The 68,468-nt window shown below is 41.0% G+C and overlaps 4 protein-coding genes across 10 annotated transcripts in view; 1 reads left to right on the forward strand and 3 right to left on the reverse strand.

Annotated features, from left to right (window-relative positions):
- Positions 1–4,421, reverse strand: part of slc8a2a (solute carrier family 8 member 2a) — a 137,935-nt gene extending 133,514 nt beyond the window's left edge. The window contains exon 1 of one of the 2 annotated variants that reach the window (XM_046039722.1): positions 4,270–4,421. The gene's annotated coding sequence lies outside the window, so the exon portion shown is untranslated. The remainder of the gene's footprint in view (positions 1–4,269) is intronic. The other variant, XM_046039721.1, reaches the window with a different exon arrangement.
- Positions 4,422–5,292: 871 nt separating this feature from the next.
- Positions 5,293–7,851, reverse strand: nccrp1 (P1, F-box associated domain containing). The gene is made up of 6 exons (XM_046039772.1): positions 7,621–7,851; positions 6,592–6,672; positions 6,395–6,491; positions 6,197–6,292; positions 5,801–5,939; positions 5,293–5,716 (listed from the first exon to the last, which is right to left on the reverse strand). Exons 1-6 carry the CDS (start codon positions 7,760–7,762, stop codon positions 5,570–5,572), a joined length of 702 nt encoding a protein of 233 aa, XP_045895728.1. The 5' UTR covers positions 7,763–7,851; the 3' UTR covers positions 5,293–5,569.
- Positions 7,852–13,793: 5,942 nt separating this feature from the next.
- Positions 13,794–22,763, forward strand: ckma (creatine kinase, muscle a). Of its 2 annotated transcripts, none has more exons than XM_046039760.1 (8): positions 13,794–13,861; positions 20,234–20,441; positions 20,648–20,802; positions 21,040–21,172; positions 21,437–21,608; positions 21,733–21,856; positions 21,948–22,137; positions 22,275–22,763. In XM_046039760.1, exons 2-8 carry the CDS (start codon positions 20,249–20,251, stop codon positions 22,451–22,453), a joined length of 1,146 nt encoding a protein of 381 aa, XP_045895716.1. In that variant the 5' UTR covers positions 13,794–13,861; positions 20,234–20,248; the 3' UTR covers positions 22,454–22,763. The 2 variants fall into 2 exon arrangements, with proteins under 2 accessions (XP_045895716.1, XP_045895715.1); XM_046039759.1 differs by lacking the exon at positions 13,794–13,861 and adding an exon at positions 18,845–18,900.
- A 3,864-nt stretch (positions 22,764–26,627) lies between these two features.
- On the reverse strand, positions 26,628–56,734 carry mark4a (MAP/microtubule affinity-regulating kinase 4a). Of its 5 annotated transcripts, none has more exons than XM_046039734.1 (18): positions 56,087–56,734; positions 53,403–53,600; positions 53,042–53,095; positions 42,393–42,441; positions 41,927–41,992; positions 37,562–37,632; positions 37,411–37,467; positions 36,588–36,824; positions 34,004–34,123; positions 32,919–33,018; positions 32,640–32,749; positions 31,111–31,297; positions 30,512–30,723; positions 30,231–30,334; positions 29,335–29,619; positions 27,991–28,073; positions 27,268–27,312; positions 26,628–27,199 (listed from the first exon to the last, which is right to left on the reverse strand). In XM_046039734.1, the coding sequence occupies exons 1-18, from the start codon at positions 56,138–56,140 to the stop codon at positions 26,799–26,801; spliced, it is 2,433 nt and encodes an 810-aa protein (XP_045895690.1). In that variant the 5' UTR covers positions 56,141–56,734; the 3' UTR covers positions 26,628–26,798. The 5 variants fall into 5 exon arrangements, with proteins under 5 accessions (XP_045895690.1, XP_045895688.1, XP_045895687.1 ...); XM_046039735.1 differs by having other exon boundaries at positions 27,071–27,135; XM_046039732.1 differs by lacking the exon at positions 27,991–28,073 and having other exon boundaries at positions 26,628–27,135.
- Positions 56,735–68,468: the final 11,734 nt, after the last annotated feature.

The raw sequence follows: 68,468 nt of genomic DNA on the forward strand, positions 1-68,468 counted from the left end.
TGGCTGGAGTGTGTCAGCAGTTCCTGCAAGAGGAAGGCATTGATGCTATGGACCGGCCCGCCCGTTCCCCAGACCTGAATCCAATTGAGCACATCTGGGACATCATGTCTCGCTCCATCCACCAACGCCACGTTGCACCACAGACTGTCCAGGAGTTGGCGGATGCTTTAGTCCAGGTCTGGGAGGAGATCCCTCAGGAGACCATCCGCCACCTCATCAGGAGCATGGCCAGGCGTTGTAGGGAGGTCATACAGGCACGTGGAGGCCACACACACTACTGAGCCTCATTTTGACTTGTTTTAAGGACATTACATCAAAGTTGCATCGGCCTGTAGTGTGGTTTTCCACTTTGATTTTGAGCGTGACTCCAAATCCAGACCTCCATGGGTTGATAAATTTGATTTCCATTGATAACTTTTGTGTGATTTTGTTGTCAGCACATTCAACTAGCAGTGTATATTATGTTATTAACATGTAGCATTTCACTAAACATTGTACTTGTATAATGGTTCATGAGACAAACAAACAAATTTAATTTGACTATCATAGTATAAACAACATGGAATAATCCTAAATCTTCTCATGGTATATATTTTCACCAAATGCTACTACACCCAAGGGTGAATTCAGGTTAAGCGTTAGTTACGTACTGTGAGATTTCAGAAGCCCCTTAACCCCCGGGGTAGTTAGGGAGTTCAACTTCTCACTTCTTTTCTAATCAGTTTGATTCTGAGGTAAACAATCCATTTGACATCTCTAAGCTGTTCTTGTCTCTTGTTTCTCCCCCTGGAGTCATTCTGCCTCCGCTAACAATATGACACACTTCCTTTTCCTAAGATGTCTCCATGTGTTCCCTCAGGCAGGCTCACTGTAAAGGAAGAGGCAGGTGGACAGAGAGAGGCTGCATGGGGCCGGAGGTGAGGTGGACAGAAAGGGGTTAGTAGACAATTGACAGACAGCAGCTCCTGAGGTTTCCATTACCTGAGATACCCTGCCCAGCCACTGTCACCTTAGAAGATACAGCATTCTCAACTTCAGTATGAACCCAAACAAGGACACCAATTATGCAATAGTAAGGATACTGTAGGAAACATCAATAACAGACCGATACGGATGGCTTTGAGGAGGGGTGGTATAAAGTGATGGTGTCAATTGTACAAACATTGCTGTTTGCACTTTGCAGCAACTGCACTATTGCCAAACTGTCACTACCTGAGCAATCACTAATCTTCGAAACGGAGGCTTTTTTTCCGATGTGACTCATTAAGAAGAAAATCTCTACTTATTACCCAGTCTGAGTTAACATATAGCTTATAATGTCCATTAACTAGATGTCCTCACATGGTGGAGCAACCTCAAGAATAAAGTAAAAGTAAAAGCCAACAAACCACTCACCAATATTTCCGTGTGAAACATTTTTGTGGTGCCTTTTATTCTTCACTGTGAGCGCTTGAATTCAGGGCAACAATCTAGTTCAGACCAACAAAATGTTAACAAAATGTGCAGAGGCAGCCAGCAGGCCTGAACACACAATAGACTGGGGAGTCAATGAAAACAAAACAGACCCCCACAGCCACTAACTCTCCTCTCCTAATCGCTCATATGCACACACACACTACACATACACTAACAGAGAAGCTGGTAAATACTACCCATTATATACACTGTCGAGCTACAGTTTAAATAATGATTGTCAAACAAGATCACCAGAAATTAAACAAACCTGACTGACAGCTGTGACATAGAGCTTCATTATTTCTCGGATTCAAACAGTGCTGCACAATTAATTGAAAAATTATCAAAAATCACAATTTGGCCATGTGCAATATCCAAATCACAGAAGCTGCAATCTTCTAATGTAAAGTGTGTGACAAAACAGCATTATAATAAGTACTGTGGAGCTGCAGAGATGCCCGGACTGCAAATCGTGTTCTGCAGATGTAAGAAAACATGTTTGGTACAGACTACAGTAAATATCACATCATCATGATTTTGATATTTTTGTCAGTGAAAATGAAAAGATAATCATTCCCAGTAATCGTGAATCATATCGCAAATCTGTCACAATATTTTTAACCATAACGTGCAGCCGTAGATTCTAACATATTTAGTTTTGGCCTTCATAAGTCTTTTAGAAACATTATAAATCAATAACAAAATGAGATACTGTAATCTAATTCACTCAGGGTAAAAGAGACGCATCCTTAGGTCTTAACTTCCCTAAATCTAGTGGCGGCTAATGACGGATCAGCTATACAGTTTTACTGACTGATCATAGGGGAAACGTGAGAGAAATGTGAGGTGTAGTATAGCCCTTTGTCCCGTGGCACTTGCGATGGTGCACTTATCGGTGCCTGCATACAATGCTGCAGCATTGGTTTACCTGAGACGTCACCTATGGGGGGTGAGGGGTTGCATTTCAGGATAAGTGTCAGTAAGCTTTAGTGGTGGACTGCTTGAATTTACCTTCTAAACCCCAACACATTGTCCTTCCTTGTGCTTAGATGCCGCCAAAGACAAGATGGGGCTGCAACTAACAATAATTTTTATTATGGGTGAATCTGCCAATTATTTTCTTGATTAACCATTTTGTCTATGTCAGTGAAGCGCTTCCAACACAATTTCCCAAAGCCCAAGGACACACACACACACACAGCAATGTCAACAGAGAAAGAGAAATACTCACGTTTAAGAAGCTGCTACCAGCAAATGTTCTGGCAGTTTTGATTGAAAAGTGACTCAAAATTAATTATCAAAATAGTTGCCGATTGACTGCCGGCTAACAAATCAATCCACTAATGATTTCAGCTCAACGTGTAAATCTAAGTTCTGTATTAGTATAACAAAACTTCCTTAATTTGTTGTAATATCCTCATTCTATTGCTTCTGCCATTATCGTGTTTAATTATCTCAGATACAGTGTGTAAGTGTTCTGTGATGAAATGACCCAAAGTACATCGTTATTCATTCTTATACACTACAAATATTATGAATAAATATAAGTAACATGTCCATAACATATGAGAAACATCAAAGAACAGTGTGTGCATGAGTAAAGAAATGCAAATACCAAAAGAGTCATTATTCTGCTTTTTTGGATGCTTATCTGAAAAGAGATATAAGCGATATCATGTGTGTAATCAAATATAATGGACTGGCACTGGGGGTGGACCCGCAGTCAACGCCTCCTGTCTCACACATCACCAACTCTCAACATGCCTGTGGGCAGCCGGTCCTGTCGTGGACACAAGAGATGGGCGGGTGAGACACTGCATGTGGCGCAGCCAATCTGCTAAATGAATGATGCTTTTATATCAGTTAAATGTCAGCTCTGAAGTTCAACCCTTATCAGAAAATGTCACAGTAAAAGCAGAGGGATCTTTCAGAATAAAATCAATATGACCTTCTAAGTGTCCAGCAAGAACTCCCAGACATGAATACACACTTGGTAAGACATAGCCTACTTTAAATTTCTTCCTTCAGCCAGAAGAAACTGCTACTGGCAAATAAAACAACCAAGCAGGGTATTGTCATTAAGCTGAGCCATGAAATGTCATATTGCAGCTGCAGCAGGATAGATGTGTTTTTCTAGCATCAACCAAACGTTACATGATGTGCCTACAGCTTCCAGCGGTGATACACATTCAAGTTGTGAACGTATGTTGAAACACACACTATACCGTCATGGTTTTGGCCAAAATCTGTTTAACCATGTTGGATTTCAGCCAGCTGTGCCAGTGAGCTGAGAATGGCTACTATTTACATTTACCTTTATTTTGATTCTTGCTTTTGAGTTTACTGTATTTAAAGTACTTTGTAATCACTGTTTTTAGAAAAGTGCAATACAAATAAAGCTAGTTATTAATACTTTTGTGTAGAGTACTTTTACTTCTTAGAGATCAGACGCTTTTATTTTCTATTTTGTTACTTACTTTACAATATGTATTTAATATATTTCCTTGCTGAATCATAACTAGGCTATACAATTCATCATTGACAGAATAACTTTTTTAATTTTAGAGTCCTAGCTAAACTTTTTATAACCCCCAGCTTTGAGTAATAGTGTGTTTAAATCAGAGATTATATTAATACATTAGTTAATAGAAATCAAAGGAGTGGTGACCCTGTACATATTCAAAATCAGTGACATTAATGTTATCAAGAAGAAACTACAGATGGGTCACGAGGGCGTAGCCTTTAGCAGTCTCCCAAAATACAGTTTATCCTCCGCACCTGACCTGGTATCCTTCTCTTCTCTTCGTCTCTTACCTTCTCGTTTATGGCACAGCTCCACCGAAGGCTGGCATTGCGTCTGAAAGTCTGGAAACACACGCCTGGTAAAACTATCCCCGTCTCGACACACAGCTGAACTCACTCAGTGAACTTTCCCGTTAACTCACATTGCCGTTAACTAACTGGGGGGATGCTGCGAGCCCACGCGGCGGATGACGTGCGGCGTTCACGGTCTCCTCCCAAATTCTCGCTTCGGACATTGTCAAGTTGTAAAAGCGACTTGTTGACGCTAATTTAAGTGTGTGAAAATAATTAAAATGTTTCAGATGTTTTCCGCGGCCATTGAGTATCCTGTGAAAAGAGGAGAGAAACAGCTAGTTTTTGTTCCAGCAGCAATATGTATTAAAGGCTTATTTTGTATTTTAGGCAGGCCTGTGATTATTTCGTCCGAGTTGTTTTTGAGAGCATTTTAAGGCAGCACACGCAGGGGAAAGTGCGCAACTGCAAAGCTGCTAAATTTCTGTGATATAGACAGCTTCACCTTGTCACTACAAATTTGCATATATAGTATGATAATATCCTGTTCATCCACCGGGGCTTATAACAACTAAGTTCAGAGTTAGTTTAAGTTGAAAACACAATATTAATAGCAACGTCCATGTCTCCAAACACTTGCAAATGTATCTTTCTAATAGCTATAACTAGCCTAATGGCTGTATCGATGGTTAATGAATAATTTAGTATTGCTGTGTAGGGTAGTTGCCATTAGTAAGAACATTTTAAGGGTTGGTTGTGAAAAATCACATTGGTTTCTATTGATCCTTTCTATTTGGTAATAATGTAGGTAAGCCCATCATGCTAAAAAAATAATGCTCATGGATATCTCACTTTCCAGTAAGAATTCAAGCCCGCAGTTTATAAATGTTAACAAGTCATTAGTGTTTAAATCATGCAAATGGCATGTATACAGGAAAACTGTATGTCTATTTCATGCTGATTTGTTTTTTCAGACACAGGTTTCACTACTTGAAAGAAGAAATTAACTATGAAATAAGAACATTTTTGTTACAACAGTGATTTTATTAAAGCACAAAGTGTAGGTATTTTCCATATCCAAAAGCTAATGCAAAATTTAAACCAAATTTAAAACCAACCCCAAAAATCAGCATACAAAAGTAAATAAAAAGACTGAATACTTTATAATGCTCCTTTTTTTAAAGTCCATTCAAATCAAACCTATAATTACTGGTCTAAAAGCAAAAATGTGTTAATCGGGTTATTTAGAATTAGTAGGTCAGCAACTATGTCTGCATTGCAGTTTTCAGTAGGTTTCAGCCTAGTAGCTGGTTTTGGTTGGTTTGACAATCACTGAGCTGCCGGTGAACAGGGTGGGGAAGAACCCATTCAGGAATTTGTTCTTCAGTCGGTGCAGAAAGCTGACATATCTCACCCCAGGTCCATAGCCAGAGAACACATGTGACACCTGCAGGCCAACAGAGAGACATAGAATGAAAACTTGGAATCCTGGCCCTTCTGTAAAGGGGCCTGTTACCTGTCAGTAACTCACCTCCTTCCATGTGTGTGAGTAAGTGCTGAGGTCCTCGGTGGGATTGACAGTGTGCTCTGAGATCACAGTGCTTTTATCCGCAGCCAGTAACTTAACATGCAGCTGGTAGATGGACTTATGCAGCTGACTCTCCTCATACCTGACAAAATGGCGGATAATCAAATGTTTATGGTGTAGCAAGAAATCGTAATACAATGCAGTTTAGCAGTTAAATACTAGTGTAGCCTGGAGATTCAGACAGGCAAACCTGCATCACATGTACAGACAGTGAAATGTGCTTTACATGGTGTCGTCTACATGTGTACCAACTAAGCTGATAAGACCACAGTGATAAGTAATCACGCATGGTCTGTTACAAGGGCTGGAGGTGGGTGTTGACCGTGCTCATTAACCCACCAGTCTTGGATGACTATTTCAGGCTGAAAATCATCCAGCAACTCTTCCCACAGTCCCTCTGCCTTCAGGTCCACAACCTGCTCCATGGAGAACCAGCTGAGGGCAGGAGAGCAGACATGAGTCAAATTTGCCACAAGCTCATTATTTGGGATAAACCTTTTTGTAGGTACCATGACCCTGATCCCCAGTAACACCCACCTGTATTGAGGCAAAGCACAGATCATAGCACCTGGCGGGATACCACTGGTATCATAGGGGAGGACTTCCGTGCTCGTGGTCCAGCCACTGAAGTCGCCTATGAATTAAGAGAAATGTTTATCTGATCCAAGAGTTTACAAAACTGCATTCATTTCCTTTATCTTGACTTGCTACCAGGCATGCTCACAGTCCCTCACCATCAGGTTGAAAACGTGGAGGTCCATCTGATGGCATTTCAGGCAGCTCAGGTTCGGGTGGAGGGGCGTCCTTACTCAATCCTGTGTGGGAAATAAGACAAAGGGACAACTGTAAACGGAACCACACCTACTGATGCAATCCCACTGTAAATATCATTAAGCAACAGAATAGATCTTTCTGACAGGGTCACTGGGTGTGCCTCTGTGTGAAAAACAGACACTTAAGTATTAGTCACTAGCTCATGATGCTCACGTCTACATTTTGGGACACACAGAAACTTCCAGTGTAGTTGTGTTTGGCGTCATCGTAGAATCTGACTAGAATCAGCTTGCATTCTGCAGTGATGAGTGATGAGTTTACAAAAAATGACAGCATGGCGGTTTCACTATTTTCCTCTACTTTATCCGTTGTTTAATGCTTAATGTAAATGGAGGAAGAAGTGCAGCTAAAAAAATATATTAAATGCTTCCAAGAAATAATCAGCAACCCTCTTAAAAATTATTTTGCTGCTTTCCATCATTATTTGATTAGACTGATTTCTTCTATAAGAATAAAACATTGCAAATTATAGGTTTAGTAAGAGATTTAACTAAATAAAGCTTAAAGTACACAAAGCTCTTAAAGTCATCACATCCTGAGTCACAATTTCTTCCCATTTCACTTCTCATGTAGACATTTTGATATCTTAAAAGAGCTTTAAAAACACGTTGCTGTTGAGCATTTCAGATTTAGATGCCTGCTCAATAGAGTTTATAAACTAACATGAGGAAGTCTGCGCCTTATTGGCTCAATTCTTCCATGTTTTACTGAAGATGAAAACTACTTCTGATTATGAACTGTATACAGCTGCTATCTAACAAGTAAACACCCAAAACAAGTTATTGTAGGCTGGTAGGCTGAAATGTACAGCAACATCTGTATCAGCACTGAACTCCAGGCCCACTGTAGATCAGGATCACTGAACTCTGACCTGTCCTCTGGATCAGTACTGAAAAGGAAAACAATATGTGTCAACTTTGTTGTGGTACCGTGAGGCGCAGGGTTCCGCAGTAAGTTTCTCCCGAGTGGCTTGGCTTCACACACGAACTTCCAGTCCACGCTGTCGGGCATCAGCGAGCCCCGCATACCCCACTCAGCCTCACATCGCTTCTTCCATTCAGCGGCAGACATACTGTGGCCAATAGTGTGTAATCTTACACTGATTCCACCCGGGAGTACTTCTGTTATTTAGCCTACTGTACACCACACCCAGGTGTTGCAAGCAGGGCGATGCGCGCTACTTCCTGGTCTCTTAAAGTGACAGTAGTTTAATAGTGTTTCCAAAAATCGAGGCTATAAAATTTGGAAGACCATAAAAGAAAAAGAAATATAATAAATAAAATACAAAAAAACAAGTGGCCTATCTGTGGACAGCAGTTTGTGGTCTGGTTTGTGTTTCTAGTAGCTACGTCAAAAAGTTTGTTTAGGATTTGCAAAAATGTATTCTGTTTGTACAGCAGGTCAATCATAAGCAAATGTCCCTTCAATAGTATTTTCACTATATTATTAATAGTACAATTGTTCATTGCATACATTAAAACATTATTTCACTATTCTTGATATCTTCATTTTGTTTTATCTAAAGAAAAAAAAAAACGTTGACTGGAGGTGTGTTGGTTTGGGGGCTCCAGAGACTGTAGTACAGCAAGAGACAGATGATCTGTGAGATGAAATGTGATGGGACAACAAACTGGTAATGAAATTTAAAAAAACGTTTATGTCCTAACTATTTATTGCATCAAATGTGAATGTTCCACTCAGGAAAAAAACACATTTTACATCTGAATAAATTTATCACAGTATAAATTATAATTAACCCCTGTCCCTTGTAAGTATTCCAATTGCAGACCCCAAACTACACAGAACACACATGAGCAATAAATCACTTAAATTCTACAGTTTTATCAGTCAGCAGTGAGTTATTGTTTCTTTCCCAAGCACTTTGCCCCTATATGATCACTCCATGGTGGCAGGACTATATTGTAGAGACACTGCCCTGACCTTTGCACTGCTTATCTGGATGCACTGATATAGATTTTTTTTTCTCCAAGCGGAACATTTGACATTTACTCAACCTGCTTTACCATATATGTTTAGTATTGTATTGTTTTTTCGTCAGCAGGTTACCAGTGGACAATATACAGGACTTAAGAAGGTGTGGCTCAGTGTATGCTGCAGAGTATTAATCATGAAATGAGTTCAGCAGGGTATTTCCAGCTTCGCCTGTTGAAATGAATAATAATATTAATGCAAGATTATTCTGATCCCTGGCAGGCAAGACTCTTTAAACTCTTCTTCTTTCCTTTCCTTTAAAAAGTTCAAAAGTCACAGTTTTTACTAAACTTAAATGGACATGTAATGAGTTTTGTTAGAAGGAGACATAATGCAATCAAAATGTATTCATTATAAAAATCCTGTTTGTAATTGAAACTAATACAACCAGGTTTGAGCAATGCTCTGGGTATAGTTAAACACAGAATGGATTCATGTCAAATGCTTTTATTTCTTTTTACATTTTACTATTTCTTACAACATATATCTGTGTATATATTATATAGTGTGGCTGGGGAAAATCCTACCCTATATTCAGTGGATCATCAGCTGCCTGCTGATGCCTCAACTGGTATGACTGATTAGCCCTTGTCTTATTGATCCAGTCTTGTTACCAAAAACGTTTCCAGTATACTCATACTACACATACTGCATCTTGTCAGTAAGTTACACATTTGATTTGATTGTTGCGTTGGAAATGGAATGTCTTATGGATGACCTCATTTAAAGCAACTTTTTAGTGATGACAGTGCGGGCAGGGTCAACACACAGCAAATAATCTACAAATGTCTCCACCTTGTGGATTCTGGCATTGTTTTCACAGTGCTGCCAACAGGATACTCAACTTCAAATTTCATCCTTAAAATAGGCGGATGTATTGCATTTTTTAGAAGTAGCACTACAGTAGTAGCACACAGTTTTTGCATTTTCAGCATAAGAGCTTCTGTTACGTCTTCTAGGAAAATGTAAGAATACTGTACCCTTGCACACTAAAGACTATCCAACTATATATATATATATATATATATATATATACACACATCATAGTGTTTACCTTTCATTTAATATATCTATCTCAAATGAAAGGTAAACACTATGACTAATGATTCTTTAAAGGTACAATACAGTACACCAGAACTGTTACTTCTCCACATTCTGTTGATAATGTTAGTTCATTTTTTAAAATGAACTAAAGTTCTGGTCATCTTACAGGTGAACTATGTTTTATAAAAACAACCAATAATAATAAATTGTGTTTTCAATGAACCTTATTGTCAAGAAAGAAATGCATTAGTGTATGTTTTGTATTGCAGTGTACTGTATATGTATGGCTTTCCCTGTGTGTATACCTGCACCAAAAGAGAGGGGGGAAACAACACTCAGGAATAATGAAAACGATAATACAATCTTTTTATGTAGCAAATTCAGCTGAGTTGCTAAGCTAACACTAAAGCACATTTTAGTGTTCTAAATATATATGGCAGACATATGTTGTAGGCCTACATTAGTTGAAAACAGCAGACAAAACTTGTGTTTTCTCATGTCATGGAGGTTAATTTATAGTTCAGCTGCCAATGACAAAAGAATGACCTAGAGCCAATAGGGTGTATGGTTGGTAGAGAGCCAGAGAAGCAACAGGGGGCAGCAGACGCTGTGTCTGAAGAGTGGACTGCTGCAGGGCAATACACTGTACTGTAGTAATATATTCCAAAATCAATACTCATAGAATACAACACAGTACGGGTGTTTTACACTTTATTGCAATGCCAAAGCTTTGTAGTTAAAGTGTTTGTTCTTTGACTGAGGACGTAGGCTGTACTGGAAAGGTAGGACAGCATACTAGATTCTGTGACAGACATTCAGTAATATGATCTCAGCTGCCGATGGTTAGACATGTGTTACTGTATGGACAGGTGTTTGAAAAAAACATAATATGTGTTGGCTTCTTAAACCCTCCACTGTATGACTCATGCTCAGTGATAGTAGTAGAGTCAGTTTAATTGTCTCTGATATTTCTCAAAGTCTCAAAGTTTCTCAAAGCTCAAAGTCATTACAATACAGTTCAAAGGTGTCATATCATAAGCATGCATGGATACTGATCATAATTTGTATTTGAAAAAATATAGTTACTATGAAGAAAGTGATAGAGCTCTTCAGAGCAGACAGAGACATGTAGGCTGTGACACCTTCCCCACCTGGTTTTGTCTAAATGCAACCAACACCAACACCCCCCCACCCCCTTTGCCCCTGTGCATTGTGGGTAATAGTGTTGTAGTCAAGACCGCCCAAACCGAGACCAAGTCAAGACCAAGACCAGAGTTTATCGAGACCGAGACAAGACCAAGACTTTTAGGGGCTGAGAGCAGTCGAGACCAAGACTGAGGGAGGGCGAGACAGAGTCAAGACCAAGACCAGTTCCCTGCATTGCATGGCCCGCAATAAAATGTGGAACGAGATCATAGGTACTTCTCAAAGTGATCTGAAAGATCCACATTCCCACTAAAACACCCACGTACAAACACTAAGAGCTGAAATCAACTTAAGCATCGCAGGGAGGGGTGACAATCGTTAACGGGAACAACACGTTTAATTAGGGTTATGGTTAAAAAGGCAAGCCACCGATTTTACACAAAAAGATCAGTTTACATGTCATATAGAGTATTAAACAGCCTGTGAAAACAGAAGTAACTTATCTTCGTTGCCTATGAAGGAGCTTTGTTTCGTCTGCAAAAATAACCATGATGAGGTCATTAGGGTTTTTTAGTTGGACTTTAGGGCCTGGTCATACCAGAAAGCGGTACAGCAAATTTAAACCTGCGTCTTTGGGAAACATTTTGTTGAAGCCTGGTGAAGTAGTGACTATACTCACAGGGATAGTGAATTAATGTAGCTGGCAAGATAACCACTTAATTGCTAGCTGTCGTGGAAATTATATTCCTGGTGAGGGATTGAGCAAAGAATTGAGTTGCAACCAACTTTTATTAACAAAAGAGAATAAACAGAGAAGTACTAAAGCACATACACAGCTGGTCCAGAGACCTGCCACCTAGTGCGGCTTCGGGCGTCTGGCCCCGAGTAAAGGGATGCATCATCATATACACAATCTAGGTTTCTATGTTTTGGGGAACAGAGATCCTCTCTCGACCTTGAATGAACATTCCAGGAGAGGAGAGGAACAAGAGGGGAAAACACCAAAACAATCTCACAGCTCTGATCTAAACCCTAGTAAATGTGAACAGACCAACATAAGGAAAGGAAAGTTTAAGGATAAAAACATACTACATATATATCTATAAGCCATAACGAGAATAGTAATAATAATAGTAATATTAAAAGATCCTACATAAAAAATTAAATGTAAGAGGACAGTAATGCCATAACACTAGCCAGCTGAACTCTGTCAAAATAGCTCCCGGAAATTCTCTTTTTTTTATTTTATTTTCAATTAAATTATTATTATTATTATTTTCAATTAAATTTTCTTTATATAGTGCAAAACCATAACAGAGGTTTACTATGTCACTCTTTCTATAATTATTTATAAAGAATAATTGCCACAGATTCTCCCCCTCAAAAACCTTTTCACATGATGCAAACAACATAAGACACAAAAAATGCATACATTTGCACATTTTTTATTCCAACACACCAAACAACAAATTATTCTGCCCCAGCAACCTGTCTTTGGTCTGGGACAGGCCGGAGATTCTCGTTCTCCATCTCGTTCTCCAGCTCCTCCCTACTCCTCCTCCACCCTACTCCTGCTCCGCCTCCTCCTACTGTTAATCTTCCTCCTATCCCATCTCCTCCTCATTCTGCTCTCCATACTGCTCTTCCTCCTCCTCCTCTCTGGTGTCCTCTACGTCTTTGTTAACATGTCTCTGGATCCATTGTTTCAAAACTGAATGAACTGACTTTGACCCTTTTATCTATGTATTGAAGGTTCTGATTGGTCTGTTATCAATTTTGACTGTTCGTGTTTCCACCTGGGTAGTTGAGGGCTAATTGAGCTCAACCTGTGCTGACTTGATAATATAATATATTGAATGTTAGTGCTTTCTCAACAACCACATGGTGCAGGCAATGACAAATAAAGGGATTTGTATGTAAAATTTAGGGTGTGCTAATGGAAAAATTAAGTTATAGTTTTGATATTTTAGTTCAAAAGTCTGATTATAGTGTTTAAATAATTCAGAAAAACTGTAAATTATATTCTGGATTTTACAGAGAGCAAGTGCGGAGAAGCTGAAACAGGAGAAATATGATCTGTTGTCCTGGTTCGTCAGTACATGTGCAGCATTCTGGGTCAACTGGAGAGTCTTAACTAAGGGACTTATTCTCTCATTACTGTCCTCCTCAGGGATTTTGTTTACCGTTGTGCACCACTGAATTAAAGGTGCCTGACATGTTTTTCATGTTAAAAGGCTGGTATACCAGGCCATTAGACTAGAAATATTTGACAGAAAAACTAGGGGGTTTGAATTACCAGGGAATTACACAGGCCGGGAAGGTTTAATAAAAGATGTTATTTGTCACATTCTGCCTGTCGGTAATGCTTAGTTTAGGTCTCTGTGAGTTTTTTGTTATTTGATCAGTTCAGTATAGTGTTTTGGGTTTCAGTCCTGTCTGTTGTCCTATGTCCAGTCTGCTAGTGTTAATTGTTAGCTCTGCCTGATTTGTTGTCTGTTTGGTTATCATTCTGTGTTAATCTGTTTTGTTCAGTTATCTTAGTCTGTTGTTGAGTTTGTCTGTGTTGTTCTGTTATCTTGTCTCCCTTAGCCACTCTGTGTGTCATTCCTTGTCTTGTGTTCTCTGTGTAGCCTTGTTTATTCCATTGTTCATTTGCAGTTTCTGTTTAATCCTAGCATCAGTCTGTTTTACCTATTGGTTGTAGTTTATTTGTGTTTATCTGTTACATCTTATTTTGATATGGCCTGTGTTTAGTGTTCAATGACTTATGTCTGTTCCCCCAGTAATCCCTCTACATGCCTGTCTCTCTGTTTTCCCCTGCTGTCTCTCTGCCTGCCTGTCTCGTTAGTCCTGATCCTTCTCACCCGTGTTGCGCCCGTCTGCTCGTTAGTCCCTGGTGGATATATGTTTGGTGCTTCTGTTCAGTCCCCGTCCGGTCAGTGTCATATGAGTGTTCTACACTTCGGATTTTGCCAGTTTCCACTACCCGTGAGTTTTGTTCATGCCTGGTGTCTTGAATTAAAATCCCCTGAGCTGTTTGTCCGCTCTCCAGTGTCTTGCATTTGGGCCCTCTCCTGCTTTGCATTCACCAAACCGTGACACTATTGAGCATTAAGGGGATTGTAGGATTCAGTATTTTGAATTTTGACTCATTACAGGGAAATCACAGCAATAACATATTTGCATCTGCTGCTTTGATTTTAATAAAATCAACAACAAAAAAAAATCTGTCTCGAACAAGTCCCCCAACTTTATGAAAGGGATCACTAAATCACTTGAATACTACTTTAAATATTAGAACAAGAGCCATTAGACAACCTATAATCACTTTGATCAAACCATCCATTCAATGCAGAATCAGGTAGATAATAAATTAATAAATAAATATAGTAAAAGTGTTTATAAAGGTGAAAATTACACACTAGGTATTTTCCCCAGGGTTATGGCACTAAGCCAGGTATAGATGCATGTTACATTGCATAGTACTGCGTGTCACATGCCATCACATGTGCAATGATCCATGGTCTCATACTGTACTCAAAGCCTAGGGAATGCTGGCCCTTCATTCATTCAGATACACAGATACATGTTTGGTACGCTTCAATAAACATTGTCTGACTCCAGCACTGTGTTCATGTGTTTTGGTCCAGTTAATCCTACTAGCAACAGCACCTGCATGACTCATGTGATAATACTGTGGTGAAGGGATGAAGTGGAAGACAAATGCTACATTCTTAATCTCACCGTTTTCTTTTTAGTATTGAGTTTACCAGTGTTTTTAGTCTCATGCAAAGCTCTGCAATGACCACATTGTTTATACTGTATGTACATCTTAAATTCATAATATTTTTGACAGATTTAGTAAATGGGTCCTCCATTTAGCCAATGTTAAGAGATGTCTGGTCAAATCTGATAGAGAACTGACTCGATGAAATTGAATCAGGGTCCAGAGAGGGCGGGGGCTCCTGTTTGACAGGGTGCAGATGGACCAGCCAGCCTGGTATAATTATAGCCTCCTCCTGACCACACTATGTACACGTGACCCTGGCATCTTTAGTTTCAATGGAGTAAGACCAACCAACAACACTCCAACTGGCGCTGCATTAAGCGGATCACCCTGGGCCTGCAAACAAAAGTTCAGCTTGCTTAATATCCATTCTAGCTATTTTAGAATCTGCATAATCATCTTTCAAAACCATTGAAAATTTTTGTTCAGCCATCAGCCAGTGTAGACTTGAGGCAGGAAGTTGATTAAAGCGTATTCTTTTAACACATAAATGTCTTAAAAATGAATGTTTAAGAAGTAAAATATTACCTTAAATTTGATGTGTGCAGGATCTGCTAGTTCTCTACAGACAGGTGTTGAACTTAACGTGGGAGATACGCTTTAAATATAGTCTGCCATAAAGGTGTTATTTATAGAGGCTTATTATGTCATTGTATTGCGTTACCAAGGACATAATGTTACTTTCCACTTTGTATCGTTGAGAAGGCAACGTAATGAAGGAATTGCTGAAGTCTCACTACTCGTGGCAGATATATTGAAATTTCCACCATTCCTGACCAATGTGACATATTTTGTCACCTAATAGCAGTGGACACAGCTGCAGCTTGACACTGTGCTATTCTGACACAGGTCACTGCAGTTGGCATGGATTCCTTTCCAAGGGTCAAGCTGTACATGTTTCAAGAAAGTGTTTGGCAAAAGGCTATGAACTAATGCACACTTCCTCTGACACATTCTGTGAGATAAGAAAAATTGTTCAAGTTCAACACTAAGGTTTTGGAAAAAACATTTCTGGACACGGTGTAACAAAATAATTCCTCTATCCCCAGTAATTTTTCCATCACCCACCATTTTATCATAAAAGCATGTTCCTACCCCCAGCTGGAAAGTGTTCAGACTGTCATGAGTGATCAGTGGCATGATGGGGATTTCAGAATTTTGTGAAGCTTCAGGAACTCCGTGGCTAACATGAGCACGAGGCACATCATCACATCGCCACCCTGTTGCATAACTGTTCTAGACTGGCATTATTCAATAGCTCTGGGTAAAATTTCAGCCCATGCAAAATAGAAGCCTCTACGATGTGCTTCAATATTATACACATAAGACAAAACATTGTTGTATGCTGTAGGTGATAGTAGAAACCTGCACAAAGACTAATTTGGTGACTTCCCACTTGGAGGTGGACAGGCAGCAGACAACTGTGCTGCAAGAGATGGGATTTCAATTCAGGGCAAGGACAATGTGACCAGACAACACTTTGCTCGCTTTCCTCTCCGGGCAACGCCAAACGCAGAAGATCCACGAAATACAACTGGAGTAACATAAAAGAACATCTATGCGCAGATGGTAGAAGGTTGTAGGCTTAAAGTGTGTGGCAGGGTTGGGTTGGATATTTGAGAGAGAGGAGGCAGTGTTCTAGGTGCAGGTTGTATAGATAGAGAGGTAATGATATATTAGAGTGATAGACGCAGGTGTGAGCTAGTCAGCTGCTGGTCAGAGACAGCTGGGACATCCCACAGACACGGCTGCTTGTTGGGATGCCCCCGTCTTGGTACAGTGCCTGTGATAACGCTCTAGTGATCACCATTTGCAGTTGACTTAAATTATGTAAATTGAACGTTAGCCTGAATGATAACAAATAAGAATTTTGATATTTTTTTCAACCAATCATAATTGAAAATATCAGCCTGCTTTATTACTGGCATCAATACTTGTGTATTACATAATCATTACTGGGTTAACAACCTTTAATAAAATAAGAAACATATATAAGTAGTTATCGTCTTGTGTTTGTCTAAATAATCAGTTTGACTGCAGTCCATTGACAAAGACAAAAACAAAAACCCCGACAATACTGAAAGTTTCATGGAATTAAAATGACCTTAAATTCTTATGGATTAAACTGAAGCAGCTGTGGAGCATATAGCATTGGTAAACTAGTGTAAGACATTTGAGAGAATACAGTATCAAAGAAGGGAGCTAATGAAGTTAATGTCCAAGACGGCATCATCTTTCATCCTCAACATTCCATCTGACAGTAAGAATTCCCATTGAAGATTCGATGTCTGATAATTGGAATATCAATTACAGTCGTGGCTGTTTTGAGGTAGTTTCCCCTGCAGGTCGGTGGGGATCAACATAAAGAGCCATAGAGGCAGCAGTATCTGCACATTTGCACATCTAATGCTATCCAATACAATAGACCTGCAAAAAGGAACTTTTTTGTCTGTGTGAGAGAAATTTGGATTTAACATTCCATTTTGTGATAAAGTGATGGTAATACATGATGAATGAGTATCTGCCTGTTCTTCTCAGCATTGAGGAGACCATTCATTCTGACCAAATCCCCAACCCCGTTTGCAGAAATGCAGCCCCAAATTTTCAAGGAACCTCCACCATGCTTGACTGTTCCCTGAGATTCTTGTACCGCTCACCAGCCAACTAGCGAACAAACTGCCTTCTGATACAGCAAAATATTTTACATTCAGTCCAGACCACATGCTGCCATATTTCTGCACCCCAGTTCCCATGTTTCTGCGCATAGTTGAGTCGCTTGGCCCTGTTTTCATTCTGGAGGTTTGGCTTTTTGGCTACAGGTCTTCCGGACAATTCCAACCAGACTTCTCCAGACAGTAGATGGGTGTACCAGGGTCCCACTGTTTTCTGCAAGTTCTGAGTTAATGGCACTGCTGGGCATCTTCTAATTGCAAAGGGAAGTAGTCTTTATCTGCTGCATTATTGCGGGTGCATCTATGGTCCTCAACGTTTAAAGTTAATGATTGTTTCAATCTAGATATGTTGAACTGGTGATCATTAGCACCTGTTTGGTATAATTGTTTAATCATACACATTATCATATGCTTATGCTTATATGCAAGTCCCTGACTTGCGCAAGTGTACCTAGAAGAATTGATGCTGTTTTGAAGTCAAAGGGTGGTCACAAACTTTTGCACAGTATTGTTTTTCAAATTTGCAAGACATTAAAAAACTTTCTTTGACTGCAGTCACTGCCTTTTCGTTTTGTCAGAACCTGAAAATTCAGAATGAGCTCCTGAAATGAAAGTGGCAATTGTGATGACCCTCCTGCTTCCCTACTCTGCTTGGCTCCTTTTGCTTGGTGTCTTTGCACCTCCCCTTTCAGGAAGAAGCCAAACAGAGTGGAGGTTCGTGAGGAGGTTCACTTGGGCTGCTGGGCTGGAAAGCCTGTTAAGCTGGCCTGCTTAGGCCCTGTCTCTCAGCTTCTGCATGGTCCCCTTTGTTTCTTCACACTTCACACCCATCTGCATTACGGAGTTTTCACATAACTGATTTATTTATGTAAGTACTTTAATAAAGTATACTATATTTTGCTTTACACCACAAGTGTGTTTGTCCTCCTTTTTGTTTGAACCTTGAAGCTGCTGCTGTTGAATATGGTGTATCTATAATTTGTATAGTATAAAACTGACTAATCCTGCTTCAGTGGGGCAGGCACCAAATGTTAACAATTTAGGATTAGCATCATTCCTCCTATCCAGATATCAAGATGGCCAAAACGCTTCCCTGGACAGCATTTGTAAGTGGATAACCATTCGATAAGTAAAAAGAATACTAACTCTTTCCAACCTTCACCCCTGACACAAGGACCCCTAATCTCCACTGCATGCTTGACAAAACTGAAGCTCAGCTTTTTTCAGTTGCTTCAACTCCCCCCGACACCACCCCTCCCCACCATCCAGTTGGTGCTATGTATGGGCCAAAGGTGGGTGAGGGGAGGTGAGGGTAGAGCTACAGTACCCGTCTTGTATGACGGAGATGTAAATGCGTCCCTTTCATAAACTGTTCTTTGAGTATCAGTACAGAGGGTTTGGCCAATGAGGGCGCAGCAGGCACTAAAATAGACAAGCCAATGGCTGAGTGTCTGTCCGGTATATAAACAGGGAGCACAGACCTCCAAAGTTGGGTGACCCCTATTTTGGCTGTGGTGAACAGGATCTGATCCCAAGGATTGTTACCTCTGTTCTTGTCTGGTGTGCAGGTAAAGAAATATCACAGCGATTATTAGCTTTGTGGAGTTGAACAAGGAGGAGCAGATATTTGGAGATTTCAAAAAAACATCCAAACATTTAGAATGGCAAATAATACTCTTTTTGGCTGCAAAGAAGGATTTTGGACTGAAAGTCCATGATGAAATCAAAGGATTAATGCGCAACAATTCTTGGATGTTTGAATCTATAAGACATCCTGGAATAAATGAGACCTACTTGGTATCCGAAGTCATTGAATTTGGTCAGATTATTCTCATTGCTGTTGAAAATATGCATGAACATGTTGCTTTAGCATAGCAGTAACTGCAATGATGTTGTATTGTTTGACTTGTATCACTACATATATGTAGTCTCTGCAAATGGCTCTCTGATTTGGACAGTGATTTATGTGGACAGGTGCTTCACAGTTTGAGGCATGTAAGAGACAGCCTGAAGGCCCTGCATTTCCTCTAATTGATTATAGCCATTTAGTATTCCACTTTTAAGATGCATTTTGGGGTTTTAAGCTAACATGACAATTGTTCTTAGCAAATTGATTACTGCACCAAAAAAACAATATGGCTTCTTACCAAAATGCAACATTGCAGTTCACTACAGATCACATTTCAGGTAATGTAACTAGTGCGTCATTGCATGCGTCAGTCTTTCATCATTCATGTGACCACCCTTTCAAGGATAACATGCATAATATGTCTATAGATAATTAGAAGTACATCGTAGTACATAGTAGATCTTGTTGTATCATGGTGGAGTGGACTGGAGGCAAGTATCTGCAGCTTGTCAGACTTTGCTCAGGAGTTCAGTCATAGTGACAACTTAAGTGATACACTGTTTTAACCTGTAGGGTTGAGCAGTGATACAAAGAAGTTGCAGAGGGTTTTCAAAGGGAATACATATGTGAAAACATGACCAGGAAAGACTACTTTGTGTGTATTTATATGTCAACATGTAAAATGGAGAACTGGGCTTGTGCATGTGTTGGGAGAATTCTATTTGTATATGTTGAGGACATTTTAAAGAAACAGTATACAGTCAGATGTGCTGTTGCTAAAAATACCTGCCAACACGCGCTCCTCCCCACCTCTATTTCAACTGGACATTTGAGCCATCGAGAATTGAGTGTCACTTGTTACCAGGATTCCTCTGCTCACACCACTTAAACTGCAGCTGTCTTGCAGAATATCCCATATCTCCAAATGCTGAAGAATGTGGGTCGACATTCAGATCACCTTCACAGACGGTGTCAGATTAGGATGAAGTGGTTTTTGAGCATCCAGAGCCTCCGTTTAGAGTTGCTCATCCTATGTATCCCTCTCTTTGCAGTGTTAGAAAGCAATCATGCCTTTCGGAAACACCCACAACAACTTCAAGCTCAACTACAAAGTTGAGGAGGAGTACCCCGACCTGTCCAAGCACAACAACCATATGGCCAAGGTCCTGACCAAGGAGCTGTATGGCAAGATCAGGGACAAGCAGACACCCAGTGGCTTCACCCTGGATGATGTCATCCAGACTGGTGTCGACAACCCCGGTGAGACTCAGTTTGGACAAAGAAATCTTTAAATCATTTTGACACATAAGTCTACTAAATGAAACAAAACTGTGCGTGTGGGGAACATTTCTAAGTTGTATCTGTAACTAAAATCATCAAATTAAATACTCATAAGCTTGTCTCACAGCTATCATCTTCCCTCCCATCTTCTAACTCCTGCTTTCCTATTGGTTTCCTGTCTTCAGGTCACCCCTTCATCATGACTGTTGGCTGCGTTGCTGGTGATGAGGAGTCCTACGAGGTCTTCAAGGATCTGTTTGACCCCATTATCTCCGACCGTCATGGTGGATACAAGCCCACTGACAAGCACAAGACCGACCTGAACTTCGAGAACCTGAAGGTGCAGCACCCCACTGTGCAACAAAGAGCAGAAAGCACAATGGCTCATTAACATTCTTAGAAACATGTAAATCTCTAGAGAAAACATAACTTACTGGTAAAGCCTTTCAGATGTTAAACCAAACACTGGATAATTTTATTGATTGTTGAACTAGACAAAAAGGAACTAATCAGATTATGATGCTAAGTGCCCTACATTTGTGGCCTCTCTTTAACTTTGTAATAAAATTTGTCGTAGGGTGGTGACGACCTGGACCCCAACTATGTCCTGTCCAGCCGTGTTCGTACTGGCCGCAGCATCAAGGGATTCACCCTGCCCCCCCACAACAGCCGTGGCGAGCGCAGACTTATTGAGAAGCTGTCCGTTGAGGGTAAGATATTAATATTTTGAAAGTATGCAAAGGGTTGGGCAGTAAGCGTGGGATTTTCACAAACAATAGGCTGTGCACAAGAAATGGAAAGTGAGAGGTGGAATATATAGTGACCAAAAAGGGGTCTAGTTCATTTAATGCTAAATCAGTCTGAATGGCCATGTTAAGTGACAGAGGACACTCAAAGAAACTCCCACTGCCTGTTGAGATCTATACAACAGCAGAAGAACATATAGTCTCCTAACTGTATATCTGTCTGTCCAGCTCTGACCAGCCTGGATGGCGAGTTCAAGGGAAAGTACTACCCCCTGAAGTCCATGACTGATGCCGAGCAGGAGCAGCTGATCAATGATCACTTCCTGTTTGACAAGCCCGTCTCCCCCCTGCTGACCTGCGCTGGTATGGCCCGCGACTGGCCTGACGCCAGAGGCATTTGGTGAGTTTCACCAATAGTTGTCTTTTCAGAACTCTCAGTATGGCTGTGAACTTTCATTTTGTCTGTGCATCACGTGTGTGTGTGTTTTCCTGTATGTTGATCCTTTGCATCCATTGCAATCCAGGCACAACGACAACAAGACCTTCCTGGTCTGGGTCAACGAGGAGGATCACCTGCGTGTCATCTCCATGCAGAAGGGCGGCAACATGAAGGAGGTCTTCAGGCGTTTCTGCGTTGGCCTGAAGAAGGTACACGTTAATAACAGGTCAAAACAAGCCATGATTTGACTGAGTGCAAGCAGCGTTGTTCCTCTGACTCTTGTTCTTTCTTATCTGCCAGATTGAGGAGATCTTCAAGAAGCACAACCACGGCTTCATGTGGAACGAGCATATCGGCTACGTTCTTACCTGCCCCTCCAACCTGGGTACCGGCCTGCGTGGTGGCGTCCACGTCAAGCTGCCCAAGCTGAGCACACACGCCAAGTTCGAGGAGATCCTCACCAGGCTGCGTCTGCAGAAGCGTGGCACAGGTACAAATATTTTTACTCTTTAGTGAGTGCACCTGTGGATCAGCATGGCAGGTCCATTAAGATCTCTACTTAGATTCTGCGGCGTTCTGAGCTTTAGGGTGTGATGTTTCTCATCCCTTGTCCTCTCTCCTCTTTAGGTGGTGTGGACACTGCCTCCGTTGGTGGTGTGTTTGACATCTCCAACGCTGACCGTCTGGGCTCCTCTGAGGTGGAGCAGGTCCAGCTGGTGGTTGATGGTGTCAAGCTGATGGTGGAGATGGAGAAGAAGCTGGAGAAGGGAGAGGCCATCGACAGCATGATCCCCTCCCAGAAGTAAAGAGGGACAATCTTGTTTTTCTCGTGACCATTAATGTGCAATCGAGCCAGCTGACAGGTGTACAGAAGAAACAGCCGCTCACCAAGAGACTCTTGGCTCTGCGCACCTTTTTCTTCCTTCCAGCTTTTTTCTCCGTCCTTTTACCTTTTTTTTCACCTTCTCCAGTGTTGGTTAGTAACATCCTGGGATCAGCCTCCACTGAGCTGGGCGCGCCTGGCAGACGTGGTGTTACCTACTTTTTGTAATAAAAAGTAATGATTATTGAAGATGTTCATACTGCTCAATAAAGAAGTGCCCCATGAAACAACTACATTAATCATTTTTGTCATTTTGTGTTGCAGTTTGAGAAATAACTATTTTAACCCCTTGACGCCTTTACAATTATAGAAAAATATATATTCATTGTGTTTTTGTTTTCAAGCTGCAAAATGAAGTGCAGATTATTAATTTCTCTATAGCACATATAATAGATTTTAAATTAGAAATTTAGGTATGACGCAAATTGATGACAACCAGTGTTTGCAAAAGGTTCCTTGGTATGTATCGAATATGCAGAAACTGGCACTGGGGGAATACAGTACATATGCTATCTCAGCTGCAGTCTGAATGAAAGCGGCATGATGCAAATTCGTGACAATCTGCTTTAAGGGGTAAAAAATGAACTATTATTTTCAGAGCTTACCACGTAGATTCACTCACACCACATCAGATGATCAAAAGCTATTAACAAATATTTAGGTTGTGTGTCGTAACTATAAAAACACCAAAATGAAGGAAAAATTGCCAACATCAGTGAATTTTATTAATCTTCAGCTCCATGTTCTCCTTATCAGACCACAACCACTCAATCTCAGTTTACAGTTTGTTTCTGAGGAGAGGAATTAAACAGTAAAACAGTGTAAAATTACTCATACAGGTCAAACTGTTTGTGTTCTTCAGTCTCTTTTGCATATAACATCAACTGTTTCCAAAATCAGTTCTGAAATGACAGTGCATGTTAAATACTAAGCCCCCGGGGGTCCCTAATACTGTACCATCCACCATCTGAACCAGACCAGCGACACACTGTCTCTCTACTCAACACTCCACTCAACAAAACTCTTTTCAAGAATTTTTCACAGTAGATTCCACCTTAAGACAATATTCATATATCTTATACTAAGAGTGAGTTGTTTTACACAAAGTTATTTGCTTTTTAGCCCATTTCACTTCACTAATTTCCACTGAAATGCTTCGCAAACAACCTGATTCATATTTGCTATAAGGAGACAGTGACATTACATTTCTATGGCTTGATAGCAACCCAGGGCTTTCAACATGTCAGGGACTTATTGGGATTGGTGCAAATTCAAGTTAAAAAAGAACCAAACTGCACAATTTTCCCCAATGGAAGCATCCTTGTTGGATCTAAAACTGATTTTTTTTTTTTTTTTCTTTTACACTGTATCTTGTGGACCATTCATAGCGTATCTAAATACTTCTAAGAACTCAGAAGCCCTCTTGAGCATACTGAACCTATCCGCTAGCAAACAAGGTGGAGTGAAGTTCACTCAAGCCTTTCTGTTTGTATTTGTGAAAGGGGAAAGGACCAGGCGCTACATTTAGCACCATTTCTGTGTATCAGTTCATGTCTAAAAACAATCACATCTGCATTTCACAAAGCTTCCAATCCTAGGTGTGCATCATGTTTAATTTTTTCCCCTAAAACTCAAACTCTGAAGTCATGCAGGATTGCAGGTTGGTTTTGTTCTCCATTGTCACTGACATAATCTGCTTTAAACTAGAATAACTTCCCTTGCTCTAGCTATAAATAAACCTTGAGCTCTAAGATATATACTATATTCATATATTTTATATGCAGCCATCAACAGACTGATATAAATCCTGTTTTTTTAAATGATATTATTCTAAAAAATAAATAAAGTACCTGTGCAAATATCCACAAATTGAAGTGTTTCACATTTAAGACATTGGCGCCCTCCAGTGGCTAGTTCTGGTTATTACCTATACAGGTACACTGGAAGGAGCTGATTCAAGTCAAAGCAAAGTGCATTGAGGTCTATATTACCTAATGCTAATATACACCACAATGAGAAACGTCCAGGGTGAGGACAAGGACAGACTCCTGGCGTCCATATTGGAGTCTAGTTTTCGCCCTGAGGAGGAGGACAGGTCAACACCCGTCTCCCCTTTTTGGGCTCCATGAAACAACGCACACCAAATGGAACTGAGATGATGTCATACAAGGGTGTACAATGTGAGAGTGTGGATGATGGCTGAGTGTTTCCCTGTGAGAAAACAGGGTCACAAACGAAGAGCAGAGCAAAGCCAAACGCTCATTGTGACGATAGAAAAAAGTCAGTGGTACATACAAAGATGGTGGACAGCTATCCCTGTTAAATCTAGGGAATTGGGGAGTTTATGATGAAAGGAAATGGGGGTGGTTTAGTGGGGTGTTTTGGGTCACCATGAGCAAAGCCACAACTGAGAGATAGTATTAACAGTAAATCAGCAGCCAAACAACATGATCTCTGTAGCCTACGTAAATATCACAGTACGTTATTCACTAAAAACAGGGAGGGAGAATAGAAAGTTTTCTCAGTTTTTCTGTCTGTCTCTTTTTTTATACATTATATATGTACTGTATGAAGGCGCCGGGGTTTGTTCACTTTAAAGGCAACTGGACTAACAAAAAGAAAACACTGTGCACACTGCCTTCACCGTGCCTTTCCAGATTCAGAATGCTCCCCCCCTGATCCCCACAGCCCGCAGTCATCAATAATGGACAGACCAGTTTGTGACTGTGCCGCAAAATGGAGAGGGTGGACATTTGGTGTATGTTTTCTTGTGTGTGTGTGTGAAGGTAAGTGTGTGATCTGAGAGGTTTCGTTGCTTGGCTGATCTGCTTTTGGTGTTTCCCATCAACATACTGAGAAGATGGCTGAGGTGAGATCACATGGCACAGAACTGAATTGCAACTGGTGAATTGCATTGCGCTGAAAATAAACAGTATCTGTGGTGGGACAACGGACAGATTATAAGGGCAAGGTCCCTCACACTTGCTTTAATCACCTTCAGAGATTTCAACAGTGAAGGGTTTTGAGTTTTAAATATATTCTCAAGTATGTGTCTCTCCTGTCATGTCTTCAGTACAATGCGCTTGAAGAAAGGTAAATGGATGAAAAGGGGTGGGAGGTTGAAAAATCCAAATGCTTTGACCAAGTTTTACTAGCGGTGACCAGAACTGACAGAGTGAATCCAGCCAACCAGAGAGCAGCGTGTGCGCACAGGCGTCTCTATTCATTCATTTAGAGAGCCAGCATAGAAAACGTTCACAGTGACAAGAAAGGTATGAAAGTTGATTTAATTTTGATATTGCTGTAACAAGAACCTAAAATGGAGCATGGCATCACTGCACCAAAATGTTCTCATCGTCTTGTATGCATTAAAAAATGGCTAACCAAGGGGTTTATTTGTTAATAAATAACTACATTTTTAATTTCTCCTAGTCGCATGCAGAGAAGCTAATGTGACTGAGAGGCAACAGCCCTGTCTTGAAGTGGAAGATGTCACTGGCTTTTTGTATTCCAGGTCAGCCTCTGATTGGCTGTCTCAAAGACTTGTCAACACTGGTCTCCCACTGACCTTAATCCAGTGCAGTCGTCACTGCTGTATGGACACAAATCAAAGCACTGCAACCCTCTGTGGCTGCCTCTCTGCTCACTGAGTTGGACCATCTCCGTGTGTGTGTATGTTATTGTCCCCAGGTGATAAAAGGTCATCAGATAATCACGTCATCGCTAAGGGGAAAAAATGACGTGCGTATAGGTGACATATAAAAGAACCATTTTAAAAAAAGGACTGGCTGGTCAGTGACGTCTGAGACACAAGAGATTATGTTTTTCTGTAGTGTGAAAGTGACAGTGGGTAAAAACAATGATCAATAATAAATAACAAAATAAAGTGTCATTATGGCTAGAGTAGCAATAAAAAATTACTATATTCCATCTGATCCAGGTCCAGTGGGTGCAGTTGCTCAGTGAAGAAGTTGGCTGAGCTGGGTGGTGTGATTGGGTGGAAGGAGGTGCTTCCGTCTGTGTGACTTAGGGGTGAGGTCTGTGTATCTGTGTGTGAGCGTGTGTGTGCGGGGGGGGGGGGGGGGGGGGGGGGGGGGTTAGTCATGATAGAGACATAAGGAGAAGTCTTTCTATCTTGGGTCCAGCCCCTAGCCCCTTCTCTGCTATATTATGTTTTTCTTCAATTATGTCCACCCCCTCTCTTTTGCACACGCACCAACACTCACTCACACAAAAACACATACTGGTAACGCAAACACACCCTGCGTTCAAAGTTCAAGGTCCTTAGAGATTTGGGTGGCAATGTCCCGAAAAGCTAGTGGTGCCCCCCAGAGTCGCGTGTAGCGCACCCCGTTAGAAGTCTCGGAGGTGCCTGTGGAAAGATGGCACACCTCGGCCTCGAAAGCCACGCGGCCCCCTGCCACGCCATGGGTGCAGGAGAGCAGAAAGGGGCCGGCATGGTGGACCTGGCAGCCACATCCGAGCGCCGCCTCCCGCAGAGCCAGTACCACCTCCGCAGGGTCCCGCCGCCCAACACCTCTCAGATCCCAGCCACGTCCGAAGGGCCGGGGCTCGGACGCTTTTTGATACCCAGGTAGATCGCAACTAGGCAGGAGGTGAAAAACAGAAGAATGTTTAAGCACTGGACTGCGGCTGCCACTGCTAGTCACTGAAAACAGAAAATAACTATCAGCTATTTTCAGTGCTGTCAATGCAGCTAGAAGCAAGTGGACTGACCTTGTGACCGCAAATCTCCTGATTCCCTCAGATTCATTTGTGACCCTGTAGGACAACCAGGCAAAATAAGGTAATCTAAAACAAAGAGCCTTATGATCAACCCACAACTCTCAGATAAGATGGAATTCAAAGCAAGCATAAACAACAACAAACATGTGATGTGCAGAACAGTACGTCCTCACCTTACAGGAACGCACATTTACATTTTTCCGACATTTTAAAGACCAAACAACTAATTGATAAATCGATAAAACAATCAACAGATTAATCGAGAATGAAAATTGTTAGTTGAAGCCCTACTCGCAATTCTGTAGCATGCAGATGTAAAAGTGTGACTTTTCATCACTTCTGTGCATAGTGCTACACACTCCCATCCATTCTTCCAAACACATAATAAACATTCAATGATCATTAACCACAAACACAAAATGAAAACATAAAACGCCATTTATGCACCAGTCTCTACTGACGATGACAATGATCCTGAAACTGAAAGTTAAAAACAAAAAAATCTAATGAATCTTCCTTGATTGCAACCATGCTTGAAACCAAGTGTGTGGGAGCTTGACAGTATGAAGATGATTAACAAGTCATGCAGACAGGCAATAATTCAGATAGTTATAAGAAAAAGTCAGGCAGGCAGTTATGGACTTCCTGTGTGATCAGGCAGCAGATGGGGCAGCATGGGCAGACAAGAAAGAAGCGAGAGACATGGGAACTTACTAACTGTTTTTGATCCTTGTGGAAGAGTACAACCCGAGACTGATTTGTTTGAGCCCTGGCGCTTGGACGGGTCAAGGTTGACCCTGATGCCATGACAGGGGAAAGCACAACGAGATAAAGATGAAGAAAAAGAGGGAATATGGGGTAAGAGCAGGGGGGGGGGGGTAAGACAGAATATAATTGAATCACAGGACAGAAAGTTGTGGAAAAGAGCACAGCACGAGAGCTGATTGGCAAGGATAGAGCTGAGGTTTGATAAGATTAGACATGTGTGATTATGACGACTGAGAGGGAGAGGGAGAGGGGAGCAGAGGATAATCCGGGGCCACAGAAGGGCTTGCCAAAAGGCCTGGGTGATTAAAATGTTCTGATAAGCATGGATCCATACCCAGGCTGTGCTCAAGCTGAAACTTCACAACAACGCTACATGATTTCATATCGTGTATTGGATATCCTGGTTTTACTTACTGCGAGTCTTGTCTTCTGAAGACATATTTTACACTTGAGCCAACGCTCTTTAGAGCAACCTTTACACAGAAACTGCAAAACAAGCCTAAAATTCTAAACAGCAAAAATTTAAAGCTACCAGAAACAAAGAATGCAAAAATCAGGGCCCTTGTGCCCTTCTCCGTATGATCATATAAGAGCATGTGGGAACCAACAAAAAAATAAAAGCTTTGCTGAATGGACAGAGTTAGGAAGGCTTGTTGCAGCTGATATTGTAACAATAGGTTTATGAATTAAGATCTTGTCTGACTGACACAAAATTCCCTTCTAAATAGGTTCAAAGTGCTCATTACTTGACAAATTAAAGAAATAGCTAGAGTAGAAACCAAAAACCTTTAAATTTCAGCCCTGGTGTTATTGGTTAGACATCTGTTGATAAGGGAATAGTTTGATATATTCCAAAATATGTTCACTCACTTTCTTGCATTGAGTTGTTGACGCCACCCTCATGTCTGTACGCTAAATATGAAGCTACAGCCAATAGATGATTAATTTAGCTTAGCAGAAACGACTGGAAAGAGAAACAAGGAAACAAAATCTGCTTCCCAGCACCTCTAAAGCTCAGTAATTAACAAGTTAGATCTCATTTGTTTAATCCATAAAAAAACAAAGTGTAAAAATGTTAATTAGAAAGCCAGGCTAGGTCTTTCTCCTGCTTCCAGTCTTTATGCTATATCTTTAAGCTATACTAATCGTCTCATTGCTGTAGCTTCATGTTTAACGGACAGATATGCGAGTGGTATCAATATTCTCATCGCACTCTCAGACAAACAAAAACAATAAGTGTAACTGGTGTTCTTCTGGCCACAAATGTGACCAGGCGTGGCGCCCGTCTACCTGCGAGTAAGTTTCGAGGTCAGCTTGGTGAAGAGGTTGGAGGTTGCCCTGGTGCGGGCGTGGGGCAGAGGGCTGGCGTCATGGTGGGACAAGGTTGGTGAAGTGGGTGGGGCTGAGTAGACCGGGGGCCCGCGGTCCCTCAGCTGTCCCCCGTGAAAGGTGCTGCGGATTGTTGAGCCTCGGGTCAGGCGGCACCGGTCCGAAGAGGAAGAGGAGGAGGCAGCTCCGGCCCCAGCAATGCTGAGCGTGGAGGGAGACGCTGCAGGCATGCGGTGTCCCAGGGAGCTGCAGATCAGAAACACAACTGGCTCTTAAGCTAGCCCATCAGCCTTTTTATGTAAATACTTTGTTTAGGTAAACTCCCCTTTTCACAAGCTTTTGCTTAAATGGCACAAGTTATAATTTTATTGGATAAATAAACCTTTAGGTAAATAGCAGCACCGCTTGAAGTATTCATGGCTTTATTTTGTTTCAGCATCAGTAACAGAATCTGGTACATCTCTATACATCATTGTCTTTCAGCAATGCTAGCTTTTAGTGCCTTACGGCTAACAAGATGGAGGAAATATTTGTATTGTCTGAGACATGGGCATAATGTTAGTGGCACTGTAGAAACTAAGTCGGAAAGCTTTCAAGACACAAAAAACTGGAAAGTTCTATTTCAGACTTTTACACATCCTCCACAACGGAACAGCTGAAGGTGACAAGCGCTGCCTCTTTAAGTAAATCCTTTCAGGCAAAATGACTCGAACATCCATTCTGCACATATCATTTTAATTAATTTATGATTTTAGAATTCACGCTATTGTTTTTACAGCAGCTCTATATGATATGTCCAGATGTGGCCATATCAACTGACAAATAGGAATATTAAAACCTCCAACACCAAATGATACCTGTTGTCTTTGCCATTCTGCAGAAGAGAGTGTCTGTCAGCGCCCGAGCGGTCCGTGCACACATATGTATTCCGGCGTGTCATGGCACTTCCAGGGATGTTATTCTACAGAGAGAGGAATAAGGGAAGAGGCAGATATCATCTACCATGCTCCTCGGATGGTCCCATTTCCCGGGTTGAGAAGTCGTTCTTCCAACTTCGGTGGAGGACACGACAAATCCTCCACAGAGAAAGATTAAGATGCTATTCATTCCCTACTTGAGGAGGAAATCTGTCACTCACTGTGGTGGCAGTCATGTCTTTGCGGCGGTCTGGGATCTCAGACTTGTTGGGGTTGTTGGCACTGCTGACCATTGGGCTGGAGGGAGGGAGGCTGTGGCTCCCCATCACGCTGCAACTGGCCTTACGTGAAGGCATTCGTCCCTCCCGCAGCTCCCGGTCGCCCGTGCTGGTCGGGCTCCGTTTGGGGTGCATGACGGGCATGGAAGGGCCGCCTTTGTTGTGGAGGACAGCAGAGCACAGACACACAGAGACTCATATAAAGAATATTCTGCATATACAGTGGAATATGCATGACAGCCAGTCCTCTGTAAACAATAATGATGAGACTCACAAAGAGGATATTTTTTATATCATCCAGGTTAACAGTGCGTGTTAACATGTTTCTTATTAGTTTAAACTCCATACTGCACTGTAACACTACTTAAGATCTTTGTAACAACTCATGAGAGCAAGTCTTTATAATGTCTCTCTTCAGGTGTGAAAAGGATGTAAAAGGTGTAAAAAAAATAAATAAATAAAACATAAACAAAAGACTGAGGTTTCGTAAATGTGTGGTTCAGGTAGAGATAAAGAATGAAGATGTTAGAGAAGAGACTCACAGAAGTCGCTGTGTCGTCGCTGCCTGTGGTAGGTGGAGGCACTGCGCTGGGTCTTGCTATGTGAGGAGGAGGTGGAGGAGGAAGAGGAGCCAGCGGCCGAGGAGTGCTTATTGGTCCCGTTGGTGATGGGGCTGGGTCGTACCCTCGCCAGGGATAGGCTACTAGCTGTGCGAGCCTCACTGGCCTCCTGAAACGTCACAGTGATATAGGATAGAAAGGTGTCAGCGTGTCCCCCCAAAAGCAAAGTCTTGAATCACAATTCCAATAAGAGGGGTTGGGTATCGAACCTGATCGAGCACTGACTGAGACGTGACTGTAGCACTTTATTAGATTCTTAGTCTTGTTTATTTATTCTTCAACCGGATATTTTCTTTTTCCTGGTTAATACTTTTTTCCAACATATTCTTACCCTTGACCAACACCACTCACCCACCAACCCTTCGCTTCCGCCCTAAAGGTGGGTAAATGTCACATTTTAACATAATAATACAGCACCAGATACATGTTTTTTATGAAAGTAAAAATTTTTCTGTCTAAAGTACTCTTTCCCAGGCCCTCTAAACTGGCCCTTTGATCCTAGCAACAGATAATCAATCAAGTTTATTTAAACCACCAAAACAATATCTCCATATTCAATATATCTATATATGCACCAGAACATTGACAGAGCAAAAGAGAAGGTGAATTTTTCCATGTAATTGCTTGCAACCTTTTGGCTGTAGTACATTCAGATTTAATCTATATCCTTTCTGGGACATCGTTAACTTCAAGTTAGAATAGAAAAATCACTTAACATTACTCGTCGGGAGCAGGGTAACACAGATTCATGATTCAGAGTCATTTTAGAATTCATTTTACTAACCTGACCCCAACCAGATATAACAGATGCAGGAACGTCCCTGACTGATACGACAAAGATTACAATTAGGTGATCCCGCTATCTTCATTAAGAAGCTTATCCTGGGTTACGCAAAGTCAATACACACATTTAAAATGTAACAGCTGATAATCAAATTCTGTGAATATGGTGTGATATTTTACCAGTCTTTTCCATTGCATTGATATAGATGAATGAGGAACATCTTTAGTCCATGTCTGTACAAATATAGCCAAATATATTTGTGAAGCATTTTAAAGGATGCATAGGTGGTGGAGTTTCGTGGGAGATTCCAGCAGCTAACACAGAGAGAACTGAACATATAGACAGAAAGACTGGAGATATACAAATAATCTGTACTTCATTTAAGCAAACTTATTGCATGGCTGTTTCTTTTAACATTAAATAAAATGGTTGGTTTATATTGTGATATTAATAAGGGGTTTTGGAGCAAAATATGTTTATATTCATCAAAGTAAGGTGTCAACAAAGTACTATATTTGGCACACGATAGAAATCAATTATACCCAGCCCAAATGATAAGTAATTATGCCTGCAAAATTAGCGATCAAGTAAAAGGTCAGTCTGGTTAGAATGTCAGCTAAATACCTTATATGCATAAATAAATATTGGGCAGATCCATATAACTCACATCGCCTTTGCGGCCCAGCAGTAAGTAGGTAGCAGTGACCTCGTTGTATTTCTGATTGAGCAGAGAGTCCTTGATTTCCTCTGGAGTGAAGCCCATCCCGACCATCACCTCTGAGGAACACAAACAACCAAATGTGAAAAGGTAAGAAAGGAGACAGTGATATAAAACATTGACCAGGTTAGTTATGGTGAATAAATCTTGGTACACTTTTTGAACCAGAATGGCAGGCCGGCAGGCAGCCAAGCTGCAGCTGCAGTAACAGAGGCCCAGCTGACTCACCTATGCGAGCTGGGTCACTGTAGTCTTCAACTGGTTCTATATGGGGCTTCAGGTCGTCCCCCTCATACCCTGTATTTATCCACTTGTCCTTCATGACTTGCTGTAAACAAAACAGAAATACAGAAGAGCTTCAGTTGCGTTTGAATTTCATATGAGGTACAGTCCCCTCCAAAAGTATTGGAACAGTAAGGCAAATTCCTTTGTTTTTTTTGTTCACTGAAGACATTTGGGTTTAAGATCAAAAGATGAGTATGAGTTCAGAATTTCAGCTTTTATTTCCTGGTATTCACGTCTAGATGTGTTAAACAACTTAGGACATACCACCCTTTGTATTAGACCTCAGCATTCTTAGGTGAGCAAAAGTAATGGAACAAATATTCTAAAAGTAAATAACATTTAATATTTGGAGGCATAACCCTTGCTTGCAGTAACTGCCTCAAGCCTGCGACCCATCGACATCAAACTGTTGCATTCTTCATTTGTGATGCTATTCAAGGCTTTTTTATCAACTACTGTTGTTTTCCTTGGCCGACCTGTTGGACGTCTGTTGCTCAGTACACCAGTAGTTTCTTTCTTTTTCAGGACATTCCAAATTATTGCGCTTGCTATGCCCAATGTTTGTCCAATGACTCCAGTCGATTTTCCTTCTTTTCTCAGCTTGACAGTGGCTTGCTTTTCTCCCATAGACAGCTCTCTGGTCTTTATGTTGGTTTATCCTCTTTAACAGGAAATGCAGTCTTTATAGGTTTGAACCAAGGATGAAAACTTAGTCTAGTCATGCAGAGCTGTTTAATGTTTGGACAATCAACCTAAAAGGCAGCATCTGGGCAACAAGAAACATCTGTCACATGTTCCAATAGTTTTGCTCACTTGAAAAATGGGTGGGTTCAAACAAAGGGTGGTATGTCCTGAGTTGTGAATACCACGAAATGAGAGCTGAAATTCTGAACTCCTGTCTCATACTCATCTTTTGATCTTAAACCCAAATGTCTTCAGTGAACAACAAAAACAAAGGAATTTGCCTTACCGTTCCAATACTTTTGGAGGGGACTGTACATTATGCCTTATGTGCTATGTGTTCTCACCTCTAGGGTGCAGCGTTTGGCGGGGTTGAGCACCAGAAATCGGCGAAGGATCCCCTCACAGTCTGTGGACATATAGAAGGGAACGCGGTACTTTCCCCTCAGCACGCGCTCCCTCAGCTCCTGTTGGCCACATCCATCACGTTACACGTACAGCACATTTCAAATTCAAACGAGCCAAAACACAAAGCAGGAGCCAGCTGCTCAACCATCAGCTGGATGACATGTTACAAAAATCATGAACCGGGATCAAACTGTGAACGTTGCACCTATATGGTGTGCATCTTAACCACTCAGCTACCGGAGTACTGCTGCTGCTTTATATGCTTTTACTGCTATTTTTGAGACAAACATGGTCAAATCAAGAGAAGAACTAGAAGAAGAGAAGAAGGTACTTACACATTTTGACACACTAATAATTTGCCTAAGAATTCCCCACGCATAATCATCACTTTGGTTTATGTTGAACATTTAATTAACATATCCAACAACTACAACTATTTAACACCGAAACAAGATAAGACCATGCTGATGTAAGGGTGTTGGTTGCATAAAAACGTAAATCCCCAGGTCCCTCACTGCAGGCAGTATTTGGCCTGCGGTCAGATTTGAGAGAGGTTAAATACACATTTGTCTCCACCCTCTGGTAGAGCTCTAGGGGGGAATTCATTGCCATCTCCTGGATTTTGGATATAAATACTATTTTAGCTATATTTAGCAGCAGGTTCTACTACAGGGTGCAATAACATTACAGTAGGAAAACAAAGACAACAAAGAGAATAATGCGTTCAAGGATGAACTCACATTAACAGTGTCCTCTTCGCTCACGTTAACACACATGAAATACTAACGGGATCCTTGATTTTCATTGAGACACACATACAGAACATACTACATTGATCAAACTGTACACTGTTCCACACACACGTATACACAGAGACCAGTTTGCCTGATCTTGCTATCTGGCTGATATGGACTTGAGCACATGACATATGGCCCAACAGAAATTGAGCCACATCCAAATTAACAACATGCTGATTACCAGTTGACTATACCGCATCTCTTTTAACCATTACATTCCCGCAAAGATGACATCATTAGGTTTTTTTTTTTTAATACCAGACTCACTTGAATGGCTTTAAAGTCTAATGGGTATGGAACACTTATATCCCTGTCTGTCAACATGCACAAACTAGAATGCATACATTATACGGTAGATTAAATTACATACAAACTTAAATGCTGAAGACATTTTCTGGTGACTGGCATTACATTTGAATCCATGTCTTGATACTAGTAATGCTTGTCTGTTATTTGTTAATTCAGTGGATGGAGTTATCTTTTTTGGAATAATTTAGGATGCAGCAATCTACAACTCCACCAATTTAAACTCTGTGCAGTTAATAACCGCAGCCTTTACATTGAAGTTTAGCAAATTCCAATACAGCATACGTATGTCCTACAAAATGCTATCATTACCTTCTTTTAGAGCTTGACTGATATATTGCAGTACAGAAATGATGTTTTAAATGGTTAGGAGAGAGTGATGCTACTTTCACAGTTTGTCCGACACAGAGAACTGTTTATTTTCCACATGTAAAATGTCATACTCATTCTATATCTTGGCCACAAATCTTTAAGGCTATAAATCAATATTTTGATATAATAACAAAGGATCAAATAACTATGTGTCTATGTAAAACTTGCTGCTTGTATTGATGAATCCACAGAGAATTATCTGACTCTGGAGTTGAATTTAGCAGCTAAAGAGCCGCAGGAGTTGGTGGAGACCAAAACAGAGCTACAAGTGAGAGTAAATAATGGACTTAAATTTGTTGCCAGAAAAATAATTTCAAATGGATGCTTATGTTGCTCCTTATCTACTCATGTGTAAACAGGCAACTGTTAGCGAACACGTTTACACGTTTAAACGTTTAGGTTCAAAGGATCAAAAACGTTTATGTTATGTGTTTTTTATCAGCCAATGCATTGTTATTGTTTTTTATTGTTATTTTTATGCAGTTAAATATCGATACTGGCCACAAAAATCCCGAATCCAGATAACAGTAAAAGGAGAAAAAGGAGGAAGCCTGAGAAAAAGACAATGATCCTGGACTACATTCAAAAACCAGGATGCCATGTCTACTCTTCACACACTGAGCCAGCAGGATGCCACGACATCCCTGGATTTGATTCAGGCTTTATCCAACTACCCCAAAGGGCAGAACAGCCTCCAGGGAGGTTCTATCAAATTGTATTGCCACTACTACTGTAAACTGAATTCATCACATAATCTAACATTTAAAGCAAAGCAAACCACTCAGCCCCAAAATGATGCTCAATAAGGCACACTGTAATCTACATGGTTTTCACACAGCACAACAGAATGGTTCTGGAAACAGAAAGGAACAGAAAATATTACAATGTTCATTACAAATTACTTCTGGGGTGCAGATTGGTTGTTGGTAACTATGCATTTCAACATACTGTATGTAAACCCATTACTGTTACCATAACCCCCTGTGGCAGAACTCCTGCCTCTGAATGTACCCAGACAGACAGACAGTCCCTTCCCCCATCCACTTGCCTTCAGGTTCTGTCCATCAAAGGGCAGCGAGCCGCTGACCAGAGTGTAGAGGATGACTCCGAGACTCCAGACGTCCACCTCAGGCCCATCATACTTCTTGCCCTGGAAAAGCTCGGGGGCAGCATAGGGCGGCGAGCCACAGAACGTGTCCAGCTTGTTGCCCAGCGTGAATTCGTTGCTGAAGCCGAAGTCGGCGATCTTGATGTTGGCATCGGCATCCAGCAGAAGGTTTTCCGCCTGAGTCATACATACATTGATGCAGAGGAGCAGGAGGCAGGATGGACAGCAGGAGGCAGGGAGGACGGAGCAAGGGATGTATACAGAGAACAAGTTGGGGTGGGAATAGGGGGGGTGGGGGGGAGGAGTGGAGAAAATAGTTGGATGGGGGAGGAGAAAGAGGAATGAGAAAGTAGGAGACAAGAACATGAGTTGTGATGAAGAAAAAAGAGGGGGAATGAGAGACCGAGAGGGAGGGGGGTGGCGCTTGTGTGTTGTCCAACAACACAGATAGTGGACATGACTCATACTGTAGATATGTCACTGTGTGTGTTTAGGAATGTAATAATCTATTAGAACAGGAGCAGGCTCTGACTGCCTCCTACCCTTACCAGCTTGGAAAAAAAACAAGTCTCTCCACTCATCATTGCTTTACTAAGCGATTAAGATGCTAAAGGGCCCTTTTCACAGACAGAGATTAAGACTAGTCCCAGATTATAACTTTCTGTTCAGTGTAATCTGTCAGTGAAAGAAATGTCCTAGTCCCGGACTAGCCTTAATCCGCCGATTCTGAAAGCAGCCCAAAACATCTTCTGAGCTTTCTCACCTTCAGATCTCTGTGGACAATGTTCTTCGTGTGGCAGTAGTGGACAGCAGAAACGATCTGTGAACACAAGGAGACAGACAAAGCTGAAGTACTGGCAATTCAATTTGAGGTTTGGTACAATGTGGGCATCAAGAAGGAGGAGTCTTTGTACCTGTCGAAATTTGGCTCTGGCTTCAACCTCCTTCATTCTCCCATGAGACACGAGGTAGTCAAACACTTCACCTGTGAGTTTGCACAGCAGACAGACAGATAAGTCAGGTCATTAAGCCAGAAGCAGAGCAGCCATACATTATTTCATTATATGCTGCCGATATACACAATCAATTTCATACACATCGATGTGGTTATTGCTGTAAAGGTGTCAGCTTCAAAATTTCTCTTGTAGCCACGCAAAACACAGAATGCGCAAAGCCTTAAAAGAATAGTTTGACATCCTGGGAAATCCTTTAATTTGCTTTCTTGCAGAGAGTTAGATGAGAAGATTGATTCGACTCATATCTGTCCATTCAATATAAAGCTGCAGCCGGTCAGCAAGGTATCTAAAGGTAACAAAATCCACCTACAAGTACCTTTACAGCTCACCCACAAACACGTCATATCTTGTTTTATTTAAGTTAGACAATGTACCGTAAGAAATAACACCTTCATCTTCAGAATTTAAAAGTTATATATATTTTAAAAGTACGAGCAACAAAATGCACCTCTGCTCAGTTCAGTAGTCAGGGGTTATGCTGCTATGAACACTAGCTTGCAGTGGCTAATATTTGCTAATGTTAGCGAGGTATAGGCAGATATTGTTGTGGAAGTGACATTACTGGGTGTGTTTGCTGGCATTATGAGACTCCTCTATTTGTGCTACCGTTACACTACATTAACTATACCACAATTACCTCACTTTAATTCGTACAAAAGCAAAAAAAAAAAACATGATTACACAAAAAAGATCACATAACATTACTTTTTGTATAATTTTGTTATCTTCTGACAGAACAAGGCGAGTTTCCCTTCCAGTTTCCAGTATTTAATGCAAGGTAAGCTAATGACGAGAGTGGTGTAAATTTTCTCATGTCACATATAATAAGCGCATTTTTCAAAATGTCAAGCTCTAAAAAAAAATACAAAAAAAATAATGAAATAAATACTGTAAAACAAAACCCACTGCTCACATGTTACTACAAATCTATCAATATATATCATTAACTGTATAACATAAAACCGCAAGTACATACACCCATTATCCATGATGTCTAAATGTACTGCAGGTTTCATGTTATGCTGTCACATGTTCAGACCTGTACTGATTATTCAGATTTACACAACAGTGATATTTAAAAAAATAAAATCAAAACTCCGGATTACATCAAATGTGTGTGTATGCACTATTGTTAAACCTCCATACAGTAGATCATTATTCATCTTATATAAATTTGGTGTTATGGATTCAGACCATCTTTTTCATTGCTGCAGCATGAGCTTTCACTCTTGTTAATGACTGAACAGCTTTTCTGCATACAAATGAGGTGCAGTGGGTTGGGGTTGAATTTTAGATTTAATGTTATAAAAAAGCAGGTCCATCTCCAATGTTATTAATAGTTTCTTTGGACCCTCCTGTTAACCACCAATAAGAATAAGGAGATTTACAGGAGCTCTGACAAGGACTTGGACTGCGGGGACGATGAATACACGGCCGTTTCAGGCAGGGACAGGAGAGGCACCAAGCGGAGGAGAAGCAAGTTTATAGCAAGTCAGTTTGTAAGTAACGTTATACATCATCCATCGTGTTGATAAGTCTGCGAGCATTTGTTCTTGTGAAGACTTTGTTGAAATGTAACAAAATGTCTAGTCACCTTGCTGGTTGTTCCGACACATTCAGAATCATTAGTGCTCGTCGTTAACAGGCGGCTCATTTGTGCCCCTTGTAAAATTGATATTTTATTAGGGTTTTGTATTTTTCTGTAATGCAGCAGATATTACTGATGACATTCTTTCTCAGCCCTGAAACTTAAATAAACAAACATAAATGAACAAACATAACAAAAGTTAATTAAATTATTTAAATCTTAAGTCAGGGCATCCCTAAAGAATAAATATGTTTTTTTAAATAAAATGGGAAGAAAAATATATATAAATCTGGGATAAGAAAGAGATGCTCTCACTAAAATACTATGACTACATTCCCCTTAAGAAAGATAATGTAACACCATTCCTTTCCTGTCCCCGCAACCCCTCACAATATATTTTTCTACAGCCCTTAGGTGTTGTTTTAATACCATTACTTTGTTGCTAGATTTTGGATTAACAGCGAACTGTTGCTGTATATAATATTATGCACACTTAACTAAATATAAAGATATCGCTGAGGTGACACCTAACAGCAGAAGAAGAAGAAGCATAGTACATTTTGGTTTTGGTCACAACTACCTCCTTATGGTCTTTTTATCTCTGACTTAAAGTAATATGGGCTTGAAAGAAGGCCACATTTGAAACAGTGTCTATGACATTTTCCAAGGTCACAGTGAGCAAACGATATGGTTTGGGCCAGAACACAGGCAAAAGGGATTGGTTACAAGAAATGGACACAAATAGAAACATAAAAGAGACTAATGGAAGCAAAAAGAAAGGGAGAGCCGCATTAGATGCAACGTGCTGGCATTACTCTTCAAATTGTGTTTAAAGTCAGTTTAAACAGCAGCGCTATTACTGAACTGAGGCTGCTCGGTTATTTATGTTGCGGCTCCATACTCTATTAGGTTTGAATGTAGAACTGTACAACACCTATTAGGGGAGAGTCCACAAAACATCTTATGTTGACTACATTGTCCCACTGTCTCTATGGATGGGCAAAGACTAAAATAACTATCTGGCAAAAGCACAGAGGCATAGAACTCCTAAAACTGTTAACAATTAATTGAACCCTATTTTAACAAACAACATGAAGAGCATGGTGCAGGTGCCTTTAGGGTGTAACAGTGGAAAAAATAGTCCGTGTGCCAGGCGCATGATTCAATATGGTTGTATTTAGTCTCTTAATTAATCTTGGGTGTGTTTGGGCGTAACATGCAATAAACCAATCAGGATGCCATCTCCCATTACCTTTAAAAGCCAGGTGCGCTTATACCTTGCCGCATTGCTATTTAAATGGTGCATGAATGGCACATTATAAAAACTGTTTAAAAAAATACACATAAAAAACTGTTCCAGGTTATATATGCTCCTCTCCTCTATGTAACACCTGAATCCTCACTGCGCTGCATTTTTATAAACTATGATGAACTGGTCGTGGGTCACATCTCTGTCTTACTTGTGATTTCTTAATTGTGTGTTGTATTGAGGTATGAGTGTTTTATTTAACGATTTACTGTAATGATTAAAGATGCTGCTGTCAGTGCTTCTGACTGATCCTGTCAGATGTGTAAATGCGACGATTCACTCTATTTTGCCCATCCGCAACCCACCTGCTATAAATCAGATAATTTTTATGACCACACCCAAACAATCTGTAGATATAACTGCGATCTGCAAATCACTAGAACCCGCCTATGCAGACGCATCTTACTATCTGAATAATGCACCCTTTAAATAACAGGGAAACACTGCACCATTGACTTTTGACCAGGTTTCTGTCTGGTCAATGGCGCAATCGCTTTCTGCTGCTTCAAGATAGCAATGTACCAACAATTTGCCTGACCACACCTCTTTTAAGTCCAACACTCCCATGGGCGCACAAATGAGCGCAAATGCCACTTACACAACGTGGGCACTGGGCGTGAAACTGACAACTGCATCGGTTGGAAACTATCGATGATACTTGCGCTTCGCTGAGCGCCACTTTGCGGCAGGTGCAAGATAGGGCCCCACATTTTTGTTTAACACAGTGGAAAAAGATAAAGAAAAGGGTACAATGATTCTTCATGTGTGCACTTCATTTTGAGTTATTTAAATAAACGTCTAGAGAACATTTAAAGCTAGAAAATAAAAATGATTATATGTCACGTTATTTATTGTTTTATTTATATCTGCACTGGCTATATTCTTACAATAATTAGTTTTGGTTGTACATATGTTGTACTGTATGTACATGTTATTCTAGTAATAAAGTGAAAAAGGAAAAACTAAACCTTTGGACAGGTCCATACTAGCCGTTTTCCTTTGCTTCTAGTTGTTTCTGCTAAGCTAAGCCAGAGACTGACTCTGGTTTTACAGTATATTTTGCATACAGACACAAGAGTCTGACAGGAGGATTTTGATCTTCTCATTTAAGTGTCTGCAAGAATGTATTTTCCAAAATTTTGAACTTTTCATTTAAACTGTACTTCAGATATGGAGGGAAAACCCCTCAGATGTTTTACCCTCAGTGACTGTGTTTCATCACGGATTCAAATGGAGGAACTAAACTGTAGAATGACCCAAATACTGATTGCACACACAGAAAATTCCAACAGTTCCACCAAAACTTTAACTGTATGCATCATTTGTACTCATAGCATTTCCTGGACATGACGGCCGATTTACCCACCTCCACTGGCATACTCCATGATTAGGTAAAGGGTCTTATCGGTCTCAATCACCTCGAACAGCTGCACTGTAGGCCAAAACAGAATCAGAGGTAAAATCAAATATATATAAAAAAAATCCTGCTTATATTATAAATAATCATTTGCACAGCCGTCTGCATGTCTGTCTTAATACCAAGCAGCCTGCTGCTAATGCTGTGGGGGGTCTTTGATCCATATGGCACTTCAGCTTTAGAAAATTCAACCTTGTGAACTCTATATGGGCCCAGAGATGTCACTTGCTACAGTTCGTTCAATGAATGCTTTAAGCTTATTATTTTTATACTGTAAATCGAACTCATCACTGTCATTAGATTATAACTAACATTATACTTCCGCCTGGTCACACACGGAAGCCAAACACACATGCATAGATACACACTCAACACACAAACAAAAAGCCCATTGAGATGTATGTATGTGCCTTACCTATGTTAGGGTGATTTAAGCCTTTCATTATTCGTACCTCCCGAAAGAGCTGGAAAGAAAAAAGAGAATTTTTCAAACTTGATGTTAGACAGAAATAAATCTTGTGTTGCAGCATGAGTTTAACATTTTCCCTCCACATTGCTATAAATATGTTTTTTAAGTGTAGCAATGAGGACATCATGTTCATGGCAAAGAATACTTTTCCACTTTAGAGAACCATGTATGTTCTTTCGTGTTGAGGTGGGGTTTGTTATGTTCTGGCAGTTGACCCGATCTTTAGGTCCCTAAAATCACATGACAGCCTGACAACTCTCTGGGGTCATGTGAATTCTGGGACCTAAAGACAGGGTATGATGAGTGTGACTATGTTCCTCCACACCCGTACTTAATAATAATAATAATAATAATAATAATCTTTATTTGTACAGCACTTTTCAAAAACAAGTTACAATGTGCTTCAACAAGTGCAAAGACAACAATACAATACCCAAAAGAATACAAGCAAGTAAACATTGAAAAGACCAAAATACACGTTTAAGATAAATATAAAATAAGTAAAATAGAATAAAATAAAAGGGATAAAATAAAGTCAAATAAGATCGGGAAACGCTCTTCTATAAAAGTATGTTTTAAGAAGTTCACTGACTCAGTCGACCTGATTTCCTCGGGGCAGGCTGTTCCAGAGCCTCGGGGCCCTGACAGCAAACGCTCTGTCCCCTTTAGTTTTCAGTCGAGACTCTGGAACAGACAACAGACCTCTGCCCGAGGATCTCAAGGTACGTGCTGGTGCGTATGGGACTAAAAGTTCAGAAATATAACAAGGCGAGAGGCCATGAAGAGCTTTAAAAGTGATCTATAAAAGTCAGTTCTAAAACACACTGGGAGCCAGTGTAGTGAAGCTAAAATAGGGGTGATGTGGTCATATTTCTTTGTTCTGGTTAAAAGCCTGGCAGCTGAGTTCTGGACAGTCTGGAGTCGATCAGTAGATTTTTGGGTTAAACAAGTGAAAAGGCTGTTGCAATAATCCAGGCGTGATGAGATGAAGGCGTGTAAAATGGTCTCGGTGTCCTTAAAAGTTAACATAGATCGAATTTTTGCTGTATTTCTAAGTTGATAAAAACATGATTGAATAAGCTTTGTGGTGTGCTGCTCGAAATTTAAATTACTATCAAACCAGACACCAAGGTTCTTTCCAACAGGCTTAATCTGATTTACTAGGGAACCAGCAGATGGCAGTATATGTTTTGCCATCTGCTGGGACCCGATGACCAGGATTTCTGTTTTGTCTGAGTTCAGCTGGAGGAAATTATTTGACATCCATTTTTTTACTTCACAAAGGCAGTCGGTAAGTGAACTCAGCATTCCAGGGTCTGTGGATCTGATGGGCAAGTACATTTGTGTGTCATCAGCATAAATATGAAAAGAAATACCATGTTTATGGATAATATGTCCAAGGGGAAGCAGATACAAGGAAAATAAAATGTGTCCTAAGACCGACCCCTGAGGCACACCATATTTAACTGGACAGAATGAAGAGACATAGTTGTTTACAGACACCAAAACTTCCTATTTGACAGGTAGGATGAAAACCATTCTAGGGCAGTACCAGAGATCCCCACCCAGTGCCTCAGTCTGTCTAACATGATGTTGTGATCAATGGTGTCAAAAGCAGCACTAAGGTCCAGGAGTACAAGGACTGAGCACATACCTTCATCAGCAGACATTAAAAGGTCATTGGTGACTTTAAGCAGGGCAGTCTCAGTGCTGTGGTACTTCCTGAAACCAGACTGAAACTTTTCAAATATTTTGTTATTTTCCAGTACAGTGAGCAGCTGTTTGGACACAATTCTTTCTAGAATCTTTGCAATAAAAGGCAGTTTTGAAATTGGTCTAAAATTTTGTGGGATGGAGGGATCTAAACCAGGTTTCTTTAAAGGCGGGTTCACACAAGCCGTTTTAAAATAATCAGGGAAACAACCAGTAGATAGGGAGCTGTTCAAAACAGAGATCAAATGGGGCTCAACAGAATCTATTACTTTCAGTAAAAACTTTGTAGGTATTACATCAAGTGGGCTGGAGGAAACTCTCATTTGTGATACTGTTTTTAAAACCTCAGACAAGTCGATGAGATAAAACTGGTTAAGACTCTCTTGTTGCTGGTGAGGGACCTCTGAGTAAGAGGCCGTGGGGGTAATAGAGGCTCTGACTGACACCATTGGTAAAATAAGATAAAAACAATTCACAGTCATCTTCCAGCTGAGGCGATTTTAATATTCATCAACATGAATATTAAAATCGCCACAAAGAACAATTCTGTCATAATTTAAAACCAGAGTAGATAAAAATTCAGGAAGTTCTAATAAAAATCCTCCAGGCGGTTTTGGGGGGCGATAAATTATAACAAATATGATAGGTTGCAGCCCTCCAACTTTAAGAGTGAGAACTTCAAAGGAGTTAAATTCATCAAAGCTTACTTGATGACATTAAAATTTTTTCCTATACACGCTCACTAGCCCACCACCACGACCACTGACCCTCGGTTGACTAAAACAATCATATTGAGGCGGACACAGTTCAGCTAGCTGGCTATAGTCATTCATTTGCAACCAGGATTCAGTTAAAAACATAAAATATAGATTTGCAGACAAGATAAAATCATTTAAGATAAAAGTCTTACTTGAAAGTGATCTCACATTGAAGAGAGCCATTTTAAATGAGTTTGTTTTGGGTGCTGGAGTTGGTGCAGTTGTCCTAATCCTTACTTCAGATTACTAATTAATCAGATTACTATGATTGCAGTGTGGGATGTGCACATTTCGGTTTACTGGTCTATGCGTGATGATGACAGGAATAGAAGTCTTTGGAACAGCGCTGGGAGCAGACGGCTTTACATGCCAGCAGGTGGAGACAGTTGTTTGTGGCAGTGAGGCAGAGATCTGTTCAGTGAGCGGTGGTGTGTCCAGGTGTGCTGCATGAATGATTAGTCATTCACGTAAGTCATGTGTGGACCGCACCACATGCTGTATGTGAGCAGCTAACATTTCTGAGCCCCGTTTGTTTGGGTGAAGTCCGTCTGTCTTAAAAAAAGACATTCTTTGCCAGAAAATATTAAAGTTATCGACATAACACACACGATGAGCCCTGCAGGCGGACTGGAGCCAGTCGTGGCGGCCAAGGAGTCTACTGAAGCGGCCAGCACCGCGACCAACTGTGGGAATGGGACCAGAGATAAAAACAGACTTTCCACACTGCTTTAAAAAGTTAAAAAGAGGGTTAAAATCTGATTTGAAGAGCTGTGTCATTTGTTCCCACATGGACTATCACTCTTGTGATGGAGGACGGGAGCGACGGCATCAGGTCCTGGATTTTTTATTAAATGTCAGCCGTGGTGGCACCGGGGAGGCAGTGAGTGGTAGCGTTAAAGAAACGAATGTTTCTGGTTATGGAGTCACCAATTATTAGTGTGGTTGGGGAGAAAAGGGGACGAGGAGATGCCGTTTGTGGGGTTCCAGAGCAGGACTGCTCCGGTCCACTGAATGGACCGGAGTGTCGTCAGACAGGGCTGCATAGCGGTTGGAGAGGCCGAGGTGCGGAGGAGAGGCAGCCCCGTCCGAGCCTCTCTTGCAGCCACGGACCACCACTTCAGCCCAGGTTGACTGATGCTTCGGAGTCGAACAGGAGGGAAGCCTTGGAAGGTCAGAGGGGTCCCACAGCACGGTGTCCTGGATGTTAGCGGTTGCGCTAAGAGAAACAATCTGTTTGGCTTGTACTGAAGCCACTTCCATAAAGCCAGTCAGCAGGGAATCTTTCTCTTTGAGTTCCTCTGAAAGTCGTTGGATGTCTTCCATAAGGTCAGCAATCTTTTTGTTCACTTTCTTAAGGAGTGAGCAGTCCTCATGGGGCAAAGTTATCTCGGCTAGCATAACGTTAGTCGCTGGAGCTTTGTTGTGGTCAGTAGCGTTGATAGCGTTTTTACGGTCATCTAGCTTAAAATCCATGTCGGATGACTAAAATCCTTAACCCACGTAAAACTTAAGTTAAAAAATTAAGTTAAATAAAAAGGATATAAAAAATGTAACATAAAAGTGTGGATTAAAACTGGATAAGAGTCAGGTTTAAGACGGAGCTTCCGTCAGGTAGCTACAGACGCCAACGCATGCGCAGAGTGCAGATTACGTCAGCGATTACGTCAGCCATTACGTCAGCGATTACGTCCGCGATCTTGTGACTTACTTACTGTAAGAGCTGAATGAGAGTGAAACACACATTAAACAGTAGTCCTGTACTTGCACTGTGGTTGGCAACACTGGTGTGTGCTCCTCCTCTCTGTTATACTTTTGCATGTCACAACATTTGCAATGATTCCTATTTTTCAAATTGATGTTAAAATGACGTCTTATAAACATAAACTTTTAATCTCTTAATCTTGATTATTTTTACAGTTCAGCCTGAAAAAAGTCCACTGAATCTCAGATGTGAATGATCATCAAATGTTTGAGGCCAAAAAAAGGGTGTCCACTAAATTTACCTGAAATAAGTTCATGAGAGTTGAAGTTGTCCTGCTGACATACAAACAGGGAGTGATAGCCTTCTTGTCTGAGGAACAGATATACAACTCTTTGGTATAAATTGAGACTAATGTCTTGTGAATCCTCCAAGTCATTATCTTTTTTGTCAACAAGCCTTTAAATTAGGTTTATTAGAGCCAGAAGAATTTCAATTGCAGTACAAAATCAGACATCCATGCAGCTCTTACTGTGGTGTCAAACATGAGGTGGACTCAATAATTTACTACATTGCTTACCCTTAAATCTCTCCTTTTACCAGGTTTCAACTTGTACAGAGTCTTCAGCAATCAGAATTTGTCCTCAGTCCCTTTTGGAGTTCATTAGAAAGATTAACGTACTGTACCCAAAATTATTAGCCTGTGGTTTTCTTTTTTAACACCTTTAACACCATGGGAAACAGTTGAATCATACACTTCTAGACACTGGATATCATGATATTTCCAAAAACAATGCACATCATACTTATCATAACGTCACTTAAGTCAGAGTTAGTAGGGGATGAAAACTACAAGTTTAAAATCTGGACTCAGAAAGAAGGGAGCTAACTAGACCTCTGTCGCCAGCATCTCTGCTCGAAGCTAGCGGAAGACCTGAATTTCTGACTGAACTGTCGGGCATTGGGTTGCATTGTGGGTAATGTAGACACCACATTTTGATGAGGAAGAAGAATTTTGAGCCTTTTTTCAAACTGTCCTTTGCAAGCCCAATAATGTTAGAGGAATACTCTTACACCACTTCAAAGACTGGTGAAGGGAGTTTAAAGGCTACATTAAAGGTGCAAATTGCAACAATTGGCAATGGTAAAAAAAAAATGGTAAAAAAAACTTTGCAAAAAGATTGCACTTTACATCAATTTCATTTCTAAATCCAACAACAAAAAGGTTGTGAAAACAGTCAACATATGTTCCTCTTTTAATATCTTTATATAATAAGCTACAGACTACCACTGGTAAAGTATCTATTATTTGTGTCTTATCATACACAGTATCTCACAAAAGTGAGTACATCTTTTCATGTGACAACACTGAAGAAATGACACTTTGCTACAATGTAAAGTAGTGAGTGTACAGCTTGTATAACAGTGTAAATTTGCTGTCCCCTCAAAATAACACATCACACAGCCCTTAATGTCTAAACCGCTGGCAACAAAAGTGAGTACACCCTTTAGTGAAAATGTCCAAATTGTCAATATTTTGTGTGGCCGCCATTATTTTCCAGCACTGCCTTAACCCTCTTGGGCATGGAGTTCACCAGATCATCACAGGTTGCCAATGGAGTCCTCTTCCACTCCTCCATGATGACATCACGGAGCTGGTGGATGTTAGAGACCTTGCGCTCCTCCACCTTCCATTTGAGGATTCCCCACAGATGCTCAACAGGGTTTAGGTCTGGAGCCCTGCTTGGCCAGTCCATCACCTTTACCCTCAGCTTCTTTAGCGAGGCAGTGGTCGTCTTGGAGGTGTGTTTGGAATACTGCCCTGCGGCCCAGTCTCCAAAGGGAGGGGATCATGCTCTGCTTCAGTATGTCACAGTACATGTTGGCATTCATGGTTCCCCCAATGAACTGTAGCTCCCCAGTGCCGGCAGCACTCATGCAGCCCCAGACCAGGACCCTCCCACCACCATGCTTAACTGTAGGCAAGACACACTTGTCTTTGTACTCCTCACCTGGTTGCCACCACACGCTTGAGACCATCTGAACCAGATAAGTTGATCTTGGTCTCATCAGACCACAGGACATGGTCCCAGTGATCCATGTTCTTAGTCTGCTTGTCTTCAGCAAACTGTTGGCGTGTTTTTCTTTGCAACATCTTTAGAAGAGGCTTCCTTCTGGGACGACAGCCATACAGACCAATTTGATGCAGTGTGCGGCGTATGGTCTGAGCACTGACAAGCTCCCCTTCAACATCTGCAGCAATGCTGGCAGCACTCATACGTCTATTTTCCAAAGACAACCTCTGGATGTGACGCTGCGCACGTGCACTCAACTTCTTTGGTCGACCATGGCGAGGCCTGTTCTGAGTGGAACCTGTCCTGTTGAACCGCATTATGGTCCACCATGCTGCAGCTCAGTTTCAGGGTCTTGGCAATCTTCTTCTAGCCCAGGACATCTTTATATAGCGCAACATATCTTTTTTTCAGAGAGTTCTTTGCCATGAGGTGCCATGTTAAACTTCCAGTGACCAGTATGAGGGAGTGTGAGAGCGATGACACCAAATTTAACACACCTGCTCCCCGTTCACACCTGAGACTTTGTAACACTAACGAGTCACATGACACCGGGGAGGGAAAATGGCTAATTGGGACCAATTTGGACATTTTCACTTAGGGGTGTACTCACTTTTGTTGCCAGCGGTTTAGACATTAATGACTGTGTGATGTGTTATTTTGAGGGGACAGCAAATTTACACTGTTATACAAGCTGTACACTCACTACTTTATATTGTAGCAAAGTGTCATTTCTTCAGTGTTGTCACATGAAAAGATATAATCAATTATTTACACAAATGTGAGGGCTGTACTCACTTTTTTGAGATACTGTACACTTTATTCCTCTTTTTGCAATAAAGATTTAAGGAGGAAAAAGAAAATCCGATTATTCCAACACCACATGAATGCAGTCACCGCTCACCCTTCCCTTTGCAAGCATGGAGGAGACGCTATGGTGGCCGATGCGCTCTGTCGGCTCTTATAAATAAATAATACATGTGGTCCTGTATTTGTCTAAATTTCACTTCTCTTCTTACTTCTAATAAACCAAATGACTACAGCTACTACTACTTCTGCTTGTTTTTCGTACATATTCAACTTAGTGATGAAACATGCTCTGTAGAGTAGTTTGTCTGTTTGGGTGACTGTAGAAACATGGCAACGCAACATGTAAGGGGATGCAGTTATGCAGATATGAGATGGCTCATTCTAAGGTAATAAAAATATAACAGCTTATTATGTAAGGTCTTTATACACTACTGAAAGCATAGTTATATATATCATATTGCATTTCTGTCAATAGATCCTCCTAAATATTACACTCTGAACCTTTAAATGGCTTAGTCTTTATAGCACACCATCAATGCAATAAATTCAGGTGTTGAAATAAAACTAAGAATGCATGAGAGATAGAGGGTGGACCAGTATAAGAAGACAAATTTAAACTTTTGTCTCTGATATTCATTCAAATTAGATTTTGAGAGGGTGACAACAACCAACAAAACCTCCTCACCATTTAAAACAACAACAACATACAAATGTGGTGAACCTGTAAAAATTAACACACCAACTTCTACTCTGTCTGTGCACTTCTCACTGCGTGTGATATGTCTACTGTCGAAGATATATTTGTATACTTCTGTCAGAGCAGAGTAGGGGATTACATTTGAGCCAGCTCCCCTGGTTTTATGTATAAAACAGTACACTCCATCAACAAAAGGCCATTGCTAAAAACCACTGACTCTCCCCCACATCGTCAACTCCAACTGGGAAAAAAAAGATGGCGCAATAAGCTTTTCTATCCTCTTTTCTCAATCCTCCCCCTCTCCTATTTTCTGATGTGTCTCCCTCCATTCCCTCCTCCTTCATTCAATTCCTCCAGCAGTCTTCTCCTCTAACAGTGCCCCAACGTCACTGTTGCCATAGCAACCCAGGTATTAAGACCGGTTTCTCCAGCTGTGCTGGAGGGAATCTTGGGATATGTAGTGCTGAAGCATCATCCAGGTGTCCCATTAATTCCCTACTCGTCACAGCAGAGCTGAGCGGTCAGGTCCGTCAAAACAATGTTCTCCGGGAACATCTTCAACCCCAGGAACACGTTGAACATGGTCATCGTTACTGACCGCAAATAAATAGCAATCCTACGATAAAGCTGAAAGGGATTGAAACACATGCCTAGTGGCAATAAGGCTCCTGTCTTTAAGCTGATGGAAACAAATTGTATTAAAATATAATTTTCAGCTTGGATGTGTCACAAAAAAATATACAGTTAAAGACACTTTCAGGTGTCCTCCAACATCAGAGAGGCCAGTATAGAAATCTTCTCCTGTATTATGCTATTTCCTCTTATAAGAAGTCCTTCTTCACAAATGTTGTAGTTTGAGTTTCTCATCTCTGATTTCACTTACCTTTTCTTTCCTCCCTCCCCCTCTTTTACCCTGTACAATACATTTCCCTCTTTCCGTTTCCCCTCTACATACATTACTGTCCAGATTATGTTAATATGGGCTCTTTCATGTCTTCAGTCCTAAGGATTTTCTCTAGCCCACGGGTATGTAAAGAAGCCTGCTATCATCGCCAATTGTAGAGTATTCTCGCCAATCAGTGGCCAATCCCTCGCCTCTCTCCTCAATCCTGTCATAAATGTTGTACAGTTGTCTCTCAAAGCAGCCAGTTCGGTCCAAGAAAAGCACCAGATGGGATAAAATACAAATTTGGATTACAGTTCCCACAAGGCATCAAATATTCTAGCCAGGTAATGTACAGAAAATCAATTTTCTGACATGACATAAGCACCAGAAATACGATGAGACAAAGTATCAGGATTACAGGAAGCCAGTGATCAAAAGGGCAACGGATGGCTATGGGAAAAGAAAACAATGAGAACTTGCATTTATGTGTAAGCCTTAATAATACTCTAACACCCCAAGGTCATTGCTATCGTTGCACCGTAAATACAGAGATTAAGGAAAATATTATTTACCTAAAAACAAGTCAAATGAAAATATATATATATATATATATATATATATATATAATCAAAGGATTATTTTCTTTAGTCGCTTTTTATTCTGGGTAAATCTTCTTGGGAATTTTTACAATGTTGTTACCAGTAAAGTGAAAGATAGTAATAATTCTGGGGTCCCACAACATTTCCAGTAGGATGTACGACACAACTATGGGATTCCCCAAGCAATATTCTTTAAGGTGGCCAAGTAATCCAGCTATGCCTCTGCTACTTTAATTCTACATCCCATGTGAAGAAATGCAGGTCTTCTAGCAAGACACACATACATCAAACGTCAAACTGAATTGCACGCACACATATAAAGAACAATTATTTTATCTCTAATTTGATCCGTATATGTGCATATCAGCAGCATTATGGACAAATATGGGCTGACTGAATGGTTGACTGCATATTTTGTCTCTGTATGTATTCCTTCACTGTGAGATAGTTCTTTGCCTGACTTTGTGTGATCCAACTACATCAGGCACACATGACAGGGCAGAAAAGTGCTTTATTGATGTGGTTGGGAGATCGGATGGAGACATCTGAACTTGGGATCAACCCATGATCAAATGGTCTTCATGTCAGCCATGTTGTGCCTGGATACATATCTACCATTCCAGCTCCTGAATCTGAGTCAGTTGTGTGTCTGCCCCACGCAGAGGTTGCCCTTGATAGCTCGCAAACCCAAAGTGTCCACCGCTCCGTCTCTGACCTTCATGCACAACAAACCTTGAGTGTCCACCATTCAGGCTTAGCACTCAACATGCTGACCAGCAGGAAAAAAGAAGCCAGTCCATCAAAAGCCCTCCCTGTGACATACACTCCAGCTTTTCGAAAGACACCTCTCACAAAGAAATGGCCACCAAACCCAACGGTTTTCTTTGTTATCCAGAGCTACGTGTGTTCAGTGAAGACAAATTAAGAACACAAACACAAAAAACGATGGGTTGGGTGGCCGCGGTTTCCGAGATGAGTCACCCCCTCTCAGGGCAGTGATTAGCCCTGAGAGAGAGACGAGAGATGATCTCTGGAGCAGAGGTCTCCTCTCGCTCCCATCCAGTCCCTAGCACCTGCCAAACAGCATCACATCCTACAAGCCCTCTCTCTATCAGCTGCTCTCTCCTTCCTGCCCCCTCTGAGGAGGGAACAGCTGAGGATAAACCTGAACCTCTGCAAGTCCCCAACGGCATATATTGGTATTTTGTTGAATTGCATCAATGTGACCAATCATCCACATTCCTGATGCCTGGCTGCTGCTTATGAAGGCAGATAGAATTAGACCATGTAGCACGTGTTTCATTTTTGTACCTGGGGAAATGATGTATGGGACTCCATCAGTATAAAGAGGAAAAACTCACCTTTTGTAGGCTGGTTGGGTTCAACTGAGTTTTGTCAATGATTTTTATTGCAACCTGGAAGAGACATTAAAACATTTTTGAACGAAAAGTAAGCACATCATCATTAGAACAGCCTCCATAAATAATACCCCGAAGACTTTCCTACTGATGTCATTAACACCACTATCTACTCTACTTCTTTAAACATATGTTGAAAAATGTTGCAGACTAAATACTGGACCAAATCACATCTTCAGGACACCAGTAACATCAACTGGCCTTTCCTCGCCCTGTCAACCCCAGTGTTTCTTAATCATCCATCTACCCATCCATCTCCTCCTTCCCTCCTCCTACCCTAGACCTCTGATGCCCTGTGTCTCACCTCCTTGCCTGTCAGGATGTGGCGGGCCAACTTGACTTTGGCAAAGTTTCCCTTGCCGATGGTTTTGAGCAGTCGGTAATTGCCGATGTGCGGCTGCTCGTCGGAGCAGGAAGCAATGGAGTTCCTGCACCGGGCGCCCAACGAGCGGCTGGACTGGCTGGTGGCCTTGTCTGAGCGGCTGGCACCCAGCGACACATGCTGGAAGAAAATTAAAGGGGGAGGTTTAAGGAGAGAGGGGAAGTGGTCACTCGCTGTGTGAACACCAATATCGCATAGAGCAGCAGCAGCAGTAGCCTGGCAAAGCACCTCCAGGGCTGCCTGTACCTATGGAGCACTGATTGTCTCCAGAAGCAAAATGATCTGCATTAGTCCCTTCTGTCTCTGTAAGCTGGTTATGAACTCCACAGAATATGGAGACCATATGCTGTTTTTAGGCAGCATCTAAACAGTTTTAAGGTCCAGGGAACACTGCTGTATTTGTGGAAGTCACTGGGCTTCATTGTTTCACAGGTGAGTGTATATCGCAGACATACTAACTGCACAGGTAAACATGTGTACAATAAGCAGGCCAGCTTTATCGAGGGATTGTTTTGGCACATCACCAGAATCATTCCACCTGATGTCTGTTTCATACACACAAAAAGAGGCGATGCTGAGCTGAGCTACATGTGAACACATGCCCCTCATTTCTGGGTTAACACCTGTTGTGCAGCAAATAAACACTTGAACATATTGTTTCCATTATGGCTTCAGGATCATCTTCTTTAGAGGTCTACTGCTCGACTGCTGGAAGATGTCTTTATGTGATATGACTATTACTATAAGGGTAATACTTTCACTGAAATCTGAGGTAGCCCTGAAGCGCTGACAGCCGTTAAACAGTTAGCTGTGCTGCTGCTGCATGCTACCACCTTGAGTCTGTACCCTAAAGCTTCAGAACACAGTTGTGCAGCAGTGATAGAGTCAAAAGTTTGAGTCACAGATCATTTTCAGCCAGGAAGCAAAGCAGAAGACAAAAGGAGGAAAAACAACAAAGCTGGATGTATTACAGTATGAAGCAGCTTCTTGTCATGTGACAAACCAAGCAAACATGCAGAGGAGGAAAAAGGAGGAAGGTGGCTGGGGCGAGGAAAACAAAAGGTATAGCAGGAGATAGAGAAATCAGGATATCAGATGGAAAAGGGGTAGAAACAAATGAGACAAACAGAGAAGGGGTAATTAGTGGAGAGAGGAATATTAAAGGAAAGAGTAAAAAAGGGAGCAGATGCCGGCACAGTGGTCCCTGGCCGGTCCCAGGCCCTCAGGCATCACACTGCCATCCCCCCAGCATGTCATCTTGCTCTCAGCTTCACACGCACACACATACAACAAAAAACGCACCCTTAAGCCCCACCTACAGACAGTCCCTCCTTCCCATGCTTCCATCCCTGTTCTCACGCCCCACCTAAAGCCTATTTGGACCCTCCCTCTACAATAGACACCGTAGATATGAGTCCCAACCAACAGCACAGGAGGCATACCCAGAAAGCCGCGGACTACATTAATCCACCAACTGTAAGGGGCACATGAAGCCAAGCCTCACCGGTGCCAACATGGCAACACTACATTTCGCCTGGTCAACTCACTCATCTGTCATCATCACTTAATTGTAGAGTGATGACAGCAGATCGAGATCCATTCTAATGGTAGGAGCGGATCTGCATTCATAATCAATCATGCACCTCGTAAACCTCGCACACTTATGCACATCCAGTTACACACTCGCATACACAAACACACACACACACACACACACACACACACACATCTACTGGCTTAACCATCCCTCTGTGCTGAAAGCTCTGCTAACAAACAGATGGAGGTCTTGCTAGAAGTGTTTAGGCCAGTGAAATGACATAATGCAACGTCAATCAATCATGTCACCATTTTGATATACATCAATAAGGAGATAGATAGATACTGACAGTCATACATATGCAGACCATGTTATATTCTGTTTGTCCCACATGAATAACCCCCCCCCCATTCTTTCCTTACAGCAGGCCGCTACTGTTTTCCACTGTACTAAATGTATGGCGCTGTCTGACACCCACTGGCTGTGGGGCTGGGCGCTTTGTAGGCTGCGCAGCAATGGACTGCACATCATTTTACGCAGTAATCCCCTTGCTTCATAGGAACAACCCAGATATTCTCTACACATTTATTTTGGCCTGCTGTGCTCTCGTCCCACCCATCCAATTTCTGGGGAATACATGCACGCACACACTCACACACACACACACACGGGCAGCAGCAGCAGCAGCAAGGAGTATAATGTGACATCACTATCTCTCCATAGCCTTATAATAAGAGGTGACGGCTGGTTTTCAGGCTTTCTGCGCACATCCACCGAGTGTTATCGTATGCGGATGGACTCATTCAGGGCTGTTTGCCTGCAATCAGCTCTTTCCCTGCGCAGACACTCAAGGTTAGCCCATTTTGAAAGAGGCTGTTCTGTTAAAACATCTATCCAGTATCACCTCCAGAGTCCTTTCACCTAATGTGTTCCAGAACACAATCTACGGCCTACATCTACACAGTGAATAAACCCCAATGAATGCCAAAAGAGGAGATTTTTTTTAGAGATGCACGATATATCTTCTACATGCACACAAATAGAGGCTATAGGCTGTAATTGCACTTACATGGTCTCCAGTACTCCTGTCGTTTCCAGACGGTAATGCAGACCGAGAAGACATGTTCTCTTTCTCCTTTTTCCCTGAGTAAGAATCACGGTGTGTTTGCGCGGATGCTATTTACAGGCTCCACAGACAGAATAACATCTGCATATGCGACCCACCGTCCCAAATCAGTCTGCCTCTTCTCCAACCGGCCGAGCCGCGGTCGAGAGCAGACCTCTGCCTATCATGGCAGCAATGGATATTTGGAGGGGGGTTGTCCTCAAACAAGCTGCATTTTCCACCATGCACTCTGCAAAAACACGGCCGATCAACGATGCAGCAAATGCAATGCAATGCAAAGCCCGAGCATCGAATAAGTGCTAAAATGCGGTGATGTTTGGCCGGAGCCCAGCGTCTCTGTGGCGACTCTCCACCCCCTGCCTCATATCGCCATACAAAACAAATACGGCTCTTTCTGGATGTGTGTCATCTTCGTTTGTCATAATAGGCTACTGACCGATATAATCTTTCACTTTAACCCCGCGACGACAATGCAACCCGCTCCCCTTTGCAGCCGCTTGCAGGAAAACACAGCCTTCGGTGAACCGGGGAAAAAGGCCGAAATGTTCAGAAATCGGTATTCTCGGTCGATAAGATGCGCACCACATCAAGTCAGGAAGAATAAACAGAGACCGGAGTTCCGGTCGTAGCTTTTGCAACAACCTTTATGAATCAACAGCAGTTCATTGTAACATACAATCAGTTTATTATGGAGGACTGATCCTGACAGATTAAGAAATAAATACATAAATAAATAAATGCTCAATAAATAAGTAAGCATCCTATTAAAGGTACAAAAAATAAAGTTAATAAATAAATGTAGGCAGTAATTATGAGAATGAGACATAAATGTATATATCTCTTTTAATTAGCTTCTTTATTTATTCTCCTTTGTATTAATTAACTGATTTATTTAATGTCCTTGTAATCTTCAACTTTAATGACTTATTTTTTAAATGTATTTATTTATGCTTGCGTTTCAATATTTTTCTCTGTTTTATTCTTCCTTTGCATTTTCTACCCTATTTACTTCCCCAATGGTATTTATTTCTGTCTTCTTCTTGCCTATTGGTGGATGCATATCCTGCCTTATTATGCAAATCAGCAGTGGCTGTGTCTCATTGGTGTCTTCTTCTTGCCTATTGGTGGACCAGTCAGACCACAGAGGTTGATTTTATGCACACATCAACAAGCTTGCTCCTCACACATTCAGATGGCTTCCTTCAGTGAGCTAAAGTGTTTAGCAACTCTATTTGAAGACAATACGAACAGCCACTTTAAGCCAAAAATGCTTGATTTAAAATCTTTATGTAGTCAGAGTTACCCTGAACTCAAATGTGATAGACTAGTCATCATCAGGAATTATTTAATGTTTTCCCAGAAAACCAAAATGAAAGAATAAACAAATTTTCCTAACCTTTTGTGTGTATTTTTCACTTTTAATGGACACATGTAACATGTTTTATACTTCCTGTGAACATAATCCAATTACTCCTATTTTCATACTGTATATACGTTGTGTTAACACCTTATTTTGAAAACCGGATGTTGTGTCATGTATCTTTGTGCTAATTTCATAAAGACCGATGTAATTTGATAAAGTATGTTGTTTGTGGTGTTGTATCACCTATTGAGATTTGATGGTCTCGCTTCAGATGAGACTGTCAGACTGCAACACTTGTCTTTGTAAAGAGAGAAACTGACAGAATATAGTCTCTAACCCTGCCCGTTAGCTTGCTCTGCTCCATTAAAACCGGTACTTGAAGTGGAAAGAAATAGGTGCCTTTCTGTCAGTATTTTAAATGTCCTGCCCCATCCAGGCTGTGATTGGTCGGTTCACGATAAGTCACATTGACGAGCTACATGGCTGCTTGAAAGGCACCCGAGCTTCTCTTCTCCCTCGTCTCTCTGCAGAGTTTAGCAGGCAGGCAAGAATGGGAGCAGGTGAGCGTCATGTAGCACCCAGAGAACATGATATGGAGAGGGCAGAGGAGAGAACCTTCAGCTTGGGAGAAGTCCCAGTACGCCAAAGATTAAAATGTTGAGGTGCCAGTACTGCGTACCAGTGCGTTCCAGCCCACTTCAAGCACTGGTTCAAACTGAATTTACCACAGGGTCGGATACAAGTGCACTCCAGATTTAGCTGCTACTAGCTGACTGTGTGTTTCTCACAAACGACAGCTCCCTTTACCGCAGTTCTGTGTCCGTGCACGCCGCAAACTGAAACACTGTCTGTCAGAGCACCCACACGAAAAGGCAAGAAGACATGGCTGGTCGTATTGTCTTCAAACAGAGTTGCTAAACACCTCAGTTCACTGAAGGAAGCCATCTGACTGTGTGAGGAGCAAGCTTGTTGATGTATGCATGTAGAGTCCTCTGCCTTTTGACTGGTCCACCAATTCATAGTTTTCAGTCACGTGACATGCGCGGTGACCTGGAGGGCAAAACAACAGACCTAAATTACGACTCCCACATAGAGACGCCGCAAAAGCAGTCAAATTTTATTTGTATCACCTTTCAACTTAAGAAAAAGAAAGATATACACACAAACTGCAAGTGTTGGGCATATCCGATCCATATAACGTTACAGCATCCGCTTTCTACCGTCAAAAACCGCCAGGTCCCTGCCGCTGCTCAACTGCGGTAATGTTTACTTTTACCTTCTGGGGAATCCCTCACCTAAAGCTTGATTTATACTCCTGCGTAGGGTCTGCGTGCGTAGCTACGCCGTAGGCTACTCACGTAGCCATGCATTTATACTTGTGCGTCAGTGTCCCCGTCATTCTGCAATTAAGCCCCCAAATGCTAGTCGGCAGTAGCACTACAGCGTCCACTGTGTTGACTTTTGCCGAGCTGCCTAACTTCTGGTTTAGCTATCCGGGGGTAAAATTGTAAACGTGTGGCTGGCGTAGCCTTTTCAAATGTTACCGACCGAGTGGATCACATTCTGATAGTGAAACGAGTCATTTCACTCAGGTTGTGACGGTCAAATATATTGATCCACCCTGTTACAACCGCTGTTTTGGCCGCTAGTAAAAGTTACTTCAAAGCACGGGCACTTCCTGTCGGCTCGGAGGCATTGCGAGGCTACCCAGCCGACCAATCACAGAGCTTACGGTCCGCCTCGACTCAACGTGTAGTTTCATTTTTGAGGAGTTGCACATCAGGCTACGCCGTAGGTGACGGCATAGTGTAGAGGGCTACACAGAGGCTACTCTGTCGATTCAACACAGAAGTATAAATTTTACTTAACACAACTCGGGCTTGTCTCCTCCTCGATTAGTAAATCCGAAAGCACAACAACCATCCAGCATTTTGGCAACGCAAAAAGTAACAAACTCAAAGTAACAGTGTATTAATTGGTTGGAAGGCAGCGGAAAATAACGTCTTTTTTTCCCACCAAGGGAGCGTTTTCCATGGAATGTGACGTCTCATGAAAACTATGAATAGGGGAGAAGTTCACCCATTGAGACACAGCCCCTCCTCATTTGCATAATGAGGCAGAAATGCATAGAGAAATGTAAAAAGGAGAGGCAGAAATAAATAGGGTAGAAATGCAAAGGAAGAATAAAACAGACAAAAATAATAAAGCACACACATAAATAAATACATTTAAAAAAGAAGTAATTAATAAAAAAGTTGAAGATGATAATGGACAATAAATAAATAAGGTAATTATTATAAAGGTGAATAAATAAAGAAGCTCATTAAAAGATATATATACATTTATGTCTCATTGTATAATTTAATTACTGCCTATATTTATTTACTGTATTTACTTTATTTTTTGTGCATTTAATCGGTTGTTTATTTATTTATTGAGCATTTATTTATGTATGTATTTATTTTTTAATCTGTCAGGATCAGTCCTCCATAGGTTTATGAGGTACACATCTAATGCAGTCTAATACAACAGTCCTTCAGTTAAACCTTCCTTCATGAAGGTTCTAATGTTCAGTTTGTGTTGAAACAATTTTAGAGAGGTGCTGATTCAAATCATTATGGAGACGGCAGTTTGTGGTGCTGTTGAATTATTCCAGTGTTTCTATTATTTTGTCCGCCCAGCTTTTTTAACAACATAAGCCAACAGTTAAAAAAATAAATGAAGCCCAAAGCAAAAGTTGGACCATCAAGACAAATGAGTGTATAAAAGTGACATAACGATAATACACTGCTGATTCAGTGTCTAAGCCCTTGAAGCGTGACCATAAGGCTCTTCACCATTTATTTTTGCATGTAAACAAGCAAGGAAAGAAATATGTTCCACTGCATTGACATCAAGATCAATTAGATAAACTATAATACAGGATACAAGCAATGTGTGCATGTATTCTACATTAGATTTTTTCATCCTATAATTACACATTTGTGTATTTATTCATTCACCTCAATATATATACACTAAAATATGAGCTATACTTTTCTTTGTTGTGGTATTGTATTTGCCCACAGTTAGATTTCAACTAGCTTTATTTATGTATTTTTTGTTTTCTTGTAACTATGACCATAAACCTCCTTAAGGGGTCATGTGATTTTTATAACCTGCGTGTTAACATGCCTTTTATCATGCATGCTGGGAGAGGCATCACTACCCGTAACCCTGAGAAGAAATCAGCAGCTACAGAAGATGGATAAAGGCATCGACACCACTGTTCTCAAAAGCGACAAACGTTCCACTTTTATTTTGGAAATCAAATAGGTTCTCTTCCTGTTTGATCTGGCTAACCATGTTTCGATTGACACAGCTGAGATGCGCCACATCAGAGAGGCTTAGAGGTCCAGTACAACACAACATAGCGTAGATTTGTGCGTAAATTAGCATAAAGTCTCCAAAAATGGCGGAAGTAAGGAGCCTCACCATCTAATCTCTCATTCATTTGAGTCTTCTGCTGTTGTTTGATTTGATTTTCATGATGGGTTGTGTGGCACTGGCCTGCACAAGGAAAGGAGCAATTTCTATGCAAATGCCCTTCTTTCAGATAAAGCAAATAATTTAAAAAGACATAGTATCACTTGAAACCCCTAAAACCCTGTGTTTGTAATGTTTTTTTTGTAATTATGACAACTTGACTGAAAGACTGGAATAGAAGGTTTGGAAATTATTAGGTGTGTAAGAAATTATTAGAATTGATTAAGTTCACAGCAAATATTGTTCATTCAGCATTGCTTCTCATCCACTGTTCTTCAGCCCCTAAAATGATAACATTTCCATGGATACTTTTGTCTTCACTGTCCATGACGTGCTGCCTGGTGTACTCTCTAGACTAATGGCCCTTATTGACTTCCAGAGGTCATCTCTAGGGTTGGCATAGAGATAGGAGGAGCACGCTGCTATTAAGTGGTTGTAAGTGGTTGGTCCCCATTGGCTTTGTGATGACATATCATAGTATATGTATTCTGCAGATATGGACAACTGTGCAGAGGCATTGAGGTTGAAGCCCTGTCAATTCGTCGGGCCTTACGAAGCCAATGCAGAAGTGACTTCAACCTGTATTCTTTCTAATGGCCTGCAGTGGGCGACTCCACTGGTTGCAATGGACTGCACTGGACAAAATGACCCTACTTCTCACTTGATGTATTACCTCAGTAAACACTTTCCTAATAAGTTTATGGTCTCAATCACTAGTTTAAAGTCTTCTTTAGTACAACATGAGGTTTATTTAGTAAATTATGATCCCATTTAGAGGCAAATAGACAATAAAGAAGGCTATGCTTTAGGGCTATCTTGTGATTTACAAGTTGCTACCATGGCAACCTGTCACTCAGGATAGAGGCAACTAGTTCATTCACCAGCGTCATTGAAAAAGCAGTCAGGTGCACTGTTTTGCTTGCAGTAATGATTCCTTTTGTTCATATTGGAAATCAAGAGATCCCTTCCTAAAGTGATTTCAAGTAATGGGGGACAAACTTTGCAGTCCTCATTCTGAGCAAAAATATATTCAAAAGTTTATCTTAAGCTATAAGAATTAACAGCAAGCAAAAAAGTGGTCACCTGACTATTGTTTTAAAGTTGCAATGTGTAAGATCTGGACAGAATTTTAGTTTAAAACATTCAAAATATGAACTAACATGATGAAGTTAGCAGACTAACCAGCTAACCCTGGCCTGTCCTGTCTTTTAATACCATCTGTGCCTTAAGAGGTGATAGTGAGTCACTGTAGCGTCCAGTCTGCCCTCAACAGAGAGGATGAAGAAGTAGAGCTGCCCCGAGGGCTGCTGCAGGAGCTGGTCTCCCTCTCCCTCGCGCTCCTTAATGTCTTGTTCCTCTGCTACCTCTACATTTTTTTTCTCCTACCACTACTTGATTGTCTGATTCAAAGTGGGTGTGAAACTGTTATTATTATTGTACAAACGGGAGATGGAGGCAATGCTGAGCGCTGCTCTCTTCCTTTTGCCACTCATGTTTACCAGTTGGGCTGTTCACAGAGTGAGCTCATGTAGGTAGGCTACAGGCACGAGTGGATGTGGCAAGATAGCACACTGATTAGCAATATAAAACTATAAACAATACAAATGTTATATATTATATAAATGTACTGATTTTGATAAATGATGAAATATGCGTCCTATGTTTTTTAAATGATGTCATTATTACACATATGTGTCAGATGTGTCTAAACAAAGTGACAGAGAGGAGCAGACACACACAGGTAGGAGAGAAGTCCCTCCTGCAGATCATCACACAAGGTGATGGTCCTTTAACTTGACTGTTGCAGAAGAAGCAACGTCCACTAATTCAGGAACACATACGTATAAAGATTCATTGTTTTGCAAAGATCAGCAACATTCATATGGTTACAAAAGAGAAGAGGAGCAGAATCGCTCGTTGACCTGCACAGAGAAATGCCCTGCTGTTGTTAATCACATCCAGCCTAGAGAGAGAGAGAGTCAGGCTTGGCTGAGGGGGACGCAGAGGGTGGGAGGAGCTGGAATGCTGCCCCCTTTTTGTTTGGAGCATGCGGCCAGGTATTACACATTGTACCTTTAAGACAGACCTGAAAATTGTGAACCTGTCTTTCAAGGTGCTGCAGTATAAGACAGTCATTCACCCAGTTCAGTTTGGTTCATGTGTTGAGCATGAAGGACATTGCATTATAACATCCTCCAATTCCCTGTTTGTTTCTATGATAGGGATCCTGGGTTTTTATCATTTAAAGAACATCCATGCGGTTCGGGATTACCAAAAGTCTATTTTGGTAGAAAATCCAGAAAATTCTGGGGTCTTCTAATGTCTTTATCAGAGGCTCTTCTCTATGGAAGCCACATTCATCATCTGCATCAAGAGTTCAGTTTCCCGCTTTACCTGGACCTGTGAGACAGAAAGGAATTTCCTGGATGACAGCACCCCTGCTTCCTCCAACCCTAGTACTTTGCTACCCATCACTGGAGAAGTGTATGTCTGAAAATTCTCTCTTTCTGTCTGCTGCCAAGTTACCCACTGGGCTCCATGTGACTGACAGGTCATCTGTTTTTAATGAACAGAGGCCTTCTAGTGAAGGTGAAACCCAGACTTTGGATGCTGCTTGGCCTACTTTTACACAGTTTAAGGAATCTCACTAGAACACCTACATATTCCCAAGAAACCCTGATGTCTCATTTGCACTGACCCACTAATGGCTATACTGTGATCTTCATGTAAATAGACTAGTTCTACCAGGAAGATCCCTTCATCCCTCTCTCCTGACTTTCTTTTACTCAGGAGGCAGCAGAGCCAGTGTTCCAGCATGTTTTTTGGTTTCAGAGTGTAGCGCAGGTCCAAACGGTGCTTTCTGTCGTCTAATCACAGGTCCAACACCTTGCTTGAGCAGAGTATTGTACCAGTACCAGATGGTTTCATGTCTGATTGGCTTCTAGCCACCTCTCTTTCCTGGGGAAAGCGAGACAAGAAGCAGAAGTGGAGGTATCTTCTGCTGTGATCTTTCATCTAACAGGTCTATTGGAACACCACAGGTGCCCATAGAACGAGATTCCCAAAACGTCTTAGCTGTCAAAGATACATGGTGTGGGTACAAAAAAAATAGTTTGTTCATTTAGCAATGTTTCTACCAAGCAAAAAACTATGTTCATAAATTCAATAATAAGTAAAATCTGTGGATTAGTACCTGCAGACTAGTTATTTGGACATCTGGACATTTGCCGGAGAGCCTGTAACTATTTTCTGTTACTACTTCAGTATCAATTGTGACCTGCAAAATTAATGTCTGTACCAAATTTCATCCAATACATTCAGTAGTCTTCGAGATATTTACTCAAAACCACATAAGTCAAACTCATGCTGGCGCTAGAAGAAAAGAAAGAAATTTTAGTCTGGACCAAACTGGTGGATCCACTGGCTGACAGACCGACATTGCCATCCCTAGAACTACACCGCTCTCTTAAAGCTGGAGTGCAGGACTTTTGGATACACGAAGGTTCGTTACCTTCAGGCCCTGGCCACCGGAGTTTTTAAATCTTTTGTCTGTGGTGTTATTCCCACACTGGCACACTTGTAGTGATGTGTTTAATGCAAACCAGCATTGACTGCTTTGCTAGAGCTAATATGCTTGGGTAACGTTGTATTGGATGCAGTCACACCAATAAAGCCGGTTAAATTGAAATTGAACGGAGATGACACAGCTCTGTCTCAACTGGGAGTATGGTAGAGGCTATAGCAGAAAAACCTATGAAGTTTCCAATGCTCCAGATCAAAAAGAATCTTGGGGTTACTTAACGTAATCCCTGGTTCTTTTATAACAGAGCGAGGTGTTTCTCTATGGGGAATCGCCTTGGAGTCACCAACTACGGAAGCTCCAATGACACAACCTTTGTCACTGACAGACATGTAGAGCTGTGCTGGGGGCACACCTCATAATACCACAGTCAGCAAACCCCTCCCCAATCATTCTCCACCGATTTCTTTCCGTGCCTATGCAAAGAGAGAAGTAGTGATTGATGAAAAACCTCACTCTGTTATCAAAGAACCGGGGATTACGTTAAGTTCTTTTTCTAACGCTATTCGGTGTTTCACTATGGGAGATTTAGCCCACTCCCTCTTGTGGGATGAGCCCTCAAACCCTGGGGGGCTGCAAATTCTTGCAAGTGCAGGCCAGAGATATAGTGTCCAAAATCCAGTGGGACAGCCGCTGGCGGAACAATGGCTTACCATTGATCCTCTTCCCTATATCCAGCTGTCCTGCTCACATACACCTGCATAGTCTGCACTGGGCAAAATGCGTTAAGCCTCTCCTCCTCCACTGAGGAGAATGAAGGAGGATGGAAAACCACAAGTTCCACTGTGAACATCAGATAAGGGTTCCAGCCTCTTGAGCCTTTGGTAGGGATAGCGGCTGAGAACATGGTAACTGGAAAAGAATACGACAGTGTACTAAGTAGCTGTTCTAGTTGCGCTTATCTGTCAGTTAAGCGAGCACACGGGGTTTAGCCTGAGCTAACTAAATACTGTAAGAGACTGCTCGTTGTGACATGTTAGCTGTGCTCTGTGTACAGTGCCCAGTTAGCAATGAATGCTAACTGAAACCAATAAGACTTTCCATAACATGTTAGCCGAAGAGTAAGATGCGACACAGTTGCCAGAATAGCCCACGAAGCTATTACATTTATTCTACCTTAAAATGGTTTATTGTTTTGGACCTGTGGAAATAAATTTTTGTAACTATTTCTCGACACCAGCCTGGGGCAAGCTCACCTGTAGGCATTCATCATGAGAACGTGTCAGTGTTGTGCGTGTAATGACTCTCACTGCCAGAAGGGGGATACAAAAGATCAGCACTGCACATATAACTAGAAATCAAGGTTCTTCATTACAATGATCCAAATATCCTGTAAATCCAATATTTTCATGAAGTATTCTGCTCATTGCTTTGCAACATTTCCCAAAATGAGCTGACACAACCAGGGATATTAAAAGAACCTCTGTATAAAGGGTATAGATCATTCTCTGATTACGTCGTCATACCTTCCAACTCAGCTCCGTATCAAATTCTAACTCAAGCAGATGACACAAGCTGAACAGCATACCAATGGGTACACTATATTCAGCTCAAATATGATAGAAAATAAAAGAAAATACAGTGTCAAAGGTGATAGAAGCTATCAAATTATCCATCTCAAGGGCAATAACATTTCATCATTTGGTAATGAAGGATTATTATTTTTTAACCTGCATGATTTGATAACACTGGCAATCAAACACTTCAAACTCAGCATGTCAGAGGGCTTTGTGACCTTCTTGTTTGCCTGTTTGGTACCATTTGCATCTAATGTGTGGCCTATGTGAGGCATTGAAATTCTGAGAGAAGAACTAGACTGTAATGTGCTGCAAAATCTTGTAAGGAAAGAAATAGAAGAAATCTAGTCTACTGTCTATGGAAGCCAGGTCTTGTGAAATTGAACAGGGGACCCACGCATGAGTACCAATTTTTTCTAATTTAATTTTTTTTAAATTAAATAAGGAGAGCTAATAAGACTGTAAGGCAGAGCAGAACCAGAAAATATGCATAAAGATCTCACATTCAATGGGTCAGTTTCAGAATAAATGCGAGTTACTTCGCCCTGTGAACACAATGGAGAGCGCTGAGTGTGCTGTGCTTAGCACAGATTTAGGATGAATGGACTCAATGAAGTACAGCCTCCCAGGTTTCATCGGGTTCATCAGTTTTTAAAGGTGGAGTGAGGGGCATTTAGAGGGCAAAGATTCTGGAGTAAAGCAACAATATTATATCCTTAAAGTTCGTGGGAGTACAGTGGTTTCAGGAGGGAGTATAGAAAATGAGTAAACTTCTTATGGAAGAAGTCACAAGCCTGCAGAAAATAAGTCCCCCATGCTTCAACTCATTTTGTCGAAGACACCCCTGGCTTGGGACGTGAATGCACACTATGTTATAAATCAGAATATTTTTGTGCATAAGCACTTTCTGTGTTTAATTTATGCACAACCTTTTGACGTGAATCCTCTGCAGTTTTATCTCTCTACTGAGTGCAGTCTCCTAGTTTGTTCAGTTTTCAGCTCTCCATCTCTGTGTAAGTACACTGAGAGCACTGAAAGAATAAACAGTCAAATTCCTTGTATGTGTACACATTGGCCAACAAAACCAACTGTGGTAAAGTATAGTTTAAAGTCTTGAGAGCCATTTAAAGCTTAAATACTCTGCTGCTGAAAGTATGCAGTAATTGAAGTAATTTTCACTTTTTCTTTGTTGGTCTGAGCAGTTTGTTCTTGCGATGCCACACAAAACCCACCAGAGGGTAGCAAAGTTTTACCGTTGTCGCTAATCTAAATAAATAAATTAATAAATAATAAAGTCTGGATTGTTTAATTTGTTAAAAAATATAACTTAAAAATATCACATACAATATTAAATTATATTCAAGAAATTCCCCCGAGCACAGCAACAACAATCAGGTGCTGGTAGATAGCAGGATAAGTCTACCTTAAAGGTAGTAAAGTCAGACCAGTGTGTGGTAGTTTGTTTTTTAAAATTAATTATATATACTTTACATCCATTAAATCTACTTTGTAGGTTTATAGGGTAAACTATTTAAAATGATAGATATCTAAAAATGTTATTATATAAATTATTCTCTTGTAACCTCTTTCTAGCCAGATGAAAATGACCTTCAAATAAGCGTAGTGTCTTGGAATCCCACTTTCCCACTAAATTGAAATTATTGTTTAAAAAGTTGCACCAAATGGCAGAAGTAGCATTAATCTATGTCTCCTGGCACATCCCAGTTTATTTTGGAAAGCTCAAATTCCGCCCACTAATATAGTCTACAGTTATAATTAATAGTATAATATACAGACCTCATTTAAGTGTTTCCAGGATTTCTGTTGTATTGTCAAGAAATGCTCCATCCCCATGTTTCAATTACATTTGTGTTCTAACATGTTTTACACAACTGTCTACTTGAGAATCTCATTATTATCGGAATCCAAGAAGTGGCTGAGGATCTGGGCTTGGATTTATCAAACTTCTTAGAATTATAAAGAAGTCTGCTCTACAAAGTCAATTTAGAAGTAAAAACCATCTTTAATGAAAGCAAAAAATAAAGCACATTCATACTCCTACTTACAACATAGTAGAGTAAACTTTGAGAGCCACTCTCACATTAAAGTTTAGATCAGGAACAGCCAATCAGACATAAGGATTTAGCTTCATTTATATGCCATTATTCAGTATTTTAAAGATATTTAGATTTTCTCTTATTCTGAAAAAGCATATGATTTTGAAATGAACAACTGTTTAATATATGTATAATATATTAATTAATATTAATATTTATATTATATTAGTGTTAGAAATGTCATGACAATGAAGATGAATAGAAAGAAATTACAAGCAAAAGC

The sequence above is a fragment of the Micropterus dolomieu genome, linkage group LG23 (genome assembly GCF_021292245.1).
Source record: "Micropterus dolomieu isolate WLL.071019.BEF.003 ecotype Adirondacks linkage group LG23, ASM2129224v1, whole genome shotgun sequence".
NCBI classification, from domain to species: Eukaryota; Metazoa; Chordata; class Actinopteri; order Centrarchiformes; family Centrarchidae; genus Micropterus; species Micropterus dolomieu.

Bases quoted from the DNA above. Each gene is read 5' to 3' on its own strand.
- mark4a (XM_046039734.1), bottom strand. From the start codon at position 56,140: ATGTCTTCTCGGTCTGCATTACCGTCTGGAAACGACAGGAGTACTGGA. The intron at 37,468-37,561 runs GTACAAAGACTC...TTGTGTTCACAG, and splicing joins CCAGAGCCAAATTTCGACAG to ATCGTTTCTGCTGTCCACTA. The intron at 27,200-27,267 runs GTCAGTCCACTT...TTCTGTTTTCAG, and splicing joins AGGAGATTTGCGGTCACAAG to TGACTAGCAGTGGCAGCCGC.
- ckma (XM_046039760.1), top strand. From the start codon at position 20,249: ATGCCTTTCGGAAACACCCACAACAACTTCAAGCTCAACTACAAAGTT. The intron at 20,442-20,647 runs GTGAGACTCAGT...TCCTGTCTTCAG, and splicing joins GACTGGTGTCGACAACCCCG to GTCACCCCTTCATCATGACT. The intron at 20,803-21,039 runs GTGCAGCACCCC...AATTTGTCGTAG, and splicing joins TGAACTTCGAGAACCTGAAG to GGTGGTGACGACCTGGACCC.
- nccrp1 (XM_046039772.1), bottom strand. From the start codon at position 7,762: ATGTCTGCCGCTGAATGGAAGAAGCGATGTGAGGCTGAGTGGGGTATG. The intron at 6,492-6,591 runs GTGAGGGACTGT...CTTAATTCATAG, and splicing joins TCCACGTTTTCAACCTGATG to GCGACTTCAGTGGCTGGACC. The intron at 5,940-6,196 runs GTGGGTTAATGA...CCATTTTGTCAG, and splicing joins GAAATAGTCATCCAAGACTG to GTATGAGGAGAGTCAGCTGC.